This window comes from Pavona decussata, unplaced genomic scaffold (genome assembly GCF_977016875.1).
Source record: "Pavona decussata unplaced genomic scaffold, jaPavDecu1.1 SCAFFOLD_619, whole genome shotgun sequence".
In the NCBI taxonomy this organism is placed as follows: Eukaryota; Metazoa; Cnidaria; class Anthozoa; order Scleractinia; family Agariciidae; genus Pavona; species Pavona decussata.
The window spans coordinates 37,228-99,820 of record NW_028145867.1 but is presented as its reverse complement, the minus strand read 5'-3'; the positions used below and the strand labels follow the sequence as shown (position 1 = coordinate 99,820).

The following is a 62,593-nucleotide window of genomic DNA, read 5'->3' as shown; positions in this document are numbered from 1 at the left end:
AAGTGGAAGCGACGCTTGAAAGCATTTTTCTCTCGGCCGCTGTGCCTTGGGAGGCGATCACAGAGAGAAGAAATTGAGGTTAGGCAATAGCGTCATTTTAACATTTATATTTTAGCCGCCTTTATTAGTTGAATTTAGCTGAACATGGTTAGTTCTTGATTACTGTTAATAAGCACGCATCGATCTTGCGATCCAAATTAAAATGGAATGAAAACGAGAATTCGAATGCTGAGAAATTTTATGTTTATACATCGGTTAATTAAAAATCATAAAGCAAGTTTTGACCTTCAGTCGGTCAAAATTTGCCGAGCTTCAACATTTGTCAGTCGTAGCGATATCCATTAGTGAATACGTGTTTGCGCGAGCCGGCAAAACGTTGTTATATTGCCAAACGCATGCTATACTTTGCGTTGCCCGTTTCCTTCATTAAAAAGCAATTTCTCGTCAGCATGAAAAGTTCGCTCTTCAGTTCGATAGTTCAATAACCAGTCTTTTGTAACAATTCGTTTTTTGGTCATCATATTTAAGTTGTGTTTTACCTATGGAATCGACGTGAAACATGTCTAGGAGAAAAAATCGACCGTACCCACATTTTGTACACACGACAAATAAACAAGACAACTATACGAGGAGGAAAACAGTCGGTTCAGCTTGGGGATTGTTCATCCGACATAATACCACTGACTCGGGGTTGATTTACAATTATAAAATGCGCTAGTTCAGAACGCATTCATGTCATGTGCTCTTCTCTCTAAGTATTCAATAATTTCTCGTACACTTGTCACGGGTGTCAAATGATCATGTTGTGTTTGGCTATTTATCGTCGCTGGCTACTGAACTAGGCTCGCATCTTTTTTTCAGTTTAAAATTCCCTTTCAATTCGCATGAGTAAAAATGAACAGGAAAAAGTGCCGATTGTAAATATACATCTCCCTAAACGAGTTTATTTATGTTGGCCTCGAATGTTTTTAAAACCTTTTCCAAATATTTTACGTTTTAATCGGCGAGATATTAAAATCGCCCAAGGCGGTCTTTCCCTTTTTTGATACCAATTCCCTTTTTTGACGATTTGCAAATTGCATCTGTCGTTTTTAACGTTCGAAAATTTGTGCCATTGAAATGTGACTTAATGTCAGGCAGCTGGAAAGTTTTATGAGCCGAGCTGCCATTTCATTTCCTACTGGTTCTATAGTTTCGCTAGTCCTTGAAGAAACGTCTGAAACATAAAAGAGAGGAAGACGGACAGTTCTAGCCAACCAGATTGCGAGAAGGCGTAAGTGGTATTTGTGGCTGTAAGCGCAGTTAAACTGCTTTGTTTTTATTGTTTTGATTTACCTTTATTTGCGAAAACCGTGTGAGGGAACCGAATATATGATTCACCGTTGAAACTTTTGAAAGCCACCACTGATTGCAGGACGCAAACAGCAAATGGTGAACAACTTTACCGTAAAATTGCTCTTTTCGAACGAATTCCTGACACTTGTTTTATCTTTTGTTTCATTTGCAAACCCACTGCATTCACGTTTGCTCGTGAAATGATCATGAATTCGACTGGATTTCTCAGTGACACCTGCTTTTCGCGTTCGTATACCATAGTCCGTTACGGCGTTTTAAAACAAAACTTGTGACACCAACTTAGTTTTTCAATATTTTTGTGCTCCAACATGAGAAGGTTTCAAAATATTTCGAAGCACACAAAATATTGAAAAACGTTTAATTTATTTTACAAAATGTTCAACAAGGCTAGCGAGAGCTTGTTTTGCCGACTAACTGGTAAACTCGGTTTGAGGCGTTCGATAGCTTTTGTCTCTAGCGATCTCAATATTCAAGTAACTGATTAATTTTTGACACAAGGTTGGAGATTAATAAAACAATTGCTCCAAGAGGCAAATTTTGCTCATGTGGTTACAAATTTTTACGTGGCGGGAAGCATATGGAAATGTGTTTCAACATATGTGTGTCCATCTGTACATTTATTTATAAGCTTACTAAACAGAGGATTGATATTAAATGAATAAATAAATAAATAAATGAATAAATAAATAAATAAATAAATAAATAAATAAACATTTAAAAAGAGAGCGCAAACAATTTTGTTGAACGAGAGTAACACTTAATAGTCTAATGACTAACTAATTGTGGCCTTCGGATTCCGGATGCAAAAGTTCTTCTAGTTTATAAGGACTGGAGTACCCGAAGGAAAACCTCTCGGAGCCAGGACGAGCAAATCTAACAAACTGGGGCGACTTGAAGCACATGGCTGGTCGAGAGGGCAAAAGAACGAACAACAGAAGAATGCTCCCAACCCTAAAAAAGAAAAAAAAAAAAACAATACAGCTGCATGTTATCAGGGACCAGTGAAAATAGAACTTTTGAAGGGTGCAGGTCTTCTGAACAAACTAAAATAACAGGCCACATTGGTGGGAGGCGAGTGCTCACATCATTGCACCAGCCGTGTTGTCAGTGTTTGGCAATCTGATTGGTTCGCTACTCAAGGTGTATGAACAACATCCTTAGTTTGGCGCCCGGATATTTGTCCGCAGACATTATATTTATCTATTTTAAGAAGGGAACAGCAAGATCTAATATCCAGCCCCGTCATTCCAAAGATTACAAAACTAATTGTTACGCATAGATCTCAACAAGAAAGACTGCAAGAATATCACACTTTTCAATCGACCAAACCAAACCTACAATAGCTTAAATTGCCTAAGAGGCGTAAAAGCGCAGTTGCAAAACAGACAAGAAGAAGTCAAAATTTACAAACAAAGAGATCAGGGAAAAGCCACAGAACTCCTAACAAAGAAATGACCTTTGAGCTATAAATGTACACAGGAAACTAAAATGGTCAAAAAACCGTGAGAAAAAGTGGCCAAATTTAGACCAGGATTTGTGCAGGCCTTCCACATTTCAGTACTGACATATTTCATGATGTTAATCATACACTGGCCGCGTAGGGGCCAGGGGCAAGAATAAACAATGTTAACTTCCAAAGAATAAAAAAGTTGCCATTTTACACTTGAACGAGGCTACTTTTTTGAAGATATATCCACGAAGGAATCCTAAAAATATCATTTTAGAGCTTCTACATTTCAGACCTTCCTGGGGATGCATGCTCCCAGACCTTCCTAGAGGTTTGAGCCTTCGTCGCTTTCAACAATTGCTTCACCTGTCCTAAACGTCTGGCTGCGGCCCTGATTGTTCAAATATTTTGTCTGGTAAGCGCGCGTAGCTAGGATGTTGGAAGACAAATAAGCTGAATTGTTAGACGAAACTTACTTTTTTCACTAATCTTCTCAGCGCCAGATGGCGCATCCGCCCGCCGACGTTCTCTGCCCTGTTCTCCTCCTTCTTCACGGTCCTTCTTCACGTTGTTTTCGGCCCTCGCTCTCCCTCTCACTCTTCGACCCTCTCAGTCTGGCGTCCACCGTGATACAATGCATGCAGTCGCTTTCACCCAGGGACCGCGGAGCCTGAAAATTTTCAATTGAAAAATTACTGTTTTACTGCTTTCATAGATATGCAATAATTAATGAAGACTTTCGCCAGTGAGCGTTGTGGTACGCGGTAAATTGATTTAATTCTTCATTTAGGACATGCAACATGATGGCGGCCCTTCCTAGGACATGGTTTCCATGTTTTCTCTTAAGCTCTATTATAGAAGTCGTTGTTTACTGGCCATGAGTTTCATCAGAAACCCACAACTCTTGGCGGTAACGGTATTGTAATCAGTACGGCACACTTAATGTCGGAGCAATGGCATGTTTCCGCAATTTCCGTAAAATATCGCGAGACCTCAAACGAAGACTAATGTATAGCTGCAGTCACCCTAGGTCGTACAATCCATCCATTATCAGCAATCAGGAGGCTCACATGATCTACGGCAATATGGATGGCGAAGAGAGCCGGAAAGGATGCAAACGGAAAAGGCCCTCCAAGATTTCCGATTTCTTTCAAAAATAATTCACTGTGTCTGCTACTTTGGGATGTATTTTTAGCCATTCTAGAAGCATTTACTTTGAAACATTTTCCGGGGAAGCATGCCCCCGGATCCCCCCAGGACGCTTGCGCCTGCAGCGCGCGTGTCACCGTGTCTCCTAAGGACCTGTACCAACCACTTCCAACTCTTTCGTCAGACCGTGCAACTTCAGTAGGCCGACAATCTCAGCAATTTCTCCCACTCTATTCAGTGGTATCCTTTGCTCCCATCTAATCTGGCACTGGCTGGTTGGAACATGAACAGCTTTCTTTCATCAGTCCTTCTGATCATCCTACACGTTTCAATTCCAAATCATAAAGCAGGCCCGGTTGACCCTAATCAGGGCTTGATCTCTTCCTTCTTCCGCTGACTGTCCACATCTTCCTTAGTCTTCTTGCCTTCCGGTCGCCATTACCTCCACCCTCCTTGTTTACGACGGTTCCGAAATACACAGCTGCCTCGAAATCTCTGACCTGTTCACCATTAACGACAATTTATGACAGCCTCCCTGTCTACGATGGCTTCGAGATACATAAAATTAATTTTTCTCGACATCTTCCACCGGTTCACCATTCACAGTGATTCTTTCTTTGCTTGTACATAGCATGCTTAGTTCTCTCTACTGTGACTGAAGTGAACCTCATGGTCTTCTCAGTCGTGCTTGTCGCTGAACTTCAGGAACCTGGAGGACAGCAGTGCGATGTCGTCGAGGTCTTCCAATAGAGACTTTAAGCATCGACGACGGGAACGGCAACGGCGACGGAGAAACCGAGGAAAGACTGAGGAGAGGACGCGGTTGCGTCGCGAAATTGGAAGCAGTTAAGCAGGCGCAATAGGACGACAACTTCCCTCGAAGAGGATTAAATACGATGAGCGCTTTCCATTCACCAAAACTTTTCGATTTGAATTTTCGGAAATTTCGGTCTCGAATGGAGTGGGCTTATGCTCGGTCGGTTTCCACTTTTCGGGAACAGCTGTTCAAAAAGGTTGTCCTACATTTTCGAAAATCTTTTGCGGAAAAGATGCTGTTCCATTCGATTCCCACCCGAAATTTTTGTAATTTTTCGTCGAATTGAAAGCACCCATCGAGTCTTCGTTAAAAGAAGTCAGAAATCGATTTTAATAATGAAATAACCGATGAAGAATTTTTACTGCTGTTAACGAGAACGTGTTTGTCGCAGTTGCAGTTTTCCGATGTATAAACAATTCAGACCATTTGATATATTTTTAGGTCGTAATAAAAATCACCGATATAACTAGAAATAGCAACTAGATTAACATTAATTTACTTCAAATGTTCTGCATCGAAGGCTGGGATTTCAAGAAACGCTTTAGCAGTGCGAGCACGCGTGAGAATTTCGTTATCTTTACATCTAAAAATTTGAACTGAAACCTACGATATGACACAGTGGTTTGTGGTTTGGATGCTATTTTTGAGCAACATAGACTGTTTATTTTTCTCCAGCTTAAATGTAAATTAAAAGTTCTAGTTTGTCTTATTTTGAATAAGAAAAAGTAATGTTACACTGATGTTAGAGGGAAACATCGATAATTAGTGTCAGACTCGCAAGTCATTGCTAATTTTGCAGGCATCGTCACTAGTCTCACTAGCTTTCTGTTTTGTAACAGCCGACTGATGAAGTTATTATAGTTTCGGAAAGAATAAAACAGAAACTCAACGCGTACTTTTCCTACGGTTGCCTTAAGTGCCAAGCGAAACGGAGGTAAAATATGTGAAATGTTACTCACGTTTTCGAGCAACGCCAAACGAAGCTTTCTCACGTCGGGCCCCGGAGCAGAACGTCTAGATATTTCCCGCCAGACATGCGCAATGTGACATTTGGGTTTTCCCTCACAATCTCACGTCGCCGTTGCCGTTCTAATGTTCTTTGTTAGCATTCCACCATATAACTCTTCCCCTGTGTTCCGTTATCGTCCGAACGACCCAGTCTTTCGCCATCTGGAAAAAAATATTCCTGTCATAATAATAATAATAATAATAATAATAATAATAATAATAATAATAATAATAATAATAATAATAATAATAATAATAATAATAAGGCTTTATTCAATCTGATCAATGTAAACATCGATACCATGAACAGGAGATACCAGAGGTTATCCCTATTGAGTGTATCCCCTTTTTAAATCAAAGCAATTCAAATCAACTCCACTAAACACAACATAAATCAAATAACACAGACGCCCACACAGTCCTTCATTACCCGAGTCTTGATCATGAACCGAGGGCACCCAATGAGGATCAGTTTAAGAAAAACACTTCAAACGCCGTTTTCTGTTTTTCAAGACCTTTTTCGTACGCTAATACAATTTGATCTGTTTGGATTCTTTGCTAGCCTTAGCTGACCTTACTGCACTTTCTTTACGATATTTTTCGTCCCTTCGAAAACAAGAGGAATTCATTGCCCCTGTTACTTAACGTCTAGATGACAACACACCCGAGAAAACGCTTGCCTTTCTTTAGAATTCAATCCAAATTTCTGAAGTGATTGGGCCTTCCGAACAGATTTTTACCAAAGTGAACCGTTGGGAGTCCATGTTGAACCCGCAAATAACCAACAACTACTAGTCGAGGTGGGTAGAAGAGGAAGAAATACGCCAATGAAACGGAGTCGGATACAAATAAAAGCTTAATTAAATAATAAGCAAATCTTCAGCCTATCCCTCCTTTCTGTCTTCAGAATCTCTTTCTTGTCTTTCACTCTTGCCTCTGCCTCTGCCTTCTCCTCCGCTAACCTCCTCTTGACCTACCAGTATGCTCCTCTTCTTTCACCCTTGCTGATTGACTCTTCCTTTCCCCGACAAACATCCTAGCTATGCCTTCCTTGCTTCTTCCATTCTTCCATTCTCAGCCTCTGCCTCTGCCTCTGCCTTTTCCTCCATCAACTTCCTCTTGACCGACCAGTATGTTCCTCTTCAATTCCTTGTCTGTCTTCTCTCCATTTGTACCTTGTACTGTACTTTCAATTTACCATTTTCCATCTTTCCTCTCCTCGTCTTTCTTCCATATCTCATCCCCTAGTCATGGCTCACTGCATGTGTTCCTTTGTTTTCCCAATGATTTTCTTAATTGGCGGCCGTTCTCTGTACATGCTCCTGTAAGTTCCTTGAGGTACTCGTTGTCTCTCAATCTTGAAACCTGTTCTTGATCTCCATGTTATAGCTCTTCCTAGCTAATCTCGTCACTCTTCATCTTACGTACGCTAAACCTCTCTCTTTCTTTCTTCTTCCCTTGTTCCGCCCCAATTTTGGTATTGTTCTGGTTCTGACAAGATAGTGGTTTGCGCTTGTACTTGTCCGTCATAACAATCAGGTCGCGCTTGTTGCAGCTTGTTAACGCATGCTGCAGGTGATTGAAAAAATTTGTCCTCGTTTTCATCCGTCGCGTCGTTCAGTTGACTTGTATGCTTGGGTTACCGTTTGCTCTATATATTTTGATTAGAACCCTGCCGTTACAATCCTTTCGCTGACTCGCGCCCACTGAATCAGGTCTTTCTTTGCTTTTCGCGCCCATCATTATGGCTATCTACTTATATTCTCCTTGCTACATCTCGTCACTTTGCAGCGTTATCGATCCCCGTCCCATACTGTCAATTATTCTTAGGACTTCAATTTAACAAATAGAATTTAATTTTGCCGTGCATCTGTACTCTGATAACGCATTCTCGTCTCTAGAGCTCTTCCCTTTTGGGCATGACTGAGCGGCTCTGGGGCCGAGAATGTCTGATAACGGACAAATGACGTCAAAACGAAGTAAGAACAAAGAGCCGCTCTCTCCTCTCCCCTCCCCCCTTCCTACGTTTTTTCTTTTCGCTCTCGACTCAACTTCCGACGATCAAACAGCGAAAAGCTTACAAAAGCCCACCCAGGCTTAAAATATACCATCAGATTTATTCCATTGCGCATATGTCACACATTTACATTCAAATTCTGGCAGTATGCAGGATGTTTGTCCCATGAACCTTGTTTAATGGCCTTAGTTCCCACGAGTCTCCTGTAGCTGAGTGTTAGAGCATCCGAACTAATTGGAGCACTCGGATTTCCTTTCTCCAAGTTGGCCTGTGTCACTCACTGAATAATACACCATTATTACCATTGACTTCTGTACAAAAGAAACACCAAATTCCGCTGACTGACAATGCTCCGATTTCCTGATGACGACATAAATTGCTTGATGTTTAATTTTCTTTTACCGCCGGTTCAATGCCTTCAACGTTGTTAAACACAGGAAACGGAAGAGGCCTGTTATGCCTAGATACAGATATCCGGAATTTTGTTTAGATATTTAGAGACGTCCAGGAAATGTAGAAAAATTGTAGACATTTAGAAAAAATGTGATAGTATCTTTAGTCTTAAGGACCTTAAGCCGTTTATTTTACTCTATTTGATATCTGATCCCACTGGATAATGTATCCCATGAGGCTTATGATAGTGGGTTACACAACAAGATGGCGGTGATGTCCGCTTATAGACCTTCTTTCAAAATGGCTACCATTTTAATATTCTTGTGTTGGTATTCAAATAAGCCCCTCTTACCTGGTTCTTAAGCTCAAAAATCAAAAGAATACTTTACCTCGAACGAGGCAAGAAGGGCTAATTTAAACGCAAACAAAAGAAAATTGAATTGGGGGCCATTTTGCAGGGGCACCCAACGGATCGTTTCGGTAAATTATCTGTTCGAAGGCCCTTAATGCCCTACAATTTTCTAAAGGGGATTTTCCCCACAAACTTTCGTGATATGGGAAATTTAAGGCCTAGTGTTTTTGGATTGAAGAAAATGTTGTTTCGGGTACCGAAAAAAGGTCGGCTAAGATTTTCGAAAAGGAAATAAGGCCTAAGGTTTTCGGAAATGGACAAAAATGCCCTACTAATTTCGAAAAGACTCAAGTTCCCCTAGAATGACCGAACAGATAAAAATATTATAGCGCTGCCTAAAATGAACCTGTAGAGCTTTAAGGCCACTCCAGATCGCCTAAAATAACGTTTCAAAGGATCTGAGAGAAAATTGTCGCTGATTTTATGCAACGGGCATTTCGGTAGATATATGTTCAGGATGCCTTCATCGCCTCAGAAATTCGGGTTTAGTTTCGATTTAGTTAAAAAAAATATCTAAAGTTTTCTTCAGCAAAATGTTAGCTTAAAATAAAAGTGGCAAATATCTCGTAAAAAAATGCAAAATAAGGTCAGGTAGCATTTTCGTCAAGCCAATAGCTGTAACTGTATCAGCTTACAAAAACATGTCTTTAAAAGGTCACTGACAAAACGATGTGGGAACACACTGGAGACGATTTGCTTGAATGTTCTGGTTTGTTGCTCATAATACGACCGGAATAACTAAAGAATCTGTTCCTTTTACTATTTTTAGCCCAGATTATAACATTCATTACAATTAAAACAAGACATTTAGTCAAAAACTGGTACTGATATTTAGAGATTTTGGGCGGATATTTATACGTTTTTCTGCGGAATTTCCGGAAAAGATATTCACTGAGTCGATTCAAAGTGATTCTAGACTGGCTCTATTCTGCCTTCAACAACGTGTGACCTCAGCGCTGAACCGGCGATTCCTAAATATGGCATAATACGCTGTTCAGCAATTTGTTCAATCCACCACGTTAGTTACCAATACACGAGCCATCTGTTATTAATAATAACGATGTGTTTCATGACTGATCCTTTGAACCAAGGCGCAAAGGTGTTTGCAACCAACACGAAGATGATTGCTTCTTTTATTGCGTCATTTAAAAATTGCCTCCAGCTTTTTTATTTTATCAGTGATATTTTATTCTGGAATAAAATATTTTGCTATTTATAATGCAGCCTGAAATATGGCTGAAATGAAATTTGATTGGACAAACGGTAGAGCTGCTGACCTTCCCGGTTGTTCGAAAGGCGATTAACGCTAATCCCCGATTAAAAGTTAACCGAGGTTTTCACCTGGCTCATTAAAAATGTTTCAGTTTTAAAAGCTAATTTTAAGCTTAAGGTAAAGAAAAGTCCACCTCAAAACTGAGGGATAAAAATCTTTTTGAAGAGTCTTTATTGGTTAGTAATTAAACTCGAATCAAAGTTCACGCTAAACCAGCATTTAATCGGGTTTTGAACAACTGGGCCCCACAGATTACTAGTTCGGATGCTCCACTACTGAGCTACAGGAGACTGGTGGGAGCTAAGGCCATTAAATTATAAAATACAAAATAGAGATCAGCTTCTGTGCATCAGCGGAGTTAACAAACACGATTAGCAGTTGGGGAGAATGAGACGCTGGTGTGGGGGAGGGGGGGAGGGTACTATATTAGTGATGGGGAACTTTGTTTAGGTGTGGAAGATTTAGCAAGGACATAGTTAGGGTTTAATTATGCAGAATAAATTAAAGGGAAATGAACTTTTTGGGTTTTTGTTTTGGGTTAATTGAACTGAGTTTCTAGGTGCTGTTTTAGGTTGATATATGATAGTATTGTTTTCGGAGGGTCTAACAAGTGTCCCCGCGTGTCTCCATTGCTGTCAGTGACTTTTGCTATGACACCGGAGAATCTGTTGCAGCATGCTGAACTCTCACCCACTGGTAGGACTCGCACGAACATGAGTGTTTCCGGGTCCAATATCACAAGCACGAACCATGGAAACCTACTCTTGCTTCCCTTTATCCCTGAGAAACAATCATTATCATTATTAGCATTATTTCCATTATCATTATTATTTCCACTCAATTTAGTTTATTATATAGGGCCTCTATGGATAACAGTTTTTATCTTGTACAAAAACTGAAGGAGTTACCCTACTGAAATAAAGTTTTCTATCTTATCTTATCTTATCTTATCAAAATCTTCTATAGTTCCTTTATTAAATAAAAGATGGGAACACTCAAAGGCTGTCACAAGTTGCTCCCAATTTTCCGATCGAAAAGTTGCTCAAATTTTCTCAAAACTTTGCGCAAAGAACCCAGAAAGCTGCCCGTTCCTGCCTTTTCTTATTGAATAAATACATTCAATCACTTCATGAAAGTTACGGCCTTTCCAGGTATTTAAACAGTTGATCTCTTGATAATAAGTTGCAGGGCTGACTGCAGAGCTATACTCTCTGTCATCCAGCAATGAAACTCTACAACGATATCATTCCCCCGTTTTTTCAACAGGAGAAATATATTACATATTTCGAACATTTATCCCCCTATTAAAGCACAGTACATCATATTTAACATTAACTGCCGGCACGTGCGTTATCGAGTACGATAAAATATTTGATAAAATATTCAATATAGAACTGCACAACATGACGTCTCTTGATATCAGCACTTAAATTGTACTAAATTGGGCATCGCAGACGGAAGTGTTAAAACGAGCCGAGAACGCGTACGCTTGACTTTAAAACCCGATTTTTGCAAAGTTTTGAAATTGTTGTCCGTCAAAAATGAAGTGACTGTTCAATATCTGTCTTTTAGGTACCAAAAGCTACTTTAGTTGCTCAGAAACTAAAACGTTGCCGAGCAACTTATGGACAGCCGATTAAACTGTACTTCCACAGAGTTATGGCATGGTTTTCGATCACTCGGACCACCGTTCGCTAAAGGCTATTTTATAATTAACAATTCAAAGCAAATTTTTATCAGTTTAGCAATAAATTGTTACTAGTTGTTTAATCCCAGAACGGAATTCCTGTGGTCGCTCAGTTGACGGCATTTCGCGCGCGTGTTTGACACACACGAACTATTTCCGCATCCGGTCAGTGACTGAAACATCCGGTCGTATTACATCACAAATTTTACATGACGTGAAGGATCGTGCGTATTTGGTCTTGTTTATTCGTAGTCTGCTATGGTCTGTATAACTTATTTCCCACACTAAGAGAGTCAAGTATACGGATGCGCATCGCGACACCTATAACTGTAAGCAACACACTACCAAGAACTTGTGGTGTTTAGCTGAGGGTAGGTCTGTTGTCATTTATACATGTTCATAGAGTATCTTTTGGTTTAGGGCGATTCTGGCACTTTTATAAAACGCTGTAAGAGGTAGAAGTGACTGATCAATCTGCTGAACTGTATGCTAGTGGTATAGACGTAATTGAACGGGAAAGTGCTCAAAAGATGATATGCAAAGGGCAATAAATTGTGCGAGCTAGCCGGATAAGCATGACCTCAACCGGAGCACGTGAAAACTCCAGCTGCCAAGCTGGCAAAAACAATTGTGATTGTATTTTGTATTTCACTTAATAAGCTTACTTGTTTCGATTTTGTATGAGTGAGATGTCGCCGTTTATAATTAACGAACGTTCAAGTTAAAACTGAAAACCTAATCTGACCGAATGTCATGCCTTGTAAGGTAAAGCTTCGTAAATCGACACAATTTGATCATTTGGCAAAATCTTCGCCTGAACTCTGTCCGATCTGCAGTGAAAATGTAGATTAGTGAGAAAGATCGATGAGCTTTAATTTTTCATACGGTACTTATCTTTAATCAAGTTGTAGTGGAGAATATTAGGAATTTGAAATTTCGTGTGATGAGATGTGGCAAATTTTATGGTTTGACTTAAGGTGCAGTCCTTACACTATCTTCAAACTCCTGATCGCGATTGGGTTCAGAATTTAATGAATAATAACTCCATCTTTTTGCTAATCAAGCAAACTACTCTGGTATGGATGGATTTCAATGTTTTCAATTTTCTCTTTCGATTTCCGCTCACGCCTACCTTTCATCCCAGACTAAACAGAATACATGTCTGAATCTGATAGGCGATGATTCTTCCAATATCCGTTATAAAAATACACGAACGAGCTCTTCATTCTATTCGTCATATGTATTTACTAGATTTGGTTCATATAAATTTTCGCCAAAGTAAGGAAGTTCTAACACTGCGAATATTAATATTCATAATACGGCGTCACATTAATTCCGCTTGGTACACGTGACACGTGAGAGTTTTTAAAATATAATGATTCTGGTCGATTCCAATTGCAAAATATGAGGGCTTTTCTTGTTAAAATGCAGCCTTTTGCACGGGTCTTCATTGGCACAAACGCTGACAGTTTTTCTTGTGTTTCTCGGGCTCTTGATTTATGACACAATGGCCGTAAAATCGTCAAAAGAACAAGGATGTTTCTTTTCTTTGTCCCCACGCTCGACTGGTCTCGACTCGGTTCGATTAATTACCTATAGCCACAGGCTTTTAGATGTCCTTGCATTTTTTAAATACGAAGGCTCGATTCCTTTTCAGTGGTTTTTGGGTCTCACGCACATACGCATGAAAAATTCGTACTGTGGAGGCGGGAGATTTAATTTTACAAATTACTTCCCCTCCCTCCCTCCGTTAGGTTCGTCTTATAAGGTAATTTGGCTACCGTAAAGAGATTCGAGTGCTGACATTTCGAGCGTTAGTAATTCTCACATCGAGCGGTACCACTATTGGAAAAACTGCAATTCAGATACACTGTTCTAGGCTAAGCGGGTTGTTTGAATTCAGGTTATTCCAGTTCTCAAACCATAATTAGTGTTGAAAATTATATCAGAGAACATGTCGAGAAGATACACTGGCGGGAGATTATGTAGAAGCATAAACAGGTACCATGCAAGGGAAAATATTTATACTGAGCTTATCTGATTGAATTGTTCTTCCCGTATGCTTCAGGTAGCGTAGCGAGCATGCTGAAGGCAGCTAACAGTGGCTACGCCATGGGGAATTTATGGTCAAAACTGCGCTGAAAATTGAAACCGCACCCAACATTTTATCAGTTTCAGTTGATACCTGTTCGAAAGGCCCGTTTAATCACCTTAGCCGTAAAGGAAATCTAAAGTTTTCTTCGGCGAAATGTCACCTCAAAAGTTCGTAATACTGGAAACCTTATTCCTTTTGCTTTCGAAGGCGCAAATATGTCGTTAAAAATGCGAAGAAAGGTCAGCTAGCGGTTCATGTATTTCCGTAAAACAAACAACAGCCAGTGGATTCACAGAAATTAATAAATTTCGTTTCCTAAAATTTTCAGCATTTTAATAGATCAATTTGTACCCGTAGCTCACACAAATATGTCTTTAAAAGGGCACAAAACGACTGATTTGGAAACACAGGAGACAACATTTAAGTAATTTTGCTTAAATGCTCTCTTTGCGTGCCATGCCAAGTGAAAATTCGGCGGATAAGATTTCCGTTCACTAAAACTTTCTGTGATTTAAAAAAAAAATAGCTAAAGATTCTGGACAGATCAAAATTGTGTTAGATGACACAAATATGGCCATAAAATGATTTGATAGGACAGGAATGAATATTTTAAGTGTTTTGCATAAACGTTTTGCTGGGTTGGGCACGGTACCCCTGAAAATTCTGATAGGAACAGGGAAACACATTAGAGAGGGACACAAAAATATTTTGCTTGCTAATTCAGTATCAAAGCCCGCAGTAATGTTACTGAAAAATAATTCTACAAAGCTTGTTATTCTGAACAGGTCGAAAACAAAATACTAGCTAATACTACACTGTATGAAGGCTGCAACACAATAATACAATACAATAACTTTATTTAAAGAGGGGGCGTAATGACCTATACTTACGGGCTCAAAATAAGAGGAATCGAAGAAACTGACATATAACATGCATAATATTGAAGTCAATATGCTATAAATACAATGGAACAATAATATTATGACATTCGACTGAATTGGCAAAATTTAATAAGGCTGCAGGCTCTCTGTATTGAGGAAAACTGAAAAGCACTCTAAAACATTAATCAGCAAAATTTGTTTTTCTGCGAAGTAACGCACAAGTGCGGAATAAGTCATCCTTCCTGAAACCCTACTGTTTTTAATATTTAGTATGTCACGATCAGGAATTGAACAAAGTTCGAGGGTGAATGAGAAATTTCGAGATCAAGACGGTAAACATGACTGATGCAGGCATAAATGCTTTATATTGCTTGTTTCCAAATAAAAATGAAAAACTTTCATTTGGATGCAACCGCATCCTAAATACAAGAAGTTTGAAAAATTAGAATATAAAACGCTAGAGCTTGATGTTTTCCCGAATATTTCCGATATGAAATCGTAAACTTTTAACGTTTTAGCATGTCAAACACGTTTACTAAGTACGTGACAGGAAATTATATGTTTGAAGTGGATACGTTTCTAAGTAGCTACGCTTCGTGTGTGATTCTGTTACCACTCAGTATTATTATTTCGCGAGTTTGGGGTCAACAATGCGCACTTCTTTATGATCTTGCAAATTTGAATAACTTCAATCGGTTGACGATCTTGCTTAATTTGTCAGAAACGTCCAAACGCTCTATCGGGACTCATCAGGTAATTGTTCAGTTTTTGTTCGGAAATAATTGTATTGTTATCAGCAGTCATTGTTGCTACAGTTTAACTCTGTAACATACTGCCTCAACTCTACAAATATAGAACACAAACGTAATATAGTACACCGATCCGTGTAAGATCTTTTTGGTAAATATACAAGGCAAAAATATCAAAGTATTGTAAGATGGAAATCTATGATCTGTTACATTTAACAATTATTCCACTCGCGCTTGTTTCATATGAGATGATATTGCATGAACAACGAGGCACGTAGTGCCTAGTTATCCAATAAGCGTAGGTGGAATAGATGCTTATCAAAAGCAACCAAGGAACGTTGCTAGATCTTTCTGATTTCATTTTGCAAGAGAGACCAGAATACAATTTAATGACCGCTGTTTCTAAGGCATGATACCATGCCCGATATGCCATGGTCGCTAGTACTCGCTTAGCCAATCAAAACTCTCTGGAAATGCATATATTGGTGGTCAATTGCATATATGAAGGTTATTTGGAGGTCAAGATCGGACATTTGGAAATTTATGTTTGGGCAAAGTGGAAATTTAGAAACAGGTTAAAACAAATTTTTCTCAGTCCCATTTTGTGAGGAAAATATCCTTTTTTTCGGCAAATGTCAATCGAACTAAAATTTGATTCGATTTACTTAATATTTAGGCGTGTGTTTCAAGCTTTTCCTGCCGCACTTGCTGATTATCAAAACAACTCACGTTGCCAAAACTGATGACATCACAAATGGTACAATTGGCTTACCTCCAATTCAACAAAGCGCGCGTAAATCGGCGCTCGGGAATTTTAAGGTTTTCGAAAAGGAGGCAAAACATAACCTATTTCACTGGCCAAGGTGTTAAAAACGTATCTCAGGCTGGACTCTTACGTGACCGTGGCTCAAATAATTAATGGCTGTGTAGAAGAATAATCTCAGACGAGTATAGGCCAAAGATAACACAATGATTTGGGACCAAAATGGTTCAAATCCCATATCACTTTCAATAGCCTCCGTCAGGCCACACGTACCTAAATACCGGAGCTGAGGGGTGAATGTGGTAAGTTATAAGAGCCAAATGACGTCATCAAATGCTTTGATTTATTGACTTACTGACTTATTTTGACGCAAACTAAACCAAATTCTGGACGAATTCCTGACTCCTCCTCTTCCCTTTGTTGTTGTTGTTGTCGTTCTTGTTCTCCTCAATGCTCCTTTCGTCGTTCTTGTTCTCCTCAATGCTCCTTTCTTCTTCTTCTTCTTCTTCTTCTTCTTCTTCTTCTTCTTCTTCTTCTTCTTTCCTTCTTTGCCTCAAATTCAGTGTTATTAATCAAAGAGCAGGATGGCGCAGTGGTGAGAGCACTCGCCTCTCACCAATGTGGCCCGGGTTAGATTCCCGCCACATGTGGGTTGAGCAATTTGTTGTTGGTTCTCGTCCCTGCTCCTAGGGTTTTTCTCCGGGTACTCCGGTTTTCCTCCCTCCATAACAACGACAACTAAACATTTCCAAATTCCAATTCGACCTGGAAAAAGTAGATGAAAGAGCCACTCTGTCAGGAATCCACTAAAATACCCATACTTTTTTTTATATGTAAACAACAGTCAGGCTTAATTCTTTTTATAGTTTTACAAATTAAAACCCTCAGCTTTCGAAAGGGTACTTACATATCTGAAGGAACCACAGTACCGCTATCAGTCATACTTCGCTCTTGTTCGTTAAATACATAAATTAAAGGTCCTTAACCTGACAAGAGTGAACATATCCTGAATTAGTAGACCTTCTTGAGTGAATATTTGAGTATATGCTATTTTGATCGTTCACCGCGAAACCTCAACGCTTGTGATAAAGTGTTTTTAACATACGTATTAGCATTCCTGGTCGCCATTTGGAGCATTTCATAGCATAAACCGTTTCAAGCTTTGGCACCGAAGCAAGATGAATCTTAGATGCCGAGTGGTATAAGGCTGTTCACATTTATGCAGGCGGTGTGTGAAATCATATGCAGATTAACTTGAAGTGAATTTGCGGTATGGATTAATATTAACCGGTCATCTTACATAACACTAATTAATACCGTTTAAACGCAGGTGCGAACTTTATACGCTCCTGTGGAACGTCAATATCTCAACTGAGCTTTTTTCGATAATCGGTTTGTGTTCAAAAGAAAATTATGGTTAAATCCCGAATCTAAAGAATTGCATGAAACCTGGTTTGGTAGTTGATGTTCAAAGAAATCTATGGCGGAATCCGTTCTCGCGGGACTACATTAATTTTACACTTGTTACTGGTTTTAAGGACAAACATCGCGCATCATTCCACACTATATGGCATACGATGATGATGTAAATCAAAATTTTCCTAACCAAAACTGCCAACTATGTATTGATCAATTGCAATTGATGTAAGGCCGGCTGTTGAACACTTTGAGCAGAAAGCATAAACAAAAGTACAAAGTGAGTTTCTTGCCAGCTGTGCACAGCTTTGTAAGTTTATAAAAACAAAAGAGATGACGAAGAGAAGATATCAAATTCCGCGAGAAATTTTTCCTCATAAACAGCTGACTTTTTTTAATGTTATCAGTGAAAAGAGTGAAATGTTTGAAATGTTTGCCGGTGATTATTTTGTAAGCTTAACATATGGTAAACACTTATCAGCAACTGAGATAGCCAGTGTTATTGTATTGTTTGGTGCAGCATTGTATTTTCTTTTCTCCAAGCGATAATTTTGCAGATCAACCCGGGTGAAGAGATCGTACGGTGGTCTACGGTAATGCGTTGAAGCATTCCACTAACCGCACCCATTTAAGACGAACCGTTTAGAAGTCACAGAAATGTCATCATTATCCCCCTATCCAACCTTACATTAATAATAGGTAAATCGGAATTTTCCATTAAGAACGAAGTAACAGACCAAGTAACAAACGGTAAACAAGCCTGGAATTCCGTTTCTTTTAAGACGCCCTTCTTGGTGTCACGCAGCTGTCGCACGCCAGAAAAGGTTTACCACGGATTAACATTTCTACGATGTCAAAAATAGTTGTAGAGAAATGCTCAATTATTATTTTTAATGGTGATATACTTTGCGGTGCTCATACGCACTCGTGTTGCCTTTTAATTCATTTTATCCTTTCTTGTCAACAACAAATTTATACTAGTAGTCAAGGCTCTTAAAACCATAGGATTTTAAATTACAATCTCTTGGTCATTTCTGCGTTTGATTCGGAAGGTGGGTAGGCCATGTCAGGTCATGTCATGTCATGTCATGTCATACGTCACATGTCATGCGCGCTGTTGTAACGTTTTTGCATGTTATTGCCATGAACTAGCAAGAAGTATTTTAGGCATGATATTTGACTCACACCGCCTTTCCTTGACGGTACAATGTTCCTATACAATTCTAAATCTTCTTCATGTGTTATGCGACTATGAAGCTGTAGTAAGCTCTTGAATCGGCTATTTTCAAAGCTTTGATAGCGGACCTTCTTTGTAGAGGCAAGAGAGACTTAATTTGCTCGCAGGATGTCCCTGAACAGCGGACCTGTTAATTATTCAAGGGTTTATTTCGGTGGATATCGGTTCGGATAGTCTTAATGGCCTTAGAAATTCGTAGAATAAAATTCCGTTTCCTAGAACTTTCTGCAACTTATTTTTCAGTTGAAGCGTCCGATGAGATCCATCTGCATTAGCTTATACAAACATGTCGTTAAAAGGTATTTTACTTTAATGTTCTCGTTGGCTGAGTGCCAAGCTCTTGTTCAGGACGCAGCTAGGAGCAAAGTCCCGCAAATTGCACAAATGACGTTTTCTCACAATCTACAGAACGTTAACCTCGCCCGAAAAGCTCACGTTACACACGCATCAAAGTGCGTGCTAAAATTTGGCTGTAATCTGAAATATACACCCTGAAAAAGCAGTTTAATTCGGAAAGTTAACTTGAACAATACGTAAGAACCTTCACCCGGGTTTTTAAAATAAGCTTTGCAGTTTCCATTTCGGTGTCAACACATCAGTTTCATTTGAAAAAGCCTTTGTGTTGATTCGCGGTCACAAAACGACACTTTTTTCTCAGACCTTTATGGGTTTCTGATATCGATAATACAGATTTCCCGGAAAAGAGAAGCGTGACTTCAAGGAAGTCTAATTTCCCGTGGAGAATTTGGACGTCAATTAAAACACGGCTCATTTAATCTCGGTCGACAATTTGTCAATATTGATTAATCGACTGTCCAGTTTTTGGCATGCTCGGATTTCAATTCACATCGACTAATTAATTGTATCTGTAAATCGCGATAAGTTTGTCGTTTGTTTGCAAAAGTTGTTCCTATAGGAACAATTTTGGTTGCTTTAACTAGTTAGGAATAACCGAAAATTTGTATGTTGATCGATGGAACTGAACATAAATTATTGCATGTTCAATTCTATAGTGTTCTTTTCTTTAACTCCAAAAAATATACTTTGATCTAACTGGTTCAATTCGTGCGTGTCACCGATCGTGACGGGTTCGCTTGAATGGCTCTCTCTTAGTTAAAATGACTCGGTATCAAACTGATACTTGGTAGCAAATATTAATATTTAGAGTACTTTTATATTGGGCGTTTCTAGATAAAGTGGTCACGTCCCTCTTTCCTGTTGCTAAGCAACAGATAAGATGACCCTGCAAACAAGATTGGTGTCATCCACACTGAGTATAGTAGTTATCTAAGGCACGTGAACCAGATTTAAAAAGTGCGTTCTCATATTTGTTCAATGTTGAACTCTTACGGCTCCAGTGTAAAGGTATATCTATTTGCAATGTGGTTGAATTCATTAAAAATTTACGGAGCTGGTGAAGAAAGCCTCGACGACGGAAAACGTCTGAAATCAATTGAAAGTTTTTAAGGCAGCTTTTTTTGCTCATCGTAGATTAGCATCAGTATAATATTCAATCGATTTTACTTCCTCGTGTTTTAGCCTGTGACTTGTTTAAGAATTTAGATCAAATACATTTGAACTGAAGAGTGTTTTATGGGAACCAGACTATCGAGTTTCGGAGATAAGATCTCCACTAAAGTCCACTTTTCTCGGTTTTGACGTCTTACTGAAAAACACGCCCTTAATTTGGGTTAAAGATAGTTGGTAATTTCGCAGCCTGAAATGGCTGCTTTGACATACCACACCATCACTGCCAAGCGTTATCAAAACTGATTAGATGTGTTCGGAACCTAACTAATCTTCAAATCAACCAAACCGTTTACGAAAACCAAAGGTCTATTCTCGTATATTCTGAAGTATTCATCCAGGTTATCGGAACTTGAACCTTAAAAACAAAAAAAATCTAAAGCATAACTCTGGCTCTAGTAGGCGAAGAACAACCACTTCGTTGTCGTTGAAACCTCAAAGCTCAAGGCTTCAATTCCGAACTAGAGGAGTTACAATGGAAGTCGGCTAGTTTTCTTGGGGCACCTAGCCCACCCTATACTGTCAATTCCGTATCAATGCTGTTTTTCACAAATATCTTGTGAACCAACATTGAGATGGCAGGGTAATGGGATCTATCCCACGAAACGTGTCTGAGAATGTGTAGATAAGAATTTCAGATATGGATTATATGAAATTCGCCTATATATTTCACATACATATCTTCACCTCTACGGGTATATTACGGATTCACAAATTCAACAGTCCAAGTTGGGTTGATAGCTCAGTTGGTAGAGCACTGCACCGGTATCGTAGGGGTCATGGGTTCGAATCCCGATCGAGCCTGAATTTTTCAGGCTTTCTTTTCACAGCTGCTTAGTTGTGTACCCATAACAGCGATGGCAACTCAATCAATAATTCTAGTAATTCCAAGTATGTGGCTTTATAACTAATCACTGATAACTGACAACGTTGACTGGAAAGCAATTTCTCGCGGTCCGCAAGTTTCTTCCGGTGATATTCAGGGTAGAAGGATTTTAAATTGGAGTAAATATGCCTCGTTTATCGACGCAAGGATCTGTCTTGGCATGCGCACTGAGAACCAACAAACTTTTTTTTTTGACAAACTTGAAAAAAAGCTGGTCGTTGTTTTTCAAGATGTTCACCATTGTCGTTGGGCTCGGCAGAGTCCGTTTAAATTATTCCTGTGGTATTCTCGATGACCGTCAGCCTAGAGTGTAAGATTTTTCTCCTGCACATTATGGTTTCATATCTAGTGATCGAAAGGACGCAGAATCATGAGAATCAGGCCGGCTGAGCCCGAAACGATTTGAATGCGGAAGTCGGCTCATTTGGAACCAAAAAATGGTCAAAGTAAAAACAATTTATTTTGCGGTTCGAAGATCGATTATGTGACTGTAACTGATTTGAATCGTCAGCTAAGGTCTTTTTTTAAGCCAGAAATAAAACTGGCAAGTAAATATAAGCTATAAATATAAAGTAATTTAGAGTCAGTATGCGTATAAATGGGCATCTTATTAGTCGGTTTACATAACCGGTTACGTCACTGCAATTGTCTCAGTCAATTCGGGCCTTAAGTGTTTTGGTTGTCAATTTTTCACGAAAGCGTCTTTGCTCGTTCAGGCATATTTTACCCTCTGGCAAAATTGTCCTTAGGTGGGTTAGTTAATAATCGACCAACATTAACTCGTTTCACAGCAAACTGATTATCATGTGAATGCTATTCATCGTGATGAGTCTGGCGCGCGTAGACACTGAAGGCAAACTTGTTGAATTTAATGAAAAAACACTATGGTTGTGAATTTTAGCCTCACTATCATTGTAACATCTTCAAAATGCTTTTAGTTCGAGTATTGAATAAAGTCTTTAATTTACGCGGGCTGGAAAAGAAAAATGCGTATATAAACTCAGATTTACGCTCGGATTAAAATTAATCAGAGCCGATGCCGATCGTAAGCCTTGAAGAATTACCAGACAAATAACAAAAGCTTTTGACTTCTTTAGCGCGCTCAGTTGAGATTCCAAACCTTTATTAATGCAACTGTACGCATGGCTGAGAAAATAAGTGCCTTGGCATACGGAACAAATTTTATTGTTTACCACGTCGGCTTTCTAAAAGACAAACCATTCAACTCCTCCGGCGCCGTCCGTTTTTGTCCCGCGGCTTTCATCAAACAAATGAAATTTATCTTTGGTCACGAAGGGAAAAAAATGAGCAGTTTGGCCATTTATTAAAAAAAATCACTTAAAAATATACAAGTGTTGCGTTCATGCTGGCGAAAATCAACAGAGGAAAGCCATCTGCTCGCTGGAGCTAATATGCAAATTATTTGTTATATGAGATAGTTCGGTAATAACAAACGAATTCAGTTGACTAATGGCCCGTCAGTTCTTTTTTTCTCTGGCTTAAATTATTACCGAAATTTTAGTTTCGATAATCAGTATCCACTTTACTGCGAGTTAGCTTTGTGACAGTGCACAAGATTTGCCCGGTTTCTTTAGATACAGGGCAAGTATTAAATTTATAACTATTATGCGCCAAAGAGGATCTAACAAAAAAGGTTTCACGGCAAAGCCTTGTCAAATAGACATTGCGGTGGCTTGCAGACTGGGAGTATTTGTGTTGTTTTCCTTTCATGTTTTGGGACCAAAAATTAATCGAAACAAGACATCTGGTGTTTTAAGTCTAATTTCCATACGAATGGGAATAAATCGTTTTCAGTTTTACACAGTTTTTCCTCCTCCAAATGAGAAATTTTGGCTTTGTTTTTGTCGAGTGTTGTCTGTCTGCTGAAAAGGATTATTGATCTTTGCAAAACGAAGGTTTGGGGATGTTTGAAAGTGTTTTGTTTTATTCGTGTGTCTATTGCGAGTGACAACTATATATCGCCCCACGATGAAAGTAATTTAAAGTTCCTTTTATCGTCATGAAAAAAATGCGCTCAGTTTGTCTGACATCGATTTTCGTTATAAATCTTAAAATATTCAAATGAGGATAAAATAATTTTCAGCATTTAACCAGACTTTACATGGCTGTTCAGTGTGTGTGTGTTCCCTTTCTCGACTCTTCCTCAGAAATGAATATCAGATTTGGATTTGCATAAGCACTTTAGGATGTGTTACCAACGGAAAATTAACAGTTTTCGACATCCAAGTGTTCGGTTCATTCAATGTTGTAACAATCCAAGCTGACGGAAAATTAGGCTTGGATTTGGCTTTTGCATTTGCCTGAAGAAGCTGTTCAAAGAATTGGCAAGAAAAAAATGTTCATGAAAAGGAGACGATAATAATAATAAAAAAAAAATTGCATGCGACGTCAATCAAACTTTGCTGTGACGTCATTGTTCTAAAACACCAGTTCTTCGAGCCGCTTGCAAATCGCCGTAGATCGATAATGTTTACATTTGCTCCATGGAGTAACTATTCGTTTGGTTGATAGCTTTTGGTGTTTTTCTCTCTTCCAGTCAGTTAATCTACTGTCAGACGCCTTGGCAATTCAAACTGCCATGGCTGTGGCGATAGCGAACGGTGGAACACAGCGCCCACAAAGACCTCAGAGATGTAGTTCGGGTGGCGGACCGAAATTCAAACTCATTCACGAAGGCGATATCCAAGTTTGTCGCTTGAACCATAGCCGGACTTTAATCAGCAAAGTGTTAAGCTCCAAATTTCTGAGAAGATGGGAGGCGCATCATGTCTATTTGGGTGATTTCCAGATGTATTCCGCAACGGTGAGTACAAGAGCCTCGGCTAACTCTTGATATTTTTGTGTACATTTAGTATTTTGTGTGGTTGGTTTTATCTGGCGTCCGCCATTTTCTTATCGTAATATCGGCCTTAAGAAGTAGTAGTCATTTTCAGTAGCGCTGGCTATGGCTCGAAGCACAACGCAGTGCTAAGAAACTAAGGAAGAATGTAAGATTTTGAAATTTCCCCCGGCGAAGGTCTAAAGTTAAGCACTTAACGTAAGACTTGATAAATAAGCTTAAACCTACGATACAACCAAGAACATTTGTATGGAGTGACTTTGCTTAAAGCTAAGACTTTTCTTTCAGTTTTAGTTTCAACGTGAAAATACATATTAAGCTCCTATTGTAAATCGACATTAGAGCGAGGAAATAAATTGCGCCGTTCGTGATACCTATTAAACTTATTCCGTTTTAAATATTATCTGTCGATCGGTATGTTTCGAGATTGGGTATGTTAGACTTCCTTTTAAAGTTGTCTCTGTAAAATGGAAAAATTGAGACGTTCGGACACTGAATGGAACTCTTTTGTCGCTTTTTTTGCTTGTGAGGCGTTTCAAGGGCTTCTTTAGCTTTCTCTCAGCGCGATGGGCCGATTTGGAATTAAAGTCGATTTTACAAGTACTTCTTTCAACTCAGCACAGCGCTCAACGCACAATATAAGCTGAAGTTTGGCTGTAGTTTCTTTGTGAAGTTGGAAGTTTTGTTGAGTGGAATTCTAAGGACTTTTTTAAAGATCAGATAAATTTTAACGCTCAATATCTAGTTCACAAGCTTAGTGTACCCGTAGAAAGCAAGTAGCGAGAAACCCCGCATATTTCAACTAATTTCTGCTGTGCTGTCAACGTTTCCAACATGTTTAAATCTTGTTTGGGTTAGACGATTTCCTTTTATCAAGTGCAACACGATATGTGTTAACTTTCTGTGCCTATTGAATCAATGGCACGCCAATGTTAGTCAACTAGTTGATCCTCTCCGGTTATGTCACTGAAAGAAATTGTTTGCAAACAAAACTGGGCCATATGTTTTCATCTCAATGTAACCGGGCTTCTTAATTTATTTATGTTGTTTGAATAGCTCACTTTGGAAAAGAGACAAAGACTGGCAGCTTGGGGCCAGCCTTCCATCTATTCAACTATGAGATCACATGGGAGAGGGGAACCCCAAGTCAACTAAGTCATATGCCAAGCTAATTACATACAAAATTTACATGTTTGCACGGAAACAGAATTTTGGCACTTGTGTGGACCAGACTTAAGGCTACCCAAATTGTGACACATTCCAGATGCTCATTAGGATGAAACATGAAAAAATGGAATGGCACATTTCGCTCTCTGGTACGTATGCTTGGCCCCAAAATCCCCCGTTTCTCTCCATAATGGTCTCATACATGTAGTTGAATGCATGCCCTTTCTCGTCCTAGGCTGCAAATTTTTAAGTGAGCTACTGATTGCATAACAACATTTTATGGATAAAAGTTGGAATTACTCTGAGAAATTCTCTTGTACAAAATCTTTCCAAGTTTAAATGTTAAGATAGGTTAATTCTATCCTCCTATTTCACCTTCCCTTCTCTAAGCGCCATAATTCAGGACTCCAAGAATAAATGCCTTCCACTTACTAGTGATAACAGTGACCCATCTTCTGAGGGGGACTATTGAAATAATTACCCCGGCCCGTAGACTTGAAAAACTAAAACATTATAATCTCCCTTCTGCAATCACCTGTTATGGAACGAAAAAAACTATTATCCTTTGGCTATTTGAGGATATGTTGTATGTGAAATGAGCCAGTTCAACAGAATGGTATCATAAGCCTTGATCAAACCAGTCTAATCATTGAAAGAGGTTTTTACTACTTCCTGCACAGTGATTTGTAAGGTATTCAGTGGGTTTGTCTGTGCTCTAAAGGTGTTTTTCAGTTGGACTAAATACAAATGTTTGCCTTTATTCCAACTTACATATCTCTGATACATGTATGGCCAATCAGCTAAAGAAAAAAGAAACACTTTCAGCTGCTTAGAAAAACCCACAAAAATGCTTACTACTCTACCAATCTCCTTAACATGATGTTTTAATACTGTATATCCCTTCAAATGAGCGCAGCTGCCATTATGGTGCTTGGTTTATACATGTATGTGAACATGCCTTTGATTTTGATGGAAACTTCCACTCATGCATTGATGTTGATTTTCAAACATTTCTGCTTTTAATATAAAAATCAAAAACAAAATTTCTTTTGAGCAATATTTGGTTAATACTATTTATATTGCTGTGTAGAGTTTCAACTAACAAAATGATATTTATTCAAAATACATGTAGCATATATGGCCTCAGGGCCTGTTTTAATTTTTTGGTACAGACATTGTTTTGGAATTGCTTTTTATTTCAGTCATTATAGGTTATTACTATTATTGGTTTCTCCTTTTGTATTCCCTTTTAGACAAATTTTGTTTATTAGAACAGCAATAATTTCATCCACTAAGAAATTCAGCTCAAGATCTACATGTTTTATTTTTGTGATGCTTTTAACCTGATACATGTAATGTTACATTCTTAATTAAGAATGTTCTTTTATTGTTCTTCTAAGATATAAATATGCTTGTTTAATACAGATCTCTGCTAAGCTACGGTTAGATTTTTATACAAGGTTTAAGAAAGGTTAACCTTTTTGGTGTTTGTCATGAAGTGGTTTGTAATACAACTTATGATTAATGAAATCTTAGCCACATAAAAAACTGCCAGCTACAGTGTACAATCTTTGATCACATTTGATCTATTAGGTATGAAATTTTCTTTAATATTTATTATTGTTAACTAGGGTTCTTGCTGATACGACTGATATTTAGTATATTGCATCTTAGTAGTAACCCCACAAGATATTGATGCATGTTTCCTGGAGTATGTCATTTAATTAACAGCTACAAGGGAAAAATCTTGTATTATATTGTCAAAGAATGTACTAGGCATTGCTTCGTACATTTCTTGAGTGTTCTCAAATGTTCAAGAAATTTCAACATAATGCAAGGTTTTGCCTTCGCTTAGGATGGAAGCTATTAACTAAAAGCAAAATCTTGTGATAGATGTGCAAGATTTTTTAAAGCTTCTCTGTTTCCCGGTTATGTATGTACATGACTGATACTTGTATTAACATTCTTCCAAATTTGAAGATCACATTCTACATGTACTGTACTAAACATTTCACCATAAAATCAAATAACATAAAATAATTATGTTCTCGCTACCAGTGCATCTCAAAAATCAATAGGGCAGGTTTTTCGTTGTTTTTAACTCTGACAAAAGTTGTTGCCTTAGACAAAGCACTTGCAGTTTCCATTCTATACATGTGTATACTGTTATCAAGACTAAAACTAGTACAAAGTCATTTTAACAAAACTTTCTCAAAGCTGTTCCACAGTGAAAGAAATATATTAAACTAATACAGTACAATTAAATATTAATATAGAAATATATTATATATATAGAGGTTTTGTCTTTTTTGCCAATGTTTTGTAACATTGTGTGTATGTTCCCATAATTTACTGTGACTGTAATGTATTTTAATTTATACTTGAATAAGTGTGACCTCTGGCTCTCAAGAAATGCCTTACCAAACAAGTGTCCCCCAAAAGAAAAAAATGCCCCAGGCATTTAGTAGAGAACTAGGAAATGGGAGGTGTTCATCATGCAGTACAAAATGTGAGGCAATTATTTTTTGTACTTGGTTAAAAAAATTTACAATCATGTATTTTAGGTGTTAAGCTCCATAAAAATTATGCTCAATGTGGCTCTAAGGCATGTGACCATTTCCCAGACTTGTTGCTGTTCTTGTAATAAGGGCATTTGCTACAGTTGCAAGCACAGCCTTGTGATCCCTATCGTAATTAAACACGTCTCTTGAATAAATGCCCCCTCTTAGGTAAGCACCCCAGGCAGGCATTTCAGGAAAATAATTGCGATGTGACTTTTGCAGCTCAGTAGCTAAGGACATTTCCAGAAGATTTAAAAGTGGTGACTGTTATCAAAATAGTGTATGATCATTGTAACATTTCAGGAACCATTAATAATAGTTTTGTTATACATGTAAATTTATTTCATTTTGTTGTTGTAGTTTTTTGATCAGGAAATAGTATTCTCATGTTGTTCCATTTTACTCACACTCCTCATACACGATTGGGTTTACATGTACCTATGCGCTAATCCTACTTATGCACCTACATGTGTCTTTGGCTATCCCCAGGTGGGGAGGGGGGACCCCCCAGAAAACTAGACCTTCTTATTCTGTCATCTCAGGTTTTGTAATGCCAATCCATCCAATGATCCAATCTGATTTATATCAGACATAATAATTTATGACAGTTCTTACGATATGTTAATTGAAGGTGATGCTGACCACAACTTAGGGCCTGGCTATTAAGTTCATTATTTTTCCTGCAACAACTCTTTAGAAGGGGCAATTTCATAGCTTTTATCTTTTTTTCCTTCCAAGAGGGGGAAAAAAAGCAGTTTTGAGAGGAAACTTTACAAAGACCCCTCCCTTGCCTGGGGTCCCCACTTAGGGGACGCCTGATAATAGGCGCATTGGGTTGAGGTTGAAATTGTGTTGTGACTGATCAGTTAACAAAATAATGCACAGTACAGCTTGTGCTTGAAGACAGTGTACAGGGTATGTAATTTACTTCAATTATCTGACAAAATTGTGTTGCCTTAAGCTCTTAACAATATAGATGAGTAGGAACTAGACCCCTGTACTTGGAACACCATTTGTCTCAAGTGTAACAGTGCCCGCAGGCTAGCATGCTTTCCATCCTGCTGCTTGTAAATTTTAGTTAGTTAATTACTTACTAGTTTTTAAGGTGTGAGTTGACCAGAGACTGTAATTAGCTATTGCTGTAGCGGCTCCCCTGCCATCATTTGCTGTCTTTTGTTGCAGTTATTTAATTGTCGATTATTCTTGTTTTTATTGTACATGGCAAAACTGAATAAAATAAAATATAGAAATATAGAAATAAAATGTATGACTTGCCAGAAATTATAGGTTTAATTGTTAGTGTCAAATGTATTTTTGTGCAACATGCAAAGTGATCAGATAAAGATGCTTGTACAGTAGTGTTGTTTGAGTTTTTAGGTACTTACATTTTCCCAGATCAACTATAGTTTGATCAAGTTTTAGGACCCCAAGTTGTTATAAATTTACTTTGTGCTATTATGACCTCAAGGTACATTTTACAAATGGAATGAGCTGGCAGTATTTCTGATTGGTCGAGTTAACTCTTATTAATTTTAGAAACAGGTGTAGAGTGCTAATACTGAAGATGAAAATACTGGCACAAAACTGTACTCTTGATGAATAATTAGACTGGCTTAAACTGTGATAGGGATCGAAAGGGAGGAAATTACTAGTAGACACATTGTCTGTTTTATTAAACGCAGACAGCTATCACCACATAATGTTGTCTGGGAAAAGAAATAAATTTTTAAAGGTTTCTTTAAAATAGGCGTTTTGTTAAACTGCAGGCCAAACCCGTCCCAAATTATTGTGGGAAAGTAGTACAAACCAAAAGTCAAGCTATATTGATTTCATGTATGTACATGTAAACATTAGCTACTAAATAGTGGCATGCTTGAAAAACAAACTACAACTACAGGGTTAGGAATTATGCAAACCTTCACATGTATTAACCTGCTGTGGGGCATATGTACAATGTAATATCATAAACTGATTAAAGATGGAGACTGAAGGTTGAATTGCTGGTAAAACATGGCCATTTTCTAGCCAGCGTAATTATTAGAAATCCTTCATGTTGACAGTGATGGATGACAGTTTGATAAATTACCAAACGTTGACAATTTTTACTTACAAGTTAATTTAACATTGAAAAATCCACAATCTTTATGTTTTGTCTAAGAAAGCTTTTAATTTGTAAAACCTCTGAGACTGCTTTATAGATATAAATTAAAAAAGGGTTGCCACAGTCTGGGAAGAGTCCGGGAAAAACAGAATTTTTTCAAGCTCAGGGAAAAGGCAGTGAATTCTGTATCAAGTCAGGGAAATACTAAATTCTATTGTACCTCAAAGTCAGGGAATTTTTTGGGAAAAATGTTTGGGAAAGTGTTTCCTCGTACATATAAGTGGCAAAGGTACATTAATGTTGTTTGAAAAGACATTTATGAAGGAATTGATATCCTGTGGATTCGTTGCTGGCTTTATTGGCAGAGAAATTGTCTTCTGTAGACATTGGAAACTGGTTTGTGGTCAGTTAAAAGTCAGGGAAATTTTTATTATCGTGATATGTGGCAACTCTGTAAACAGAAGCCTGAATGTGAAAATTAAAGACTGAAATGTCCAATGCAATTTTAACACATGCAATCAGCTAATGAAACAATGGTTTCTTTTATATTTAAGCTACATGGACATAAATTGAATGGGAGTGTAGTCGTAAGATGCTATTGGCTTATCCTTGCTGTTTTTATTATTGAATTTATTTTCTTATATATGTGGTTCACGAAAAATGTGTCTCTGATAGTTCTCCTTGAATAAATAAAATCATCTAAAACGATTTGACTTAGTCTGGTGGCAACTATACTGTCTGGCAAGGTGGGATGTGTTAAATTCGCTCTTTTTTCCTTGTAAACATTATTTAGTAGGCTGTGTCAACTTCAGTATTTTGATTAATCCATGGCCTCTGTTGACTATTCAGTGCCAAGAAATATTTGTTAAATTTACTTAAAATCATTTGTGTCTTACATTCTAGCCTTGTAGCTATGGTGTAAATGAGGTGTTTTATGGCCTTTGAAAATTAAACTGTAAATAAAAAGCCAAATTAAACCAATTTGATTGGAAAACTACTGGTCTAGTAAATTTCCTATTATCATGCAAATTTCCCTTTGTAATTATTTTGCCTATAATCTTAGTATGGGTTATACATCAATTTCACTGCAGTGTACACAACATTTAATTTGCATTTTTTATTTGCTTACAATGTATTTTTACAACAGTTTTTGTCAAGCCCTTTTAAGGAAAGAAAATATCTCAGCAGTAAAATGTTTTGTTCTTAAATTTTGTAAATAGGTCTGTTGCTGCAGTTTGATGCCTGAAAACTGTAGATTAAAAAAAGTTAAATAAAAAAAGACTGGTAATTTTTTGTTGCATGCAGTGTTTTGGACAAAAGACAGTTGATGAGCGGCAGGTGTTTTTTTCATATTGCTTAATTTTTTTTTTTTTTTTTTTTTTCGGTTTTTAATTAGTCATATTCTATTTCCTCAATATATTTAGTGTTGGATATGAAAAATGCTGGGGTTGATCTACTCCAGAATTGTGATAATATTACTGACAAATACTGTATTTCAACAAAATTAAAGTAGCTTCTCTGGTAGTATTGAACAGTCCTATATACAAACATATGATGATTGTTCATAATAAATGATTATTGTCTTCTTCAATAACATGCAAATATTCCACAGTTTTGTTGTATTGCCGTTAATGTTAGCAGCTTGTGAAAAGTTCAGTCAATCTGCATTATGTGTGACCAGTAGTTTTGAAATTTGAACGGAGTTTTGAAAATCGCCAGCAAGATTTCAGAGTTTCCATAAAAATTATTTTCCCGGCTAGCATATTGACAGTGTAATGCTTTGAATTTTTCTTTAACAGCATTAACTATTTCAAAAACAACAATTATTGTTTCTCAATTTGAATTTGAATTTTTTTCAGTTAATTAGTCTTTTTCAGAAAGAGTCCCAGAGATCGATATCTTCAAGATTCCATTCAAACATTAACTTTGAATGTTCATGTCATTCTTGGAAATACTGGTCATATGTGATGTAGCCTGACTACACACATTGTACCTGTAGGCTGATTGTGAAGTTCACATTAGATTTCTTGATGAGGAGTCAGAGGCCTTTATCAATGTAATTGTCATTTTGATGTACAGAAGTCAAGTCAGGGAATGAAAATCCATTGATGCTGGAAAGAGCATGTTAGCAATTAGTAAAATGGCCAAGTTTGAGAGTCATTTCTTCAAAGTTGCGAAGAGTTATTTTACTTCTGTGTAATTATTCAAAGAAATTTTACAGACCTTTGTATGGTTGCAGGTAAAATTGCCAATCTCCATACATGTACCAGACAGTGTCTGTGAAATTTTCTCTTTTAAGGGAGCTATACATATCTCCGCTAATAGTAAATGACTTTATATTTTAAGGTGCTGTTTTCAGCAGTGTCAATGGATTTTTGCTACCTGTCGACCTATGTCAAAAAAATTGATGATAAAGGAGGATTGCAACTTATTTTTATTAATTTTGATAGTTCTTTGTTATACCTACATATTTCAAACTTTGCGGAAAAATGATTATTGATTGAGTTAGGCATGCTGCATGGACCTTTGGCAAAATTAATTTTTTCCCAGTCTATCCTGAGTCCCACTGAGTCATCAACAACATGGTTAGTATTACTAAAACCAAGAAATTAATTGAATAAACTATTGAGTATAAACATTGTTTAAAGTTCTGTGTGTAAGCTATACAATTCTTTCCAGATTTTTGGTTGTCCACTGCTGAATAACAGTGGGTTTTTAAGTGTTCTGTAGCATGACTGTGTTCTGGCCCCAATCACTTTAATTTTGGGGGAGGATCTCAAGCTATTTAAGGCCTGCATGGTCTAAAGTGTGTTTTAACTAGCAAAACATGGGTGATCAACTGACATCATTTTTGGCTAAACCACCCAAGACAGGATGCATGCCTGGGCGACCTTATTTGAGAAATACAGGATGTAATACTGGCTTATAAGAGCACATTGTTTTAGTGTCCTTTGCTAATTTTGGTGGCCTGAAGGGAATCTCAAGATATTTTTAGTTTCTCAGTGGATCCTGCTGGATTAAAGTAATACTGGACCTACATCAGGTCTGCAATGAAACAAAATAATAGAAACGGTTGGTGAATGATCTTGCTTGAAAAATCTTGCTCTGTGTTTGTTGCGCTTGACTGTATAAATCTTATTCACCACTATGGGAATAAGATTCTATGCAGTGGGAACATGTGCATGTGCTGCCTTGGCAAAATGTTATGCTCTGTGGTTTTCATGCTTGTAAATCAAATTATGCACCAATATGTTTTAAGTATGGGTATCCCATACTGTACTGTAGCCCCTCTCTCTAAAACCTGATGTTTCATGCTCACTGTAAGTCTCCTGCAGCGCCATTGGAGCATTTGGCCTCTGTGTGGAAAGCCATGGCTCTCATCAATGAATCATTTTTTTTTGTGCCTAGGGCCCGTTTCTCGAAATTCCTGATAACTTACCAGGCTGATAAGTATATTTTTTAATGCTTTTTTGCTGATTACAGGCATGGTACTTTGCCAATGTTTTCATAGAATTATAAAGATTTTAAAATTTAGCATTCAAAGCTAATAAAAATTGGCTTCTGTTGAGAAACATTTATCACCAAAGGCACTTTTTGGGCCCGGTAAGTTCTTGGAATGTTCGAGAAACGTAACCCAGGCCCCAAGGCAACATGTAATCGTGCTGCTTTGGAATTTCTTGTAAGCTAAGCAAATGTTTGATGTCACCATTGCACTTTCTGATATAGTGCACGCATGAATTTTTGCAATTGTGAACACAATGAGATAAGTCAGTTTGGCTCCAGTTTAGAAGCTGTAAATTCTCATTCCTATTAAACTACTAGACAATCAAGATTTCCTGTGCACTCCTATGTAATCGATTATACAATAATCTGTACTGCAAAGCTATTGCAGTTGTATTCATAAGTGGCTTTCGGCCTAGCCACATGTATGCACAACAACAAACAACAACTTACAACAATTGCAGACCTTTTTTTTTCACTGTATTCCACGCTCACATTAAGCTGACTGCAGGTCACTTCTTACTCCTTGTTTTTTTGTCTTTGACTGACAGTTTTCTTGTTTTGTTGTCTTTTAGTGTGTAGGTTTTATGGAATGTCCGTTATCATATCAAGATATACTGGATGCGTACACTGTTAACAGATGGGATACTGGCCAGCACTTCTGCATCAGAGTAACAATTCCTGATGGCTCTGTGTTACTTAAGGTGAGTCAATGCTGTGGGCGCTATTGAGCTTGGCAGCCCTTTCAAAATGACTGTTTTATGAATAAATGAATGAATGAATGAATGAATGAATGAATTTATTTATGTGTCAAAATACAAGACTTGCCAAATGAAAAAAATCCTTCTACTAATTGGGGACAGAAAAGAAAATAAATGAATTAAAAAAAAATAAAATATAAGACGTTAGTCAAAAAATATATACATGAAAGTTATATAGATATAAGTATAAATGTAAATTCATTAAAAGTCACAAAGGTAGCAATTGCAATGTTCATTTTTTTAAAATCTACCAAGGTCCTGTTTACGGATTTTTGACTTAAATGTCTTGAGTGAAAATTTGACTTGAATGTCTTGAGCAACATTGCAGGAGGGCTAGGCGTAATTCCAAAGGGGTCTCGTGGAAAATTTAAACGGGCAATGGCAAAGAGGTTTGCTGTATGTTGGTTAAAACTGCTCATTACAAATATTTGACTAAGAAACTCTTTTTACGGGGGATGACGTAGTCTGAGCCAGCGTCTTAAATTTGGAACCGCATTCCTTTCGTCGTCTTGGGAGTCAAAAATTGCCCTGTTTTTTTAACTTTCCCGTACCCATGCCTGTCCCGAAAGAATTGTGTGATTTTTATTGGCTGCAACTTTGAATCATGTGTAAGTCAGGTTGGATTGCACCATAAATGTTCATTTTACCAGAAATTTGCATAATTTTGTTTACGACGTAACTGATGCGTGACATGGCACTTTCCGCGGTAAAAGCGGTAAATCGAAAGAATAACTTCTAAGAAACACTCGCCATTTAACACGGTGGAAAATGGAGTGTTCCTGGCGAAGGAATCATGCTTTGTTTGACAGTTGTAGAACCACGATGAGACTGAGAAGAGGTCATTTATAAGCTTACGTTATCGAATCACTAATGGATTTCCAGTACAACTACAAGGGAAACAACATAAGGCGATCATCGTGACTCAAACTATTCCATTAGCAAGGATAGTTTTATCACTGCGAAGCATACAATTAGAATAAATGAATCAGCATCATGCGTAAATGCCAGTATAGGCATCTTGTCTAACATTATAAACCCTTTAATCCATAAGAGTGCCAATTGGCACATAATGCCATAACTCTGTCAATATTTGACAGGATTTCTATGAATTTTTGACGCCAAGATGGTCTTGTGAAGATCTGCTCATTAAAAGGATGGAAACCTAACCCCCTCCCATATGTGATATGGTTGACCACCCCTATTTTCCCCCCCTAGAAGTTGTGGCTCCTAAGACATCTCTGTCATTAATGAACATGTTGAGAACTGCAAAATAAGCTATAGTTTAGGGGTATACCTAATATACACAAGGATTGGGACGTGTAATTGAACTTTTAAATTTTTAACTTTTCTCATTCACAATTTATTAGATCAGTTGAATGAAATACACTCATGAGAAGCTTTAAAATGGTATATCATACATGGAGGCACATTGAGTTTGTAGTCCTGGATCCAGAGAAAATGTTGTTTTGCCTTAGGGGTTAAAGGGTTAAATTGCTCTTACAGCACTGGGATGAAAATATGAAATGACTTCTCTGAGGAATAATAAACTATAATCACTTTTTAGCAATTTTTCCAAAATACTCAGAAGAAAGTTGCAATCCATTTCCATCCTAGCCATTCATAGCCACAGATGAATGATTCTTGGACTGGTAGGGTTATTGTTAACAAATCTGAAACATTATAATGGTTGAACGTTTACAACCATACAAAAATGTTTTTTGGCTATACAAACTGACACTAAAAATAAGTGACATTGGCCCTTTAAGTGAAGCATGCAACAAATCATTGTCTGTAGGCAGGAAAATCACCAGCCGCAGGAACAACTTGAGTGGGCCACACTTAGTGCATGTTACATTTCTTAATGGAATGTGTTCATGTTGTAGGTCTAAATGAATCCAGGTTAAAATGATTTCAACTTAGGTTGATTTGTATTTTTCTTTGTTAAGACTGGGTAATTTACATCTGAAACAAAGGAAAATACAAATCAACCTAGGTTGAGATCGTTTTAACCTGGGATTCATTTAACCTACAACATTTATGCCATTCATCGATCAAAAGCTAAATCTGTCTTTCTCCTGTAGGCTTCCAATGCTTATTTAAGAGATCAATGGCTGCACTCACTTAAATGGAAGGTACTGCTGCTCTTTTTTGTTGTTTTGGAGTTTATTGCCTCTCTAGACCTATAGTTGATTGTGCACAATGTGCATTTGTTTATGTTGTGGTGTTTTGTTTTGGTTTTTGTTTGCCTTCATTCTAGATTATCCTAATGAATTGGAGGAAAAAAGCAGATAAAAGTTAAACTGGTTTGAAAATTGTCAAACAAAAACTGATCACAAAACTTGGGTAAAATTGATAACCATAATTATATTATACCAGCAAATCAGTGAGGAGGGTGATGAAAATGGTGAGGTTTCAGGCCCTGTAAGAAAATGACAATCCATGCAAGTTACTTGTAGCAATAACTAACCCTGACTAGCTAACACTAGACTTCGTCATCAGTACTGGCTGTCTGTTAATTTTTTTAAAAAACAAAAGCCAGGATTTGTGAATAAACGGCTATTATTATTAACCGTAATTATGTGTTCAGTATTTTCTGACAACGGTGGTTCTCTCAAACCTCTTGCTAGTTCATAGTAGTTTCAGTTTCAGTTTATTGATTTCCGTCACATATATATATATACACACACACACAATATTACGATTCATATTTATTACACCCATTTTGAAATCACTGGTGATCCCTGCAATCTGATTGGCTCTCAACAGTGCGATTTATTCCTAAATTGCACCATTTTTTGCTCTAAATCGCATCCTTTCTTTAGCCCATCAAAATGGAAATGAAGTAACAAAAATAGAATGTAATATTGACAATGATACACTGTGATTTCAAAATAGGTGTAATAAAGTGGTCATTGAACTTTGTGTTGTGCAATTTTGGTCTGAAATCATCCTTGCTATTTCAAATCAAACTCGTGCTGCGCGCTCATTCGATTTTGAAATCACGCGTATGATTTCAGACCAAATTGCACTCCACTCAGTTCAATTACCATTATTAACAAAATGTTAACAAGGCAAGGTAGCCCTAGGAAACCAATAAGGCTTATGTGACAGAATACCTTGGATACTATTCTGATATTGAAAATAACTTGATAAGTCTGGCAGGACTACATGTATCTATCTTAACAGATTAATATTTCTAATATATGAAAGTACTTAAAACCTTGATGCCATCAAACGTCTACTTTCTGAAATGAAATTTTGTTTGCCTTGAGTACAGTGGAACTCCTTATGGACTCTCTATAATACGTTTGAACCTCTCTGTTATGGACAGTTCACTTGGTCCCTGAGAGACCGAAATCCATATATAAAGCCTACTTCTCTAAAACAGACACCTCTATAATATGGACACTTATTCCTGCCCCCTTGGTGTTCGTAATAAAGAGGTTCGACTGTACATTGTATTTACTGCGTACTGTATGTTAGGCACAAGATGTTTTGTTCATCATTTCTCATTTCTCATTTCTCATGTTACCCATCTTTGTACAAGTTCTAAATTTCTAATACTTATATACTTTTGCAGGTTAACTTATTAAGATACAGAAGGCTTATATCAAAATCCAGTGATCCTGAAGGTCTAACAAGGGAACTGAGGGTGAGCACTGACACATATCTTTTCCTTATACATGTATATATTTTTAAAATCATTCCAATCCATTTGTTGTACAAATTTCAACAGCTGAGACAAACTTAACTATGTATGTCACGTAGTCATTTAATAAACAGTGTTAGACAACCATCTGGACAATACTGTCGTTTAGTCAACCAGACAGTAAATTTGTAATAGTTATACTGTATATTATGTATCAATGTTGTATTCCCATGGTCATGGTTCTACTTTTCCTCGGATAGACAGACAGACAGATAGACAGATGGTCAGACAGACATTACTGTCGCATCAATAATTATTACTGAAATAGCATCAAGCATCAATGTTGTATTCCCATGGTGGAAACTGGTTGATATGACTGTAGCTTACAAACAAGGTGCATACTGGAAAATCTTTCTCAATTGTGAATTTTTTTTAAACAATTATATTTAAGTACATGTGACAGAAGCCTTCATTGCAAGCCACCTGTAGTTGAATTCGAGGGTATGAAAAAAGTCGGATTTGTCATCCTAGAATAGGTGAAATCTCTATCGTCAGCCTGGCGATATATTTCACTGTAACTTACAGCTCTGTTACAGTCAGTTAACTGCTCCGACTTTCTTCTTGGTGACAGGAACTGGTTCTTTTCTCACTGACAACACCAATTCAAGATGATGTCATATTTACAGTTCCACTGGAAATGGTGTCTGATATCCTTGCACATGTAAGTTCATGTATTCTTACTGTACATTAAAAACGATCATGTGCATCTTTTGATATCTGCAGAGTACTTATTACATGCACATTTTTGCTAGGCACTGTCACATTTAAAAATAGCATGCTGATTCCATGTGTTCAACTGTGCTTATACAAATATAACTTTAAGTTTTAAAGCAAAGTTAAGTTGCTGTTTCTGTTATTGCAGCATTTTGTTTCTTTTTCTGATGAAGAACAAGAGAAAATTATAATTGTGAGTACTTTGAACTGTTACAGACTATAATTATACAACTGCTTGGTAGAAGTTAATCTTTGTAAAAGTGTATGGGAAACTTGCAAGTGGCATTATTATGTTTCCAGGTTTGTAGGTTTAAAACACTTTACTCACATTTTAATACCACTACTCTTGAAAGCCGGGATGAATAGCTGAATAGCATTTGAAGGTTTCTTGGACAGTAGAGCAACATAATTGCAGTCCACATATCACAACCCAACCTCCCTTCCTAATGTGATTTGTGTTTGACGAATGTTCCCACTGCAAAGTGGAGATTTTTTCCTTTGCTTCCCATCATACTCTGAACAGTGTCGGTACCTGAAATGCCTGAAGAAACAAAATCATCCACTCTGCCAGGAACGTACATTAACTACATCATCTGGAGTGTACGTTCCTCTCCTTATCTTAACCAATGAACAAAGAGCATTGTACTATTTTATGATTCGTCTATAATTTGATGGGAATTCTTACTTTTTTTTTTTTCATTTCTAACATTGCCTGGTTGTTTTCCTTTAAGACACTTGCACCTGTTCTGGAATATGTTCAGCCCTCACCAGAAGTCTGTGCTTTCTTTAGCAAGGTAAACTGATCGACACCTTCTTGGTTTAATTTAAAATTTAAATTTTAATACTTATATAGCGCCCTTTAACATCTAAATGATCAAAGGCGCTTTACAATCCAAGAAAGCTAATATTCACAAATCAAATAATTACAAATCAAATCAAATCAAATGTTGGTTTTTGAGGAGAGGGGAAAACCGGAGTACCCGGAGAAAAACCTCTCAGAGCAGAGTAGAGAACCAACAAACTCAGCCCACTTATGACGCCAAGTCCGGGAATCGAACCCGGGCCACATTGGTGGAAGGCGAGTGCTCAACAACTGCACCAACCCTGCTCCCCAAGTGTTATTATTACAGAGCAGGTAATTAACTTTTTGGTTTTCTATTTGCCTCCAGCACTGCAAAGGCCAACTTTATAATAACGAAGTATTAGATGTGTTCCTTCCAGCTGTTCACAGAATTCTTAAGCACAACATGGTGAGAATTTTGTTTCATCTTTGTTTTTATACATGTATCCAATGTTATGGATTCATCATCATCATTGTCATCATCATCATCATCATCGTCATCATCATATCATCAGCATCGTCATCATTATCATTATCATCATCATCATCATCATCATCATCATTAAGCTTGGGAAAGCTGGCTCAACAAGGAAACTAGCCAGTCATAAAATAAAGAAAGTCTTGTTGTCTTTGCTGGTCATTTACAAGCTTCAAGTAGTCAGCTTTCTTCACTGAAGTAGCTGGTTGCCAACTTAGGGGCTATATACTAATGGCAACCCTGAGTTCGATCCATTGGTTGGTTAAAAGAATAGGAAACAATTGAAAAGCACTATATACTACTACTAGTAACAATATTATTACAGTAATCATCATCGGTATCATTTGTTAGTCCACAAGTTCTTGGTGTCCAGTCCAGAAGACTGTATTACTATGCATCAGCTAGCTCTTGGTATCTTTTATTAAGCTTCACAAGGCATTGATACCAAAAAGGCCACAAAGATTTTTTTTATTGAATGCATTTTTGTCCTGCACAGGATTTTGGCAAGTATCCTCACCTCAGAATGTTTGTTCAAGATTATATTTATACACTGTTCTGTAAAGATGAAGATGCCGATGTTGTGAGAGATTTTGTTGAGAGGTTAGTTCTTCTAACGTTTTGAAATCATGCAAACTATTGATTGTCTGTTGATTTGTTATTCCCTTTTATTGCTCATTTTTGGTCCATTTGCTGTCTACTCTTGAGTGTTAATTTTTTTTCATTTGTTAGTAGATACATGTACCTATGTGTGTTGTGCTGTCTGCGTGTATTGTGTGCTTCCAACCTTGTAATGCAATTTATTTCCACACAAATGTGGCTTCCTAGTTCTTTAACTCTATTAGTCATTAATTTTAGGAAGCCTGTACCTTTCATAGTCCTATTGTAAGTCAGTATATTTTTTTAAGCAAAGGCAGTGATAAAGTGTTGTTGTTGCCGTCAATAGCCAATAGGCACATAGAAAGCCATGTATTTTCTTTTTTTTTTTTTTTGCAAGATTCATCCCTCTACTTACAACATTGTGTATTCTAGGTTCAAAGTTTTTAATCTGTTTTGAGCGTTTTTAGGGATTTCGTATGCTTAGAATTATGGGTAAATGTACATGTACCAGTTGCCATTTTTTTGATATGGTGGGTTATCACCTGCAAAATATTTTTGGGCGTAACCCTGGGACGGACGAACACCCCACTTAGGGAGGAAGGGTAATATTCCTAACATCTTCTTACATGCTACAAAAGCTGGTTTAATCTCCAGCTGTGGAGGGAGCCTGCTGTTCAAGTATGGCTTTGCCTTTTCATCTTACACTGCCGTCGTGTTTTTTTGTTTGCCAGTGTTCACAGTCCAGGAGCTGCCTGCCCACACCCTCGCGTGCTTCCAAATCTTGTTGCTGTTGTCCTTTCTGCTGTTTACTCCACGTTTGACCAGAGTGACAAGTTGTAAGTTCACCGTCACTTTTAAAGTATAGTCGACTCCCGATAACTTTAACCCTCGCTAACTCGAACCTCGCGCTAAGTCAAACCAACTTTCCTTTCCCTTCAGGTTATCTTCTGTATAATTTTACCCTCAATAACTCGAACTCCTGATAACTCGAACCTTTTTCAATTTCCCTTGAAGGTTCGAGTTATCGGGAGTCGACTGTAGTTAAAAGTTCCAGTAGTATGATGTGCTGTTGTTCTTAATGTTTTGTTTTTTTGCGATACTGTATCAGATTGAATTTTGTGTCTTAGATCCTATTGTTTAATTTGTTCTCATGTCATTTTCAGGCTTGTCAAGTATGAAGAGATCAACACAAAGTTTCTTCTCTGCTTCATGACAGTTATGGATACCATGTAAGAATCACAGGGTGTCCAAAGCAAAACAAAAGAAAACAGAGCAAAACATTTAACACCATCACAGTAATAAACGCACTTTAGGGAGTTGCCAAAAAAGGCCTCAAAAATCAGGTTTGAAAGCAATGGTAAACTGTATAATGAAAGTTGTAGATGAAAGGTTTAAGACATGTAAAAGACAAATTTTTCAGGCCTTCGTTTTGCAACATTTAATACTTAGTTTCAGTAATAACAATGATTATCTATATTCAATTTTTTATCAATCTTTTTTCTGCAGATCACTTATGTGATATTTTTGAAATAAGTTGACAATTTGAATAACATCGTGTTTATTGCAGAACTTGAGATGACAGAACTTTCTGTCGAAACGTTTTCAAACCATAAAAAAATATGTCGTGCTCTTTTCATATTGTTGTTGCTTTGCTGTTGTCACAACCTTCTGATGACACTTTCAAAAACATTTAGACTGTATAGCACAAGACAGCACGTAACATTGAATAGCATCTAACAAATCCTTTCTTGTTGTACAAGTGTAACATATTTCTCTTTGATATAATTTCAGCGCACAGTTTGAAGACTGGAGACCCAATCTATCAACACTGCTCCAGCCTATTCCTTTCCCAAAAGAGTAAGTTCTGGCAGAACATCTGGTTGCATTTATTATAATCATTACCACCGCGTATTTTTCATCGCATAATGCGTTTCTCACGAAGTCAACTAATTACTAGGGTTGAAATTTTTATCTTGCAGGGCACTCAAAAATGAGACGTTTGTATTGTAAGTATATGTTTTGTATGTTTTTTTATTCTGTAAAAAATGTAGTATGCTTTTGTTGGTAGTGCACTTTATAGTGCTCTACCCACTATGTCGTCAGGCATGTAAGAGTGAGTGAGTGTGTGGTTATCCGTAAACAAACAAGTCCGTAGCGTGTTGTAACAGAGGCTTTTCGGGCATTTTAGCTCTGTGGCTAAGCGAGAGGTGCCCTGCTACGTTCCGGGATCTTTATTGCAGATCTTGACTCATTCTCTTACAGGCAGAACTCAGGAGCTTTTACTGAAGAACATTTGTCATATAAGACCCGTAGCCAATAGTATTTCGACAACTCCATTTCACTTGCGTAAGCTTAACAAATGGGGGGAAATTCTAAGCAAATAATTACTTTCTGCACCTTTACAAACTGAAGCTCATTTCTTATTCGAAAGAACAGCAGGTGTTCAACACCTACGTGATTTACTTGACAGTTACAAAGGCTCCGATATTTCCTAAACCAAGTGAAATCTACTTTTACTGAAAAATGCCCCGTAACAGCGTGCACAGCACTACCCACATGTACGCAATGTGTACCTATTTTTATATTTGTCGAAGTATTCATGGAAACCATGCTGCAGTAGCCTAAACTTTCCAAACCAGATCACATTACATTTTAATCTATTTTGTCTATAGGTACATCAGTGCTGTTATTAAAGCTTTTGCTGAGGACCAGCGGTGTGAGGTAAAATAAAAAAACCAAACAAACAAACAAACAAACAAACATCAACAACAACAAATATTGGAACATGTACATCCAAGTTTTCAATCGTGCTTTGAACAACTGGCATTTGACTGTCAGTCTCTTTTCTCTTTGCCACAGGTTCACCAGTCAATTCTTCCAGTCAGGAAAGGCAAAGATGGATGGATTGACATCATTTGCCCTGGAGGAGTCTCCTGTTTTGATGAAGGGCATTTCTTCTCTCACGTGGCAAGTTCTTCTGCTGACACAAATAATATAAGATAGTACAATGTAATTTAAAATTATAGTCAAGAAGTGCCATTTTACGTAATAGCATTATAGAGCTGTGGCGACTTATTGTTGGCTGAAAAAAATGAATGCCCTATTTGATATAAAAACTGGTATTTTCAAGCCTGAACAGACAAAGGGGTCAAAACATTTAGGTTTGGATGCATGCGTACATGTGTTATTAGGGAGCTTTAGCAACGACGACGGCGACGGCAGAGAAAACGCCACTAATAAGTGAATTCGCGGGTTTTTCTTTTTCAGACGTCGTCTTGATTATTCCAACTCGCTTTGAATGTAAAATTCAGATGTAGGTGAAATTTCCTGGAGTTGAATTGTTGGAAACCACACCCAAGTTAAGAAGAAAAAGAGAAATTCGTCGCGGTGTGTTAACGTCCTCCATGAAACGTCTTATCTGGACTTTTTATGCCCTGGTCGCGCAGCGACGGCAAAGAAATATACCAAAAAGTGTAATGCACGTGCAGAATGGTTGTCTTGGTTATTAAGCCCATTCTAATGCTTTTTTGACGTTTTCGTTGCCGTCGCCGTTGTTGTTGCTAAAGCTCCCTAATGTGAAGAACATTGCCACTTTGGCCATCTTAGCTGGTGGTGTTGTCCACACTAAGGTATACGTTTCAGCTTCATATTCTGTTCTTACTGACATGTTTCTGCGTGAGGCCTTCGTGTACCGGGAGTGTCGTGATGTATGTGTGTGACAGAAAGCCCCTGCTACTACTAGAGTAGAACTTACTGTACGTAATGCTTCCTCTGTGCAGATGTCAAGGCTTCTAAATTGTTGTGGAAGAAGAAAAAAGACCCTTCTGGACCTCAAAGATTCCATGCTCGGTCCATTCATGCTTCTAGCGTTAAGAGGAGAGAGCAGTTTCATCCAGGTCAGTGCGCTTGTTTTTTTTCCACAAAGGTAAACTGCAAATCTTTCGCTTCTTCTCTTGATTTTTACACAGGGATGCTCAAATCTCTCAAAAGTGTGTATTCTCGCGCGCGAGCCTCACTGTCACATGTCGCGCGTGTAAGGCGAGCGAAAGGGAGCCTCACAGGGCGTGTAAGGCCAGAGAATGTATCCCCCAGTCTCACTAACGTTTCTTCGCTCGCTCCATATTTTTTTGCAAAACAGTCGTTTTTTTCTCTTGAAGTTCTCGGAAGGAGACGCAAATCGCGCCAGAGAGTTTAAATTTTTGCGCGCCTCAAACGCGGACTTGTGTGAAGCAAGAAAAAAGGTTCCTCTTGTGACGTAACTTAGAAATAACAACGAAGTGAGAGCTCGGGAGAATGCATGTGCAGTCTTGCTTCTCAGATTTCCAATTTGTTATGTTTTTTCTTTTTCCGACAGACGCTGTCGTTCATGTTAGAAGTTGAGGTCCTGCAAGATGAGAATGAAAAATTACAGATAATATCAACACTCGAGAGCACAGAGGAAGGAAAACTTTGCTACGAGGCGCTCTGCCAAAAGTAAGTTGAGCTGTCTGAGATTTTTCAACACCTAGTAAGATTCCAGAAGACTGAAAAAAAAAAACAAACAAACAAACTAACAACAACAACAAAAACCAGACAGGACCGGTTATTTATACAAAAAGTTCAGAAAGTTTGGAAAGTTCACAAAGTTCGGTTTTAATAAAAAAACCCCTCTTAACCGATTTCAGTCTGGCCAACCTGAATGGTTAAGCCGGTGTTCATTGACTTGATTGATTAATTGAATGATTGATTGATTGATTGATTGATTGATTAATTGAATGATTGATTGATTGATTGATTGGTTGATTGAATGAATGATTGCTGATTGATTGATTGATTGATTGATTGATTGATTGACGTGGGTTCATTACTTTAGCTTGTAAAACCGCATTTTCTTAAATTTTATAACGACACTCCCGCTGTAACTGAACTATGACCTTTTTATTTTATAGGAAAGCCAAATTCAGACAGATGGTAGGTACTTTTTTAGCGTCCTTATTCCCTGTACCTTGGAAAGTTAAACGAAAACAAATTGTTGTTGGTATAACTGAAGTTGTTTTGATTTTTTCTTAACAGCAAGAGAAGGGTGGACCCACAGTTCTTACTCTTCCTACAAAATCAACAGTAAGCTTCCACTTCTTAGCTCGTCCTTGCCTGGATACCACAATCTCATCCCCAGAGGCTGCGTTCCTTTTGGTCAACACCAAGGGACGCGCGCGGGCTCTGGGGACGATATTGTGAATACCATTAATTCAAAATCTCAAGCTCTTTGTTGGTACTTATTCTCCTTTTGTACTTCTTAGGATGATGATCTGGCTCGGCTCCTCAAGTCCGGCTCATTTGGTAACCTTGAGAGCCTCAATCTGGCGTTCACGCACGTGACCAGCGCGTGTGCTGAGTACCTGGTTCAACTGCCCGCTCTTCTACACTTAAATCTATGGTCAACACAGGTTAGTAGACTTTCTAAAAAGCCGATATTTGCGATAAAAATGATACTACTAGGTCAATGGCAGTTCTAGCGTAAGTGTTATTCCTATTTATCAGTGCGATAAATAGGAATAGCCAGCACTGTTAAGTATAATCATGCGATCCTCTCTGCTTGTACCTGCAGACCTCAATTTAGCTCCTTGTTTTGTTCGTTCAATTTGTTTGTTAACAAATGGTTAAGAAACTATGCTGGTTTTTATTTCGATTGCGACGTGGTCTAAGTATAGGTGCGGTTACACGGGGCACTTTTACCGTGGTAAATTGCCCTTTTACCACGGGAAACGGCATTTAGTAGTGTGACCGACGTTTCCCGAGGTAAATTTCCCGTGTTAAATATCCATGGATACGTCAAAAAGATCTCACGAAGCGCCCATGACATTTAACGTGGTAAATTGCTACGGTGTTTTGATGCCCAAGGTACAAGAGCCAATCACAATGCTCCGTTTGACAGCAAAAGTTTCTTCGCAGCTCACTCTTTTCTCCACTAGAACTTCGGCTCTCATGGCGGTATCTTGTCGCGATAACGCCGGCCCAACCAATCTACAGATGTATTCAAAAGTGGCTCTGGAAACCCGAAAGTTTTCTTTCCACCAGCCATCAAGCGATCTATCATATAGCAATCTTTCAAACCAAAGCTGTGGTCGAGGAAGACTCCATACACTTCGACGCGCGCGCGCTTTAGTTCCTCAACGTTGAATTTGTCTAGTTAAGACAGCAGTACTCTGTTGTATCATTGCAAGCAACTGCCACTTTTGAAATCTCCTTTGCATCAAGTATCGAATAAAAAGGTAAGCGGAAAGTCGTCGATGTGATAGCAAGAGAAAGATAGATATGAGGCACCCTAATTCTCTTGAATCAAACTCCATGACTCAAGAAGTTGCAATTCAATTTCCCGCCACATTTGCGTGACATTTGTTTCACCCTGGGAAATCTCTATTCGCGTGTAACCGCTGGAACCACGGTACAATAAAACCCAAGTGTGATGTACCGCGGGACAATTTACCACGGGAAATGCCATTTACCGTGCTGTGTGTAACCGCACCTTATGTTGTGGTATCTGCGCTGAGCACAGGTCACAAGTTTTCGGTTCGCCTCTTGGTATTTCGTGGTTACTCAGGTAACTGATTGCGTCATGTGTGTGTCACGAGCATCAGTGGCGTTAGTGGTAAAGTGGACACGCGGTTAACCGTCTTTTTTCCGCACTGTTTCCTATTTGTCTTCCTGTTGGGTCACGTATTGATCTATATTATTTGGGTGGTTACAATCACTTTTTCACATTAAAATATGTCTCTTGACTGAGTTTAAAGTTAGAAAAAAAAGTTTGAGTATCGAAGTTTTTGTCACTTAGTTCTTCAGACTTTTCCTTGGTTTGTGGTAACATAAGTACAGCTTAGACAAATCGACTGACGTAAAGACGCGACCCAAGGATTTCCTCTATGCATGAGCATTTGTAAATCTTCCTTTCAATTCTTGAACGGAAATCGTCGCGACATAGAGAAGTACATAGAAGGTGACGTATGCTTCATGGATTTGTACTGTGGAATGCATTGTCTGCTTCTTTGAGGCAACCTGCACTGCTTGAAACGTCTCACATTATTGGTCGAGAGGACAAAAGAACAAATAACAAAACAGTGCGGCTAGACACAAAAAACGATGGAGCTGCAATTTATCTGGGTCTAGAGAAGATAAAGCTTAGAAAAGGATGCAGCTCTCATTGGCTTCATTGGGTAGTGTTACTTACGTGCAAGCGTTTGTGAGTCACGGACAGCAAACGCAAGTTATGTGTTCTTTCTGTTCTCCTGTTTTAGTTTCTCGCCAAGGAATGGATTCCTTATTTTAGTGTCTACAGGTTGGTTTGCGATTACAGATACAATAATGTCACAATGCCCCCAAAGGGAACATTCAACTTCCGGTTGTTTTCCGTGGACAACGCCCGGGGGGGGGGGGGGGGGGACTCTTATATGAAAGGGGTGGGGATGTTCGTCGTCTCGTTTAGGGGTCTAAATTTCAGATTTTGGTCTCACTTAGGGTGTCCTGAAAAAACGCCCTTATGTTTAGCTGTGAAGGTCTCGTTTAGGGTTGCACGCGAAAAGTTACTGTATTTTTTATTTGTCTGTGTTTTAAAATGGTCTCTTTTGGGGGGTCAGAAAAGTTTGGGCCATGCCCAGATTGGTCTCCTTCAGGGGATTAATTCAAAATTTCCGACGAGCATCCCCGCCCCTTTCATAAGAGAGTCCCCCCCGGGGGGACAACGAACGTCTGTGGTTAACTTCCCTTAAATTTTAATAAACATGTAACGTGTTTGCAGCGAGTGAGCTGACTTGTTAAACTGTTCTTTTGTGTTTGTTCGTTTTTTTTTTTTTTTAGTTTGGTGACAAAGGTCTTCACATGGTAGCGGAGCAACTCCACAACTTGGAGTCTCTGAATCTTTGCGAGACGCCCGTGACGGATGATGGGATTTCTTCCTTGGTTATCATGTCCAATCTCCGAAATCTAAACCTCAACAGCACCAGGCTCTCGCCGACAACATACGAAAAACTCAGGGTAGGTTGTGTATCAGAGAGAACCACTTTGGACTTGTAGTATTGTTATGGAAAAACTATAGCATTGTTGGTCTTTTTTGGCAAAAATTTCAGAGGCGTTTGAGGTATTTCTCAATAACTTTCAAAGAAAGTTGAGTGTTTGAAATTTCGTTTGTTAAGCTTAAGGAAAGTTGTAAAATTTAAGGGCAGCCATAATGCAAAAAAGTAAAGTATCCACATTGAGCCAGTCACAACAAACACAGAGAATGCTCTGAACCAATCAGAGTTAATTATTATTTTACAATAACTGTCCAAATTCCCGCGCGCTGATTGGCTCGTAGCTATTGTCTGTAAGAGTGCAGACAATAAAAATGACGTCAGATGTAACGCGCGCGCTTTCTCAACGAAAAAAAAAAGCCAATTCCGCTAGAACTTTTTCCATGTTATTGTAAAAAAAAAAAAAAAAACAAATCGACGGCAGTTTCCCATGGTCTATACTCTTTTAGCATACCTCAGTGACCGACTATCGCGTAACGCGCAATCTGATTGGCTACACAGGTGCCGTCTATCGATCGATAGACGGCAGTTTGTCAGAACGCGCGCGATTTAGCATGCATCATTGCACAAATATATCAAAATTAATGAAATAAAAATATTTTTTTGCTTGATAGATCGATCACTGAGTTATGCTAAAACAATTAGACGGCTCGCTCTCGGTTTCTATCGCCTTTGTTAGTTGGCTCGGGGCAACTATCAGCCGATAGAAACCTCGAGCTCGCCGTCTAATTGTTAAATAGACCATAACATGACGCCATAAAATGTCCAAAACTTGGCAGTGAAACCACTCGCCTGCGGCTCGTGGTTCCACTTGAGTTTTGAACATTTTTTGACGTCATTTTATGGTCTATAAGAGTATAGACCATAGAAAACTGCCGTCAATTTGTTAAACATCTAGCCAATCACAGGAAGCACAGAGAATGCTCTGAACCAATCAGAGTTAATTATCAACATCAACACAGCAAGCACAGAGAATGCCATGAACCAATCAGAGTTAATAATCAACCTCTAGCCAATCACAGCAAGCACAGAGAACACTGTGAACCAATCAGAGTTAAAAGTGTGAACTTGCGGTACCAGTGAGAAGCGCAGGGAAACAGCCAAGCTACCGTTGGTTTTGCCAGTTAAAGCATGCTACACAATTTTCTTGAACTAACTCTAAAGCTCTTCAAATGCAAAACCAATGCAAATACCTTCGGCAGTCTACTGAAAAGTAGTCAATACCCTAGCTAGGAAAAGCTTTTTTAACGCGCCAAGCCAAACTCAATCCTGATTTCAAATATTCAACTATTCCCGTGCGCAACTTTGCCCAGCTGCTTTTAACGTCTCAACCAATGTTTTCAATAATAATAATAATAATAATAAAAACTTATCCAAGTTAATGCCCAGGTGCAATAACCTCTTCCCCAACTGTTCAAAATCTTAATGAAACTTCTGGCAAGTTACAAATATCATTTGAGAATCTCCCTGATGATTCCGAGTATTTCGACCCCGTCCTTGTTAAAATCGGGCCATCCTTATTAACTTGGAGTTAACTTGGTGTTACCCTCCCTGAGTGATTGTTATTTATCTTAATTTTGTTTTATTTTCTCTTGTTACTAAAGAAACTGCCAAGACTTGAAGAAATTGATGTGCGGTACACGGATGTTTGACTTGGGTCATGTTTATTGTAGCTTTGTCGTGACATGAAACCGTAGATGCGTTCGTGACCCGCCTCACGCAATCAGATGTACAGTAACTTCTGTCAGAGCGCGTTACCTTAGTAGTTACCAGCGCCTGACGGGTTTCGCGGTCGCAGTGTCCCAACCGTTTCCCTGAGAGGACTGAGGAGTAGCAAGTAAATCAAGTTTATCATGCACGCTGTTTAAAGTGTTGAAATATTTAATTATTACGATTAATTGCGAAGTTTCCTGATCTAGAGTTTTGTTGGGCAGGGACTTAAACAAATATTATTATTAAAGCCTCTAGTATGCCTTGTTCGTTTAAGGTGTATATGACAGATTTTTATTTTAATTTGCTTGACCAAATCTTCATATAGTTCTCGTATGAAAACAAAATTTTTTATCAATTTCATCTCACGTGGGGAAGAATAATTGATAAAGAATTTTGTTTATCGTTTTTCATGCGAGAACAATATTAACATTTTTTGATCAAGCAAATCAAAAATTCTGTCATATACGTTTTAAACCGCTTGGTGAATAACAAAGTAGTTGTGCAGATATCTATGTTCGTGACGTTTTGGCGAGTACTTTCTACATACAAATGCAAGAGGTTATTCTTGAGGAATATGTAACTTAAGATTGAGGAGTGAGTACAAGATTTGAATGCAAACGAAGTGCGCATGCTCAATGTTACCGGGCTTACAGTGTGACCATTTGTAGACAAGTAAAGTGTTGAATCACACTAAAGAGAGGGGAAACTATGACTTGATTGTCAACACTCAACACTGATTCACCAAGTAACCAAAGTATCATTTATTTGTTTCCTTCGTGTAATGTGGTACGTTACAGTTGTCGAAGTCGAAGTTGTTCCAGTTTTTCCAGACGACATTGTAGTTTCTCGTAACTAACGTCATATTTTACAGGGGTAGGTTGGTGGCTTGGAGAGCTGGTAATCCGGGTCCAGTTCCTCTCAGAAAATCTTGCGCCCGCGATTGTGCTACACGGAAGTTACTCTGGCGTTCAACGTGCAATGACTGTTAATTTCCGTGGCTAAAAAAAAACAAAAACGTATGTATGACAGTTGTGTAAACTATTTAGCGGCAAGCGTATTATGTTGTTAGTTTATACGAAAAACTCAAAGGTTGTAGAATTAGCAAAATTAGGAGATATATTATTCATTAAATTTACAAGTACAAAAACTTTAGAACGAGGTGAGTGCAGGCGGTTTCGTTCTGTTGCAGAAGTGGTCTCAGTTTTGGAGGAGGAGTTTGTTGCAAATCAAACTGGAATTCCATGGTTTCTTTGTTTTTAGAGAAATTAAATAAGCTTATAATCATAGCGAAAAGGGTTAAATTGTATAAAATATTGGACGGGATTATATGTTAATAATTAGTACCCGGTAGTAAATGTCCTCGTTCTATATTTACTGCCCTTGAAATAGTAGCCTAAGTTTAAGTAGTCACAGTTGTGGGTCTTTGGTGCAGGTATTTCCTTCTCATGAAGAGAACAGAAATGTTGTTTTTTTTTTTTTTTCTCAAATTGCCGTGATTCGTCTTTCACACCCTTCAAAGCACCGCGAAGGGTTTCAGTTTTTGCACAAAAGAGGTTGGTTTCAAGAAATCATACATAACTTACTTTAGTTCTTCGGTACAAATGCCCGGCCGAGGGAATTCAACGTCGTTCAACATTATTGAATAGAACATTATAGGATCCTATGTTTAGGGCGGTTTCGCGAATCGCAAGACAAGGGGCTATTTGAGGTACAAAGACTTTTAGGTTTGAAATAAGCGGTCGGGGTAATTTTTGGATTTGATGAACTTTTTTGGTGGAAAGATTTTGGTGGGAATTTCCTTTGGGTTGTATGCAGAGATGAATTCCCCACTCCAGAAACTGTGAGAAGTCTGGTACGAGTAAGGCATTGAGGGATCGTTTGGGAGACGGATGGGCATCGGGCGTAGAGGAATAGGTACATTTCTGGGTGGGAGGGGGGGGGGGGGGGAGTGTAGGTCTTGTTAAAAATAGTTTACACCTAAAAGAGTATTTCCCAAACAACTGACTGCCGAGAAATGCACCATTGATCGGGGCAATTTCCGTCCGTCTACCCAGACGATCCCAACGTCCCTCACTCGTGCCTGTCTGCCCATAGATTCTGGAGTAGGGGTCTTTTTCGGTAAATTTTAGCCTAATTAAACTCTTTAGCGGCTCTAACAGCTTGGCCTCATTTAGACCTCCATTGCTAATTTACCTGGACCCAGTCTTTCAAAGCCTGATTTAGCTAATCCTGGATGTTTGTGAACTTTGATTCAAGTTTAATTACTGATCAATACGGATTCTTCGAAAAAATTTTTGTCCAAAACTAAGACTTCTTGAAATTACCCTTTGATTGTTGTGTGAATCAACTCCGGTGTCACTGGAAACAGAAACAATAAAAGATTTTGAAAATGTTATTTTTTAACTTAATATAGTGTATAGTTAAATCAGTAGCAATGTAAAATTTTTCAAAGTATAATTTTTGGACTGTTTAGTGCATGCGGTTGAAATATTTGAGTTGGATTTGAACTACATACGCTTGAGAACTAAAGGAATGTTGAATGACGTTGAATTCTGGAAACCCAACCACTAAAACAAAAGAAATGGCATATAAAAGTTAATAAAACATTGAAAAATTAATTTATCAGGTTTCACGTGAGGCGCATTTTACTGTCAGAATTTTGTGCATGCAGTTGCATAAAACTTTCCAATAACACTTACAGTGCAACGAACTTAACCGGCGCCACCCAGCATTGATCAGCCAATCACAGGTCACGTTTACAACAAAGGAGTCTGGCTTTGATAGTTTGTAAACCAACAAAAAACGAGAACATTTCAAAGTGTCGGTTTTTTCAGTGGCCCCGGTTGAGTTCGTTGCAATGTAAGTATGTGGAGACCTTAACTATTGTAAAATGTTTCTCGTTGTGCTTCATAAACCACATATTATAGCTTCGTTGTACAGTTAGTGATGATAGTTATACAAACATATAAAGTGCTATGAAAAATACCTGCTTATTGTACATAAAATACGCTACAAAAAACAACTTATCATTTACCTATAGAATTAAAGTAGTGTAATATTCTTTTGCTTTCAATGAAGACGACTGTGAGTTAATGTTATTATCACTTCGTGTATGTGCCCAGTGAAATAAAATGCTATTTCGGACATTGCTGATTGTGGAGTGGTTATTGAAGACAAATTGTAAGTAATAACTGACATTTGTTATTGCCTCTATCAGGGGGCTAACGGGTACATTTTTTTTTAGCATTGTGATGGATTTTATGGTTAGATTTTGACTTGGCAAATGATTTAAATTTGCTGGATTTAATTGTGTCATACTGGAGAACGTTGTGAAAGTGCTTCAATGTTCTATTAGAATTTTTTTAAACTTGATCCCTGTTGATAAATCGAAAGTCAACCCACAGAACTTATTTTCAGTGTGTTGTGCACAAGTGTGACCATGATTCGCTAGATGGGACAAATATCCAACCAAAATAGAGAATCAACTGAAAGCAGACTTGAGTTGGTTTTGTCGAAGGGAGGGTCATTACCAGTTTCTCAAATCGATCCGGTACAAGTACGGTGTATCGATACAAGTGCGGTGTTAACCGATCTCTCTTAGAGAAAGGAGCCTGGGAACGAGGGTGGTCGTCGACTTTATATATAAGGTAACTCTTGAACAGTGCAGGGACCACTTTTTCAAACAGCAGCAAAGTGTAGCCGGATCTTTGTGTAGATCAGGATCAACAATGTTGAATAAAACGTAAAATCAAATGCAAGGCTGATCGGACAGCTAAAATAATTTTATTGCCCAATATCTAGGTTAGACAAAACTAACCTTAAGGGGCTGTAAATAGCTCAGATTTTTACAGCCCCATATATATGGGGAACATTTCCAGCTCGGTTACCGTGATCTCGGTCGCAAAAACCGTGACCTCGGTAACCTGCCAAGCCCGCCTTCCCATATGAACACATCGAAATTTTTATAAAGAAAAGAGTGGCGAGGCTTCACAATGGCGAGGCAAGATCTCGAAAACCGAGCCAGCCCGGTCGACCGGCCTCATATGAAGAGGCCCTTAGTATCATTAAGCTGCAACAGCAACATCAGATCTCCGCAATATTGCTGTGTTCCCATAGAATCATATATGTAAACGTCCTTATTGTTCAATAATTTGTTTAATGTATCGAAAATGGCTGGTAGTCAGTTTGAAAAACAAAACCCTTAAGTAAGTCGTCTAGCGATGTTATTTGAGAAGGTCTCCCAGACTTAATTGGCCTTCTTATACCACAAGAACACTCAAACCTAATCTGGGACAGTTTTAGTCGACCACGTCTCCCGAATGGTAAAAATCAGAAGTTTATTGAAACCCTGAGAATGCTTCATTTACTGAGATATTGCGCATACCAACAAAACAGCCCGCCACGCAAATTATCTATCTTGACCCCATTGTTCTAACTCAAAGTAGATAGGCGTTCAACCGAAAATACTTAAGTCTCAATTCAGGGTCAAAAGTACGGCTTAGGTCAAGCGATTGATTTATAACACAGATGATTTAAGTTTTACAAAGTATGTTTGGGATGTTATCCTTCAAATTTGGTAAAAATGAAGGAACGGAAGTTTGGTTTGCCTTCAGAGATCGATGTAATGCTGTTTTGACGAAGTGCCATTCAGTTTACAGTACTCGCAAGACACATATGGTCTGTCTCTGTTACATAAATATAAATACTAAATATAACATAAAACGTTGTATGGAGATAAATAATCTTTGGTAAACAAATATGATAATTTACTTTCTCTAATTTAAAACGAAAGCACTCTCCTCCAAAACATGGAGTAAGTACTTCCATTATCGGAAGAAAAGAATCCTTCTTCTTCGTCCCCTTATTTTCATGTAAATCTAAATTGGGCAACGATGGCGGCTTTTGGCTTCATCGAGAGCAAGAACAACGAACACTACCACGCCCAGTCTCAATGCTAAAACTAAACATGTTATTGCGCTTTTAAATAACATGTGAACCTTAAAGTTAGAAGCCGAAGTAACGGATTTCGCGCGTTTTACGCTCCCGTCATTCATTATTACGACGATCGCTAAAAAACTTCTTACATCAGGGATAATGACATTTTATGAGTTGATAGTTAATTTAAGAACTTTTGGCTTTTACATTCAAAGCGAAGGATTTCCACTACGCCAGTCGTAAAAGTTCAATTAACTTTGCCTAATGTCAATTCATTGTGAGCCTTTTAATTTCAACGAGTCGCCGAAGTACAATTGGCGTGTGTAAAATAAAAGAAAGAGAAAAGAATGAAAGAAAAGCATTAACACTAGGATCATTAGGGATTAGCCTATGTGTGCTATTGAAAAAGCGCTCTCCAGAAGATTTTTTTATACATCAGTGATCTCTTGACGTACTTTAAGTCTCATTAAGCTGGAATAGCAAGATCAGGACTCCAAAATATTATTGAGTTTCAACTGAATTGTTCATGCAAACGTCCTATTGAAATATATCGAGATGGTTGGAAGTTTTGAGAAACAAAATCCTCAGGTCATGTGGTCGTCTAGCGATATTTTTTGAGAAGATCCCCCAGACGTAATTAGCCTTCTTATACCAGAAAAAACATTCACACCTAAGGAAGGTTATTAGTCGACTGCGCCTCCCGAATTTAAAATAGTATTTTTGAAGCCTCTGTCTCTTTAGCATGAAACAAGTCACCACCAATGTACACTGGGTATCCGCCAATGCGGTTATTTGCTCATTTTTTGTTATTTAGACAACGTGTCTTGGGAGCCAGGGTACTCCTGATGAATTACCAATACATCACGAAGTTACAGGCAAACCTTACTTTGCAATTTCTTAATTGTATCATTTCCGAAATTACCTGCCAGACACTCTATGAAATCAAACTCTTTTTACTAAGTTTACGCCATCATTGCCTTCATTCACCTAGTAACTCTCAGCGCAGCTTCACCGCTCGCGTATTTAGCTATTGCGAGTACCAGCGAATTCGACAGCCACGCAAGTAATCTATCTTGACCCTGTTCTTCTAACTCAAAGTAGGTTGGCGTTCAACGGAAAATAGTTGAACCTCAATTCAGGATCATAAAGTAAGAGACAGGTCAAGCGATTGATTTGTAACACAGGTGATTAAAGTTTTATAAAAATATGTTTGGAACGTTATCTTTCAATTTTGATAAACATGAAGGAATGGAACTTGTTTTGTCCTCAGAGATCGAGGTATTTGGTACTAAAACTATTTTGACGATGTGCCATTCAGTTTACAGTACTCGCAAGATACATATGGTCTGTCTCTGTTACATAAATATAAATAGTGCATATGAAATAGAACATTGTAGGGAGATAAATAATCTTTGGTTAACAAATATGATAATTTACTTTCTTCAATTCAATACGAATGCACTCTCCTCCAAAACATGGATTAAGTACTTCCATAATCGGAAGAAAAGAATTCTTCTTTCTTCTTCTTCTTATTTTCATGGAAATCTAAATTGTGAAACGATGGGAGCTTTTGGCTTCATCGAGAGAAAGAACAACGACCACTACCACGCCCAGTCTCACTACTAAAACTAAACATACTTTTGCGCTTTTAAATGACATGTGAACCTTGAAGTTAGAAGCCGAAATAACGGATTTCGCGCGTTCTACGCTCTCGTCATTCTCTTTAGCATAAAGCAAGTCACCACCAGTGTATACTGGGTGCCCGCCAATGCGGTTATTTTCTCAGTTTTTATTTTTTAGATAACAGGCCTCTTGAGCAAGGGTACACCAAATAGAATACCAATACATCATGATAATTATAGGCAAACCTTATTTTGCCATTGAATTTTCTTGTCTCATTTCTACAATTGTCTATCAGCTGACACTCTATGAAGTTAAACTCTTTTCTCTTAGTATAGGCGATATTATTGGCTTCCTTCACCTCGCAACTCTCGCTCTCACCGCTCGCATAGTTAGCTATTCCGCGTACCAACGAAACCGCCAGCCAGGCAAGTTATCTATCTTGATCCCCATTGTTCCAACTCAGAGAAGATAGGCGTTCAATCGAACATACGTAAGTCTCAATCCAAGGTTAAAAGTACGAGATAGGTCAAGCAATTGATTTGTAACACAGGTGATTTAAGTTTTACAAAGTATGTTTAGGATGTTATCTTTCAAATTTGGTAAGCATGAAGGGATAGAACTTGTTTTGCCTTCAGAGATCGAGGTATTTGGCACTAAACTCGCAAGATTCATATGGTCTGTCTCTGTTACGTAAATATAAATAGTACATATGAAATGGAACGTTGTATGAAGATAAATAATCTTTGGTTAACGAATATGATAATTTACTTTCTCTAATTCAATGCGAATGCACTCTCCTCCAAAGTACTTCCATTATCAGAAGAAAAGAATTCTTCTTTCTTCTTCTTATTTTCATGTAAATCTAAATTGGGCAACGGCGGCGGCTTTTGGCTTCATCGAGAGAAAGAACAACGAACACTACCACGCCCAGTCTCACTGCTAAAACTAAACATGTTATTGCACTTTCAAATAACATGTGAACCTTAAAGCTAGAAGCAAAAGTAACGGATTTCGCGCTTTTTACGCTCTCGTCATTCATATTTACAACAATCGCTAAAAAACTTCTTACATCAGGGATAACGACATTTTATGAGTTGATAATTAATTTAAGAACTTTTGGCTTTTACATTTAAAGCGAAGAATGACACACAAGGTATTTCAACTACGCCAGTCGTAAAAGTGCAATTAACTTTGATTTTTAATGTCACTTTATTGTGAGCCGTTTAATTAGTGGCAACAATGAGTCGCCGAAGTACATTCGGTTTGTGTAAAATAAAAGGGAAAAAAAAAGAAAGAAAGAAAGAAAGAAAGAAAGAAAGAAAAGCATTGAAACCAGTATCACTAGGGATTAGATGTCTGTGCTATTAAAAAGACGCCCTCCAGAAGATTTCTTCATACATCAGTGATCTCTTGACGTACTTTAAGTCTCATTAAGCTGCAACAGCAAGATCAGAACTCCACAATATTGGTGAGTTTCAATTGAATCGTTCATGCAAACGTCCTAACTGTAAATATTTTGTACAAATATATCGAAATGGTTGGTAGTTTTGAGAAACAGAAATTGGCCCTCTTCTTATACCAGAAGAACATTCACACCTAAGCTAGACGGAGTATTGGTCGATTGCGCCTCCCGAATTTGTAGTAGTTTATTGAAGCCTGCGTCTCTTTAGCATGAAGCAAGTCACCACCAATGTACGCTGGGTGCCCACCGATGCGGTTATTTCCTCAGTTTTTATTATTTAAATAAAAGGGCCTCTGGAGCAAGGCTATACCAAATGGAATACCAATACATCATGAAGTTACAGGCAAACCTTATTTTGCATTGAATTTTCTTGTATCATTTCTAGAGTTGGCTTCCAGACACTGTCCTCTATGAAATCAAACTCTTATCACTAAATATATGATAGTATTGCTTTCGTTCCGAACTCGCAACGCAGCGCGGCTTCACCGCTCGCGTATTTGGGTATTGCGCGAACCAGCGAATACGACAGCCACGCAAGTTATCTATCTTGACCCTGTTCTTCTAACTCAAAGTAGGTTGGCGTTCAACGGAAAAATAGTCCAGCCTAGCCTAAATTCAAGGCCAAAAGTAGGAGAGAGGTCAAGCGAATAATTTTTGACACATTTGATTAAAGTGTTTACAAAATATGTTAGGAAGGTTATCTTTCAAAATTGGTAAAAATGAAGGAAGAGAAGTTTGTTTTACCCTCAGAGGTCGATGTATTTGGCACTAAAACTATTTTGATGATGTGCCATTCGGTTTAATGTACTCGCAAGATACATATGGTCTGTCTCTGTTACATAAATATAAATAGTACATATGAAATAGAACATTGTAGGGAGATAAATAATCTTTGGTTAACAAATATGATAATTTGCTTTCGTCAATTCAATGCGAATACACTCTCCTCCAAAACATGGATTTAGTAGCTCCATTATCGGAAGAAAAGAATTCTTCTTTCTTCTTGTTCTTATTTTCATGTAAATCTAAATTGGGCAACGACGGCGGCTTTTGGCTTCATCGACAGAAAGAACAACGAACACTACCACGCCCAGTCTCACTGCTAAAACTAAACATGTTATTGCGCTTTTAAAAAACATGGGAACCTTAAAGTTAGAAGCAAAAGTAACGGATTTCGCGCTTTTTACGCTCCCGTCATTCATAATTACAACGATTGCAAAAAAAAAAAAAACGTAACTTCTTACAGCAGGGATAATGACATTTTATAGGTTGATAGTTAATTTAAGAACATTTGGCTTTTACATTCAAAGCGAAGGATCACACACAAGGTATTCAGCAACTACGCCAGTCGTAAAAGTCCAATTAACTTTGCCTTTTAATGTCAATTCATTGTGAGCCGCTTAATTAGTGGCAACAATGAGTCGACGAAGAACATTTGGCTTGTGTAAAATAAAGGGAAAAAAAAAGGAAAGAAAGAAAAGCATTCAAACTAGGATCAAGTAGGGATTAGATGTCTGTGCTATTAAAAAGGCGCCCTCCGGAAGTTTTCTTCATACATCAGTGATCTCTTGACGTACTTTAAGTCTCATTAAGCTGCAACAGCAAGATCAGAACTCCACATATCGGTGAGTTTTAACTGAATCGTTGATGCAAACGTCCTAACTGTAAATATTTTGTACAAATATATCGAAATGGTTGGTAGTTTTGAGAAACAGAATCCTTAAGTCAGTCGTCTAGCGATAGTTATTTGAGAAGATCTCCCAGACGTAATTGGCCCTCTTCTTATACCAGAAAAACATTCACACCTAATCTAGACGGAGTATTGGTCGACTGCGCCTCCCGAATTTGTAGTAGTTTTTTGAAGCCTGTGTCTCTTTAGCATGATGCAAGTCACCACCAATGTACGCTGGGTGCTCGCCGATGCGGTTACTCAAACCTGTATATAACGGCCCTGTATATAGCGGTCACCCTGTGTATAACGGTCATTGAATAACTTCCCAAAAATCGTCCCTTATATTTTTTATTATTTAGACAACGGGCCTCTGGAGCAAGGGTACACCAAAAGGAATACCAATACATCATAATAGTCATGGGCAAACCTTATTTTGCCATTGAATTTTCTTGTATCATTTCTAGAATTGGCTATCAGCTGGCTCTCTATGAAGTTAAACTCTTTTAATATACGCGATATTATTGGCTTCCTTCACCTCGCAACTCTCGCTCTCACCGCTCGCATAGTTAGCTATTCCGCGTACCAACGACACCGCCAGTCAGGCAAGTTATCTATCTTGATCCCCATTGTTCCAACTCAGAGAAGATAGGCGTTCAATCGAAAAGACGTAAGTCTCAATTCAGGGTTAAAAGTACGAGATAGGTCAAGCAATTGATTTGTAACACAGGTGATTTAAGTTTTACAAAATATGTTTGGGATGTTATCTTTCAAATTTGGTAAACATGAAGGAATGGAACTTGTTTTGCCTTCAGAGATCGAGGTATTTGGCACTAAACTCGCAAGATACATATGGTCTGTCTCTGTTACGCAAATATAAATAGTACATATGAAATAGAACGTTGTATGGGGATAAATAATATTTGGTTAACAAATATGATAATTTACTTTCTCTAATTCAATGCGAATACACTCTCCTCAAAAACATGGATTAAGTACTTCCATTATCAGAAGAAAAGAATTCTTCTTTCTTCTTCTTATTTTCATGTAAATCTAAACTGGGCAACGACGGCGGCTTTTGGCTTCAACGAGAGAAAGAACAACGAACACTACCACGCCCAGTCTCACTGCTAAAACTAAACATGTTATTGCGCTTTTAAAAAACATGTGAACCTTAAAGTTACGCTCCCTTTGAACATTCATTATTACAACGACCGCTAAAAAAACTTTTCACAGCAGGGATAATGACATTTTATGAGTTGATAGTTAATTTAAGAACTTTTGGCTTTTACATTCAAAGCGAAGGATCACACACAAGGTATTTCAACTACGCCAGCGGTAAAAGTTCAATTAACTTTGCCTTTTAATGTCCATTCATTGTGAGCCGTTTAATTAGTGGCAACAATGAGTCGCCGAAGCACATTCGGTTTGTGTAAAATAAAGGAAAAAAAAAAAGAAAGAAAAGCTTTGAAACCAGGATCACTAGGGATTAGATGTCTGTTCTATTAAAAAGGCGCCCTCCAGAAGATTTCTTCATACATCAGTGATCTCTTGACGTACTTTAAGTCTCGTTTAGCTGCAACAGCAAGATCAGAACTCCACAATATTGGTGAGTTTCAATTGAATCGTTCATGCAAACGTCCTAACTGTAAATATTTTGTACAAATATATCGAAATGGTTGGTAGTTTTGAGAAACAGAAATTGGCCCTCTTCTTATACCAGAAGAACATTCACACCTAAGCTAGACGGAGTATTGGTCGACTGCGCCTCTCGAAATTGTAGTCGTTTATTGAAGCCTGCGTCTCTCTAGCATGAAGCAAGTCACCAACAATGTACGCTGGGTGCCCTCCGATGCGGTTATTTCCTCTGTTTTTATTATTTAGACAACGGGCCTCTGGAGCAAGGGTACACCAAATGGAATACCAATACGTCATGAAGTTATAGGCAAACCTTATTTTGCAATTGAATTTTCTTGTATCATTTCTACAATTGGTTTCCAGACACTGTACTCTATGAAATCAATCTCTTATCACTAAATATACGATTGTATTGCTTTCGTTCCGACCTCGCAACGCAGCGCGGCTTCACCGCTCGAGTATTTAGCTATCGCGCTTACCAGCGGATACGACAGCCCCGCAAGTTATCTATCAGTTGGCCCTGTTCTTCTAAGTCAGAGTAGGTTTGCGTTGAACGGAAAATAGTCCAGCCTAGGCTAAATTCAGGGCCAAAAGTACGAGAGAGGTCAAGCGAACAATTTGTGACACAGTTGATTAAAGTCTTTAAGAAATATGTTTGGAAGGTTATCTTTCAAAATTGGTAAAAATGAAGGAATAGAAGTTTGTTTTACCCTCAGAGGTCGATGTATTTGGCACTAAACTGAACTATTTTGATGATGTGCCATTCGGTTTAAAGTACTCGAAAGATACATATGGTTTGTCTCTGTTACATAAATATAAAAAGTACATATGAAATAGATCATTGAAGGGAGATAAATAATCTTTGGTAAACAAATATGATAATTTGCTTTCGTCAATTCAATGCGAATGCTCTCTCCTCCAAAACATGGATTTAGTAGTTCCATTATCGGAAGAAAAGAATTCTTCTTTCTTCTTGTTCTTATTTTCATGTAAATCTAAATTGGGCAACGACGGCGGCTTTTGGCTTCATCGAGAGCAAGAACAACGAACACTACCACGCCCAGTCTCAATGCTAAAACTAAACATGTTATCGCCCTTTTAAAAAAAC

The 62,593-nt window shown here is 38.0% G+C and overlaps 1 protein-coding gene and 1 long non-coding RNA gene across 4 annotated transcripts in view; both read left to right on the top strand.

Moving 5' to 3' along the window:
* Window positions 1-11,780: 11,780 nt before the first annotated feature.
* LOC146449146 (C-Maf-inducing protein-like) lies at window positions 11,781-53,304 on the top strand. Of its 2 annotated transcripts, none has more exons than XM_085101963.1 (23): window positions 11,781-11,930; window positions 23,671-23,937; window positions 33,879-34,007; window positions 36,146-36,196; window positions 37,645-37,716; window positions 38,345-38,434; window positions 38,636-38,680; window positions 39,219-39,281; window positions 39,657-39,737; window positions 40,303-40,406; window positions 41,135-41,239; window positions 41,567-41,632; window positions 42,195-42,260; window positions 42,383-42,409; window positions 43,076-43,124; window positions 43,263-43,370; window positions 44,183-44,299; window positions 44,758-44,876; window positions 45,332-45,353; window positions 45,456-45,503; window positions 45,683-45,829; window positions 48,234-48,410; window positions 50,050-53,304. In XM_085101963.1, the coding sequence occupies exons 2-23, from the start codon at window positions 23,713-23,715 to the stop codon at window positions 50,095-50,097; spliced, it is 1,959 nt and encodes a 652-aa protein (XP_084958089.1). In that variant the 5' UTR covers window positions 11,781-11,930; window positions 23,671-23,712; the 3' UTR covers window positions 50,098-53,304. The 2 variants fall into 2 exon arrangements, with proteins under 2 accessions (XP_084958089.1, XP_084958088.1); XM_085101962.1 differs by lacking the exon at window positions 11,781-11,930 and adding an exon at window positions 15,142-15,288.
* A 4,721-nt stretch (window positions 53,305-58,025) lies between these two features.
* LOC146449145 (uncharacterized) overlaps window positions 58,026-62,593 on the top strand; it is a 10,893-nt gene continuing 6,325 nt past the window's right edge. The window contains exon 1 of one of the 2 annotated variants that reach the window (XR_014860727.1): window positions 58,026-58,184. This is a non-coding gene — a long non-coding RNA (uncharacterized LOC146449145). Of the gene's footprint in view, window positions 58,185-59,491; window positions 59,804-62,593 lie in introns of those variants that run through there. The other variant, XR_014860728.1, reaches the window with a different exon arrangement.

Bases quoted from the DNA above. Each gene is read 5' to 3' on its own strand.
- LOC146449146 (XM_085101963.1), top strand. From the start codon at position 23,713: ATGGCTGTGGCGATAGCGAACGGTGGAACACAGCGCCCACAAAGACCT. The intron at 41,240-41,566 runs GTAAGTTCACCG...TGTCATTTTCAG, and splicing joins TTTGACCAGAGTGACAAGTT to GCTTGTCAAGTATGAAGAGA. The intron at 44,877-45,331 runs GTAAGTTGAGCT...TTTATTTTATAG, and splicing joins TACGAGGCGCTCTGCCAAAA to GAAAGCCAAATTCAGACAGA.